This window comes from Oncorhynchus kisutch, linkage group LG10 (assembly GCF_002021735.2).
Source record: "Oncorhynchus kisutch isolate 150728-3 linkage group LG10, Okis_V2, whole genome shotgun sequence".
Classification (NCBI taxonomy): Eukaryota; Metazoa; Chordata; class Actinopteri; order Salmoniformes; family Salmonidae; genus Oncorhynchus; species Oncorhynchus kisutch.
In genome coordinates this window covers 32,183,025-32,255,113 of record NC_034183.2, presented here as the reverse complement: position 1 = coordinate 32,255,113, position 72,089 = coordinate 32,183,025, and the positions used below count along the sequence as shown (strand labels likewise).

At 41.6% G+C, this 72,089-nt stretch overlaps 2 protein-coding genes across 4 annotated transcripts in view; both read right to left on the bottom strand.

Annotated features, from left to right (window-relative positions):
• Nucleotides 1-8,671, bottom strand: part of LOC109897521 (volume-regulated anion channel subunit LRRC8D-like) — an 18,879-nt gene extending 10,208 nt beyond the window's left edge. Inside the window, exon 1 of the mRNA XM_020492023.2 lies at nucleotides 8,475-8,671. The gene's annotated coding sequence lies outside the window, so the exon portion shown is untranslated. The remainder of the gene's footprint in view (nucleotides 1-8,474) is intronic.
• Nucleotides 8,672-19,019: 10,348 nt separating this feature from the next.
• On the bottom strand, nucleotides 19,020-46,641 carry LOC109898056 (volume-regulated anion channel subunit LRRC8C-like). 3 transcript variants are annotated; one of them, XM_020492818.2, is made up of 7 exons: nucleotides 46,374-46,641; nucleotides 31,945-32,090; nucleotides 22,686-23,075; nucleotides 21,933-22,537; nucleotides 21,461-21,782; nucleotides 20,681-21,043; nucleotides 19,020-20,462 (listed from the first exon to the last, which is right to left on the bottom strand). In XM_020492818.2, the coding sequence occupies exons 2-7, from the start codon at nucleotides 32,080-32,082 to the stop codon at nucleotides 19,896-19,898; spliced, it is 2,385 nt and encodes a 794-aa protein (XP_020348407.1). In that variant the 5' UTR covers nucleotides 32,083-32,090; nucleotides 46,374-46,641; the 3' UTR covers nucleotides 19,020-19,895. The 3 variants fall into 3 exon arrangements, with proteins under 3 accessions (XP_020348407.1, XP_020348408.1, XP_031689414.1); XM_020492819.2 differs by having other exon boundaries at nucleotides 31,945-32,087; nucleotides 46,374-46,605; XM_031833554.1 differs by having other exon boundaries at nucleotides 46,369-46,563.
• Between the last annotated feature and the right edge of the window lie 25,448 nt (nucleotides 46,642-72,089).

Sequence of the window (72,089 nt, the reverse complement as noted above, 5' to 3'; positions counted from 1 at the left end):
TTCATCAAGCAGCGTGGTAAAAAAAAAAGCAGGATTCCAGCACGCCACTTATCAAGACCATTGCCGAATAAGGCACACTGTCACCTGCTTTTATCGTAAGCCCTGAGGTGGTACCACCCAGCACATCAAGAAGGGAGTGTATTTCATACTGAACCTCTCCCTTGAGAATACTACATCATGATTTCAATGGTAGAGTTAAACTGCTAGAGGCAAAAAAGTTATATTTTGGTATTTTTGTAGTAAATCTATCACTTTGTGGTCAAAATGAACACCAGAATTTACATTTTTCACTATAACTAAGCCTTAAACATTTGATTTCAATGAGAAATATATTTTTAATTAAAATTTCTCTTAAAAGTTATGGCCCATGTTATACAAAGAAATTGGCATAGTAGGCAATGTAACCAATCACATCCCTCATTTCAGTTGTATTATAGCACATCCTACAAATTACCAGCAGAGGGCGACCATTTTGTTGGTAATACTTACAAATTGGATCCTAACTCTAAAAGTACCAGAGATCCCACTCTGAAACTTTAATATAATAATGATTTACTTTGTTTTACCTATTTTCTATCGATATTGTTTTGTATATACAGTGCCTTCGGAAAGTATTCAGACCCCTTGACTTTTTCCACATTTTGTTACATTACAGCCTTGTTCCAAAATTGATTCAATAAAAAAATCCTGAGCAATGTACACAAAGCATAAACCGTTTATTAGACATTTTTATAAATGTATGAAAAATAAAATCAGAAACACCTTATTTGCATAAATATTCAGACCCTTTGCTATGAGCCTCGAAATGTAACTCTGGTGCATCCTGTTTCCATTGATCATCCTTGAGATCTTTTCAAAACTTGATTTGAGTCCACCTGTGGTAAATTTAATTGATTTAACATTATTTGGAAAGGCACGCACCTGTCTATGAGGTCCCACAGTTCAAAAACCAAGCCATGAGGACAAAGGAATTGGCCGTAGAGCTCAAGAGACAGGATTGTGTCGGGGCACAGATTTGTGAAAGTGTACCAAAAAAATTCTGACCATTGAAGGTCTGCAAGAACACAGTGGCATATATATTTCTTAAATGGAAGAAGTTTGGAACCACCAAGACTCTTCCTAGAGCTGGCCGCCCGGCAATCGGGGGAGAAGGGCCTTGGTCAAAGACGTGACCAAGAGCTCCAGAGATCCTGTGGAGAGGAGAGTACCTTCCAGAAGAACAACAATCTCTGCAGCACTCCACCAATCAGGCCTTTAAGGTAAAGTGACCAGATGGAAGCCACTCTTCAGTGAAAGTCATGACAGCCAACTTGGAGTTTGCCAAAAGCAACCTAAACAATCTCAGACCATTTGAAACAAGATTCTCTAGTCTGATGAAACCAAGATTGAACTCTTTGGCCTGAATGCCAAGAGTCACGTCTGGAGGAACCATCCCTACGGTGAAGCATGGTGGTGGCAGCAGCATCATGTTGTGGGGATGTTTTTCAGCGGCAGGGACTGGGTGACTAGCCAGGATCGAGGCAAAGATGAACGGAGCAAAGTACAGAGAGATCCTTGATGAAAACCTGCTCCAGATCACTCAGGACCTCAGATTGGGTATGAAGGTTCATCTTCCAACAGGACAACGCAGGAGTGGCTTCAGGACAAGTCTCTGAATGTCCTTGAGTGGGCCAGACAGAGCCCGGCCTTGAACCCGAATGAACATCTCTGGAGAGACCTGAAAATAGCTGTGCAGCAACGCTCCCCATCCAACCTGACAGAGCTTGAGAGGATCTGCAGAGAATGGGAGAAACTCCAGAAATACAGATGAGCCAACTTTTAGCATCATACGCAAGAAGACTCGAGGATGTAATCGCTGCCAAATGTGCTTCAACAAAGTACTGAGTAAAGGGTCAGAATACTTGAATAAAAAAATGAAATATCATTTTTAAAATTAGAAAAAAATTCTAAATCCTGTTTTTGCTTTGTCATTATGGTGTAGTGTGTAGATTGATGAGGGAAAAACATAATTTAAACAAAGCTGTAACCTAACAAAATGTGGAAAAAGTCAAAGGGTCTGAATACTTTCTGAAGGCACTGTCCATTCAAATTATGCTGATTCATGACTTAGACAGGTTGATAAAAACTGCCTGCCTGTCTCATCCCGACACGTTCATTACTATGTGACAGCTGTTGATCAAATTTGATAATTGAAACAATAAGGTTTATACAAATCTCCGCTGTTGAAAACTAAATGTTAGTCGAAAAGAAATGTGAGATAATGTTTAGATGCTTTTTAGAGTGGAGATCGAGTTCTTAAATTGCCTTGCTGGGCTGATGAGACAGTGGATTGCGCAGTCAGATGGACCAGAGTAAATAGGTATTTTTACATCACAAATTTAACTTGTGGAATAGACACGGGCTGGAATGAAGTTTTAACCAATCAGCATTCAGGAATAGACCCAACCGTTGTATAAAAAGGCAACTATTGCACAATCCAGGTGTGCAAAGCTCTTAGAGACTTACCCAAGAAGACTCACAGCTGTAATTGCTGTCAAAGGTAAATGTAAACTCAGCAAAAAAATAAACACCTCTCACTGTCAACTGCATTTATTTTCAGCAAACTTAACACGTGTAAATATTTTTATGAACATATCATTCAACAACTGAGACATAAACTGAACAAGTTCCACAGACATGTGACTAACAGAAATTGAATCATGTGTCCCTGAACAAAAGGGGGGGGGGTCAAAATCAAAAGTAACAGTCAGTATCTGGTGTGGCCACCAGCTGCATTAGGTACTGCAGTGCATCTCCTCCTCAGGGACTGCACCAGATTTGCCAGTTCTTGCTGTTACCCCACTCTTCCACCAAGGCACCTGCAAGTTCCCGGACATTTCTGGTGGGGAATGGCCCTAACCCTCATCCTCCGATTCAACAGGTCCCAGATGTGCTCAATGGGATTGAAATCCGGGCTATTCACTGGCCATGGCAGAACATTGACATTACTGTCTTGCAGGAAATCACGCACAGAACAAGCAGTATGGTTGGTGGCATTGTCATGCTGGAGGGTCATGTCAGGACGAGCCTACAGGAAGGGTACCACATGAGGGAGGAGGATGTCTTCCATGTAACACACAGCGTTGAGATTGCCTGCAGTGACAACAAGCTCAGTCCGATGATGCTGTGACACACCGCCTCAGACCATGACGGACCCTCCACCTCCAAATCGATCCCGCTCCAGAGTACAGGCCTCGGTGTAACACTCATTCCTTCGACGATAAACGTGAATCCGACCTTCATCCCTGGTGAGACAAAACCGCGACTCGTCAGTGAAGAGCACTTTTTGCCAGTCCTATCTGGTCCAGCGACGGTGGGTTTGTGTCCATAGGCGACGTTGTTGAAGGTGTTGTCTGGTGAGGACCTGCCTTACAACAGGCCTACAAGCCCTCAGTCCAGCCTCTCTCAGCCTATTGCGGACAGTCTGAGCACTAATTGAGGAATTGTGCATCCCTTGTGTAACTCGCGCAGTTGTTGTTGCCATCCTGTACCCGTTATGCAGGTGTGATGTTCGGATGTACCGATCCTGTGCAGGTGTTGTTACACATGGTCTGCCACTGCGAGGACGATCAGCTGTCCGTCCTGTCTCCCTGCGGTGCTGTCTTAGGCGTCTCGCAGTATGGACATATGGCCAAATCTGCAGTCCTCATGCCTCCTTGCAGCATGCCTAAGGTACGTTCACGCAGATGAGCAGGGACCATGGGCATCTTTCTTTTGGTGTTTTTCCAGCACATTGTAACAACTTTTTACCATTTGTGGGTAGGCTATTTAGGAGACACCATTTTCCATAAAAAAAATGAATGAGCTAGAACTGATATAACGGTGACAAAGCATTGGAAAAGGACTTTAGGCACACTAGAGCTCTTTAGATCAAAGCACCTCTGAGTGAATTTAAGTAAACGGCATTGAAATGTCGACTTTTCTTATGGATAACCGTATCAAGAGAAGGGTTTTTCTCATGCTCAGTTCTAGGGTCTGGAGCGCTGTGCAAGTGGAAATTTGAAATGGAAGTTATAGAACTCCCTCGTGTGCTTCTCTTAAATGTGAAAAAGTCCCCAATTAAAATGTATTTAAAATGTGGAGAATGATAGGCTACATTTGCATTTGTTGGCCATCAAAGGCTATTCATTTCTATGCCATTGTAAGCTACTGTTGCCTACCATATGATACAGTACAATACATATGTTGAAATGTTGATATCGCTGGAGTCATTGCAAATCAATTTGCGCCACTCGTGTTGCATACCTGGAGCTGGCAAACAGATGTAATAAATAGCCTTTAACTCAGACTTTAGTTGTAGTCTTGTGATATTATGTAACTGTTAATGGCCATGTTTAGTTAATTAAATTGGAAGTTATCAATTGTGATCATGGTCACAGCTCTATCGCAAATGTATCATTCTCCACATTTAATGTCACATTTAATGTTGGCCTTTCAGGGGCTATAGCCTACCTGCATCTAGCTTAGCAAACCTTGGCAAAGTTGAATTGCAATTATAAACCCAGATTTTTGTCAATAGCCTATGCCTATTGTACTAACAATTACATTTCGTAAACAGGCAATTTATAATGGTTTGTAGTCTTAACATCTGGCACACAATGAAGGCACAATTGCCAGAAAATAGCCTAACATTCGTTTTTTTGAAGTTCGTCTGTGTTTCTTGCACAGAGATTGAGATCCTCTGTCCAACTTTCATCATTCAAACTCTCCTGTCGGAATTATCTATAGTTATGCACATGCACAAACAGGATTTATTTACAATTATAAACTGGGTGGTTTGATCCCTGAATGCTAATTGGTTTAAAGCCATGGTAACATGGGAATGAGAAAAAAAAACATTTTAATTACACTGTTAACCAGTTTATAATAGCAATAAGGCTCCTCGGGTTTTTGTGGTATATTGGCCATATACCACACCTCCTAGGTGTCACGTTCTGACCATCGTTCTTGTGTGTTTTCCTTGTTTTAGTGTTGGTCAGGATGTGAGCTGGGTGGGCATTCTATGTTGTGTGTCTGGTTTGTCTATTTCTATGTTTGGCCTAAGATATAGTTCTCAATCAGAGGCAGGTGTTGGTCAACGGCAAGGGTTGTTACACTTGGGAGGAAATACTGGCTGGAAGAGATCGCCTCCCATGGGAACAGGTGGAGGCACTTAGGAGAGCAGAGGCAGCCGGAGAGAGGAGCCGGCGATACGAGGGAACACGGTTGGCAAGGAAGCCTGAGAGTCAGCCCCAAAAATGTCTTGGGGGGGGGGGGGGGACACACACACACAGGGAGTATGGCGACGCCAGGTAGGAGACCTGCGCCAACTTCCTGTGCTTACCGGGGGGGCTAGAGAGACCGTGCAGGCACGGTGTTACGCTGTGGAGCGCACGGTGTCTCCAGTGCGGGTGCATAGCCCGGTGCGGTACATACCAGCTCCTCGTATCGGCCGGGCTAGAGTAAGCATCGAGCCAAGTGTCATGAAGCAGACTCTACGCATCTGGTCTCCTTGGGCCGGCTTACATGGCACCAGCCTCGCGCACGGTGTCCCCGGTTCGCCTGCATAGCCCAGTGCGGGCTATTCCACCTCGCCGCAATGGCAGGGCGACCGGGAGCATTCAACCGGGTAAGGTTGGGCAGGCTCGGTGCTCAAGAGCTCCAGTGCGCCTGCACAGTCCGGTCTATCCAGTACCACCTCCACGCACCAGCCCTCCGGTGGCAGCTCCCCGCACCAGGCTTCCTGTGCGTGTCCTCGGCCCAGTACCACCAGTGCCAGCACCACGCCTATAGTGCGCTTCGCCTGTCCGGCGCTGCCAGAGCTCCCGCCCCTCATTCCAGAGGCGCCAGAGCTCCTCATTCCAGAGGCGCCAGAGCTCCTCAGTCCAGAGGCGCCAGAGCTCCTCAGTCCAGAGGCGCCAGAGCTCCTCAGTCCAGCGCTGCCAGAGCCTTCCTCCTCTCCAGCGCAGCCGGAGTCGTCCGGCGCTGCCAGAGCTCCCGCCCCTCATTCCAGAGGCGCCAGAGCCCCTCATTCCAGAGGCGCCAGAGCTCCTCAGTCCAGCGCTGCCAGAGCTTTCCTCTCCAGCGTTGCAGGAGTCGCCAGTCTGCCCAGCGCCGCCTGAGTCGCCAGTCTGCCCGGAGCCGCCAGTCTGACAGGAGCCGCCAGTCTGCCAGGAGCCTCCCTGGCCAGTCTGCCAGGAGCCTCCCTGGCCAGTCTGCCAGGAGCCTCCCTGGCCAGTCTGCCAGGAGCCTCCCTGGAGAGCTTTCCTCTCCAGCGTTGCAGGAGTCGCCAGTCTGCCCAGTGCCGCCTGAGTCGCCAGTCTGCCCGGAGCCGCCAGTCTGCCAGGAGCCGCCAGTCTGCCAGGAGCCGCCAGTGCCGCCAGTCTGCCAGGAGCCGCCAGTCCCGCCAGTCTGCCAGGAGCCGCCAGTCTGCCAGGAGCCGCCAGTGCCGCCAGTCTGCCAGGAGCCGCCAGGATCCGTTAGATCCGCCAGTCAGCCAGGATCTGCCAGAACTGCCAGTCAGCCAGGATCTGCCAGTCAGCCAGGATCTGCCAGTCAGCCAGGATCAGCCAGAATCTGCCAGTCAGCCAGGATCCGCCAGTCAGCCAGGATCTGCCAGAACCACCTGTCAGCCAGGATCTGCCAGAACCACCAACCAGACGGGATCTGCCAGATACATCAACCTGCCCGAGCTTCCCCTCAGTCCCGAGCTTCCCCTCAGTCCAGTGGGGCCCGTTGTTAGGGTTCCTAGGCCAAGGTTAGCGGTGAGGGTCGCCACTCAAGGGACGCTAAGGAGGTGGACTAAGACAATTATGGAGTGGGGTCCACATCCAGCGCCGCCACCGCGGACAGATGCCCACCCAGACCCTCCCCTATAGGTTTAGGTTGTGCGGTCGGAGTCCGCACCTTGGGGGGGCGGGGGGGGGGTACTGTCACGTTCTGACCATCGTTCTTCCTTGTTTTAGTGTTGGTCAGGATGTGAGCTGGGTGGGCATTCGATGTTGTGTGTCTGGATTGTCTATTTCTATGTTTGGCCTGATATGGTTCTCAATCAGAGGCAGGTGTTAGTCATTGTCTCTGATTGGGAACCATATTTAGGTAGCCTGTTTTGGGTTGGGTTTTGTGGGTGATTGTTCCTGTCTTTGTGGCACCAGATAGGACTGTTTCGGTTTTTTCACGTTTCTTGTGTTGTAGATTGTTGTGTTTTCATCTTTATTAAAGATGTACAGAACTAACCACGCTGCATTTTGGTCTTTCACCAGAAAACCGTTACACTAGGGCCTTATTGTTTAATCATAACAGTCAAAACAAGTTAAATCGACATCCATTGATGGAAAATGATCTGGAGAGTTTAATAAGGGCAATTTATCTTTTCTCTTGAAACATATTCTTAAACTTGCAAGAATTATTATTTTGATGGAAAACCATTTTTTTCCTTCCTAGCCTTAATCGTTAAATGAAGTACACATTCCTTAATTCGCTCGATAATGGTATGGAAAAAAGGTATACATGGATAAATGTTGCAACTCTCTGCGCTGAAAACATTTTTTGGGACTGGTTTTCAGATGTCATTGGCTAGAGATTTTAGCTAGACCTGGCAACACTGCCCACAATCAAAATAAACCATGTTTGTGGTAGCTAGATGCCCTTGTAGGCTTCTGTATTCAAACTGATGGACCACATGCAAATGCTGTAGGCTCGTCAGAGATAAAAAATATACCTGGTTTACATTGTCATATCACAGTCAAGGCTAAAAACTGCGTAATCTACACATCAGCTACGCTATAGTTTATATGGACCTTATATTATGAACAGTTTCGGCTACTACTGTGTTCCAAAAATGATTAAGTAGCCTACACGTCATATGAAATTGCATAGGCTACCCACCACCTCCTAGATTGAACATAGGCTAGTGTCATATTAAAAAGATGAGAACACAGCGGGATAAAGAACTCCCTGTTTTATATAGTAGGTCAAACTGGATATAGCTATCCCACAACATCATCGGCTGCGCACTGGCACGGGATGCACATGAATGTGCTCTAAATGTGACACAGCATTTCTGCTCGGAAAAGTCTCAACTGGATCCTCGAGACGTCTAACTCTGACGTCATCCAATTGACGTTTCAATTTAACACGGTAAGGGTTATGGTTAGGTTAGGAGTTCAGGCCTGGATTTAGTAGGCTATACAAAACCAAAAAATGTATAGGCTACAGTAGGCCTAGCCTACTCTTGATTTCTGGACAGCGTGTTAACGTTACATATTGAAATGTAACACGGCCTAGCCTTCTCTATAGCAGCCTTATTGTAGCCTCTTCCAGTACGAGTTTTCTTAATGAGTGGGTACACATTTTGTGACAACATATATACATATGGTGCCGCTATTTATACAGAAAGGCATTGCATAATATTCTTGGCGGCGGTTTCTGAGACGAGATAGGCTACGCATACGCACCTTCAATTAATTTATGGGTCCCGTTGCCTCGATACTTCAGCCGAAAAATGATAATTATTGGTACGTCCCATGATTCGATAAGGTAAACAAAGACGAAATGCTTAATAACATCTAGTCAACCGTACTGCTGAACAGACACTAAGCTGATTAGAAAATTGCTTTGGTTCTGCTTCCTCCATAGCGACATGCTGCGGCCATGAAGGTTGGTTGCAGCATGGGACACAGAGTGCACAGGAAATAAATATTTAATGTATCCTAGGCTAGTCCAATAGCTTTACCGAACCATCTTTGGTATTACTGTATCAACCAATCATGTCTCAAAAACAAGACAAGTCTCAACTCTGCTGCCAGGTGTGAAGTGTAAACTAAAGCATGTAGGGCACACACACACAATCTATACAATATCCTTATGCAAAACCACCCATTGACTGTAAACAAATTATAAAAGCTTGGTTGTATTACATTGTCATTGTTTGTTTTTTTACAGAAAAGCTATTGCTGCATTATTTATGTTTTGGTTTGATAGGAGATTTTGTTAACTATTTATTTTAGTCCTATATAGGGAAAGTAGTTTATTCCACTGGATTATTTTGGTACACCACTCAAAATAAAAATAAAAAGTGCATTTCTGACACCCTCCACAGATCCACAGATCCAGCAGCCTAATCAGCTGCGATCAGTCCATGACAAGCAGTGACATTTCAAAGCATTATTTTCTTACATCAGTTTCATGTTATAATGAATGACGGTGACCTCTGAAACAGCTCTCTAAAAGTGGAAACAGAGAAATGGCATACATACTGTAACAGATCACAACAGCTGTGCTTTACTTGCTGTGTAATCTCATGACCTCATGACAGACTAAACATTTGATTTCTGGAGCCAATACTGGCTGTATATTCTTAGGTACTGTCAGACATTGCACCATCAACACATCAGGTTGGTGTCAATATTTAACTTGTCATTTTGAAAAAACATATTCGAAAGAGGGCTTTGAAATTATTAAAATATATGTTAGGGGACTGGAATTCTGTGCTTCTCAAAATTTGCAAGGGGTGGTTCTTAAGAAGACATTTCCATTTCTCATAAAATTGATAAAGTACATTAGCTGTCTATTCTGTGGATGATGATCCTAAATACTGTGTCTATGTGCCATTCAGAATGCCATTGTGTTCTCTGTAAAATGCCCTTCATAGAACAAGCCCTGTATTTGTGGGCCAAACAAATGCTACATAATACAAAAATAGCCGTCGTCTTGGACTGGGCAGCTTGCCAGGATCATGGAACAGAGATGTTGGAGCACTTCTGTTGAATAAACAAAGGCCAAAGTTACAAATTATTTTATGTTGGATGATCATTAAAACTATTCAGTATAATGATGGTCCTATTTATTTCTGTTAGTTGCAGTAGCCATGTAGCCACTGCACCTCCGATCAGTTCTTTGTCTCCATCATGCCCCTCTGACTTAAAATAGTCAGTCTTGTCAATGATATGTCTATGGTCTTGTCAGATGAGGCTGATCAAATAGCCCTAGATAGTGACTACACAGTGGTAGAAATAGAACTTACACATCTCCTCCAGTGAATTACAGCCACATCTTTCACCTGCCCTAACTAAGGTCACCTTGACTTATCTCCAGTATCAGGCACAAGGGCACACCAACATGCCTATCACCAAGGAGAGGAGGCATGAGAGATGGGGAAAATCTCAATTGCATACTCCTCGTGTCCTCACTCTTCTCAAAACCATTGAAGGAGAAGGTCAGAGGGGCGGGACCTCTGACTTTCTCATCCAATGAGTTTTGAGAAGGCAGCAAGGAGATAGGATGTCTGGAGAATGCAATTGAGATCTTCCCATGGAGTGTGGGTGATATACAGGTAACTGCCAAAATAGTGGAAACACTTGATTAAATGAGGGATACATAGTCTATTCAAAGCAAGTGCTTCCACACAAGTGTGGTTCCTGAGTTAATTAAGCAATTTCCAATGTAAATCCCAACAAGTAGGCTACCATTGTCAGATCGTGCAATGCACGTTCAAATGCATTTTTACCTGGCCAAATTATTAGATCACCTGCAAAAAATATATACAGTACCAGTCAGTTTGGACACACCTACTCATTCAAGGGCTTTTATTTTTTTTAACTATTTTTTACATTGTAGAATAATAGTGAAGACATCAAAACTTTTTTTTTTTAAATAACACGTGGAGCCATGTAGCAACCAAAACAGCGTTAAATCAAAATATATTGTATATTTGAGATTCTTCAAAGTAGCCACCCTTTGCACCCTCTTGGCATTCTCTCAACCAGCTTCACCTGGAATGCTTTTCCAACAGTCTTGAAGTAGTTCCCACATATGCTGAGCACTTGTTGGCTGCTTTTCCATCACTTGGTCCAACTCATTCCAATTAAGTTGAGGTCGGGTGATTGTGGAGGCAAGGCCATCTGATGCAGCACTCCATCACTCTCCTTCTTGGTCAAATAGCCCTTACACAGCCTGATTCTAGATTTCATTTTGGATTGGAGATGTTTAATGTGAGCCTGGAAGGAGAGTTTACAGTCTGATCAGACACCTAGGTATTTTTAGTTGTCCACATATTCTAATTCAGAACCGTCCAGAGTAGTGATGCTGGACGGGCGGCCAGGTGCGGGCATCGATCGGTTGAAGAGTATGCATTTAGTTTTACTTGCATTTAAGAGCAGTTGGAGGCCACGGAAGGAGAGGCATTGAATGGCATTGAAGCTCATCTGGAGGTTAGTTAACACAGTGTCCAAAGAAGGGCCAGAAGTATACAGAATGGTGTCGTCTGCGTAGAGATAGATCAAAGAATCACCAGCAGCATCATTGATGTACACAGAGAAGAGAGTCAGCTGAGAATTGAACCCTGTGGCACCCCCATAGAGACTGCCAGAGGTCCGGACAACAGGTCCTCCGATTTGACATGGAGTAAATTATCGGAGAAGTAGTTGGTGAACCAAGCGAGGCAATCATTTGAGAAACCAAGGCTGTTGAGTCTGCCAATAAGAATGTTGTGATTGAGTCGAAAGCCTTAGGCAGGTGAAAGAATACGGCTGCACAGTACTGTCTCTTATCGATGGCGGTTATGATATCGTTTAGGACCTTGACCATGGCTGAGGTGCACCCATGACCAGCTCTAAAACCAGATTGCATAGCGAAGAAGGTACGGTGAGATTCAAAATGGTCGGTAATCTGTTTGTTAACTTGGCTTTCAAAGACCTTAGAAAGACAGGGTAGAATAGATATAAGTCTAGGCCCAAACTGCTACAGAGTGTCTCCCGTCTGAAGAGGGGGATGACTGCGGCAGCTTTCCAATCTATGGGAATTTCAGATGATAAGAAAGAGAGGTTGAACAGGCTAGTAATAGGGGTTGCAATAATTTCGGCAGATATTTTTAGAAAGAGAGGGTCCAGATTGCATATGTGGGAGGTGGAACAACATGGTTGGTTAAGGCATATTGAGCAGGGCTATAGGCTCTACAGTGAAATAAGACTAATCACTAACCAGGACAGTAATGGACAAGGCATATTGATATTATGGAGAGGCATGCATAGCCAAGTGATTGTATGGGTCCAGTGAGTGGTTGGGCTGGCTGGGGACACAGCGATTCAGACAGTTAGCAGGCCGGGGCTAGCAAGCTATCAGTTAGCAGGCCGGGGCTTGCAAGCTAGCATAAGGGCCTTAGAGGGACGTCGCGATGGGGGAAAAGTCTGTTTTTGCCTTCTCGTGCGGTGACGTCAATAGACCAGTCGTGGAATTAGTAATGTTCCAAGTAGCAGAGAGGTCCAAGTCCAAATGGCAAAATGGGTATAGTGGTCCAAGAAACTGGCTGGTGGATCAGCTAACAGTCCAATATGCTCTAGATAGCTAGCAGGCCGCGGTTAGCAGAAGGGGCCTTCGGGGGACGTCGTGCCCGAGGGGCCTGTTGGGATCCTCAGGCAGATTATGTCGGTATTCCAGTCGTGAAGGATTGGCGGGGTTCCGTGTCCCGTACCGGCAGTAGAAGGGGTCTGGATATTGTAGCCGAGGAATGGGCTTCAGGAGTAGCCCAGGAGCCCTAGCCGGGAGATGGGTCTAGCATGGGCTAGCCCCAGGCTAGTTGGTGCTTGCTCCGGGATGGAAACGTTAGCCAGGACTAGTCAACCCGGGTTGCTGTTAGCTAGCTGCCATGATCCAGATGAAAGGGTTCGGAGTTTGCGGTAGGAATCCGGGGATATGGAGAGAAAAATAGGTCCGGTATGCTCTGAATTGAAACGCGTTATATGAACTGGCGAGAGCTTTCCGAGCTAAAGGTTAGCTGACTGATAGCTGATAGCTAGTTAGCTAGCTTCAGTTTAGATATTCCAGTTCGGAGGTAAATAGAAATACTTTAGAAAAAAAACTGATCCACACCACATTGGGTGAGGCAGGTTGCAAGAGAGTATTTTGAAGTTGAGGTTTAGGAAAAATATTAAAAAGAATGCTAAGAAAAATATATATACATGGGACGAGACAAGACGTCTGACTGCTACGCCATCTTGGATATAATCAATGCTTTGAGCTCAAAAAGCAATAGTAACCGTATGCAAATCCGGAAGCCAAATGAAGGGCTCTTTCACCAATTAGATTCCCTACATTTGCCCCCCAAAAATCCATTCTAAAACAGCCTTTTATTTGCAAACGACCGTTAACTACAAAACACCAAATGATGGAATATTTCTTGGAAAACTGTGTCACATCCCTCCAATGGAGTTCCAGACACATGTAAATCAAATAAAAATGTATTTGTCACATACACATGTTTAGCAGATGTTAATGCGAGTGTAGCGAAATGCTTGTGCTTCTAGTTCCGACAATGCAGTAATAACCAACGAATAATCTAACCTAACAATTCCACTACTAACTACTACCTTACAAAACAAGTGTAAAGGGATGAAGAATATGAACATAAAGATATATGAATGAGTGCTGGTACAGAACGGCATAGGCAAGATGCAGTAGATGGTATCGAGTACAGTATATACATATGAGATGAGTAATGTAGGGTATGTAAACATAAAAGTGGAATTTTTTGAAGTGGCTAGTGCTATTCTTTTTTACATCAATTTCCATTATTAAAGTGAGCTGGAATTGAGTCAGTATGTTGGCAGCAGCCACTCAATGTTAGTGGTGGCTGTTTAACAGTCTGATGGCCTTGAGATAGAGACTGAAAAACAGCTTCTCGGTCCCTGCTTTGATGCACCTGTACTGACCTCGCCTTCTGGATGGTAGCGGGGTGAACAGGCAGTGGCTCGGGTGGTTGTTGTCCTTGATGATCTTTATGGCCTTCCTGTGACATCGGGTGGTGTAGGTGTCCTGGAGGGCAGGTAGTTTGCCCCCGGTGATGCGTTGTGCAGACCTCACTACCCTCTGGAGAGCATTACGGTTGTGGGCGGAGCAGTTGCCGTACCAGGCGGTGACACAACCCGACAGGATGCTCTTGATTGTGCATCTGTAGAGGTTTGTGAGTGCTTTTGGTGACAAGCCGGATTTCTTCAGCCTCGAGGTTGAAGGCTGCTGCGCCTTCTTCACAACACTGTCTGTGTGGGTGGACAAATTCAGTTTGTCCGTGATGTGTACTCCGAGGGACTTAAAACTTACTACCCTCTCCACTACTGTCCCGTCGATGTGGATAGGGGGGGGGGGGGTGCTCCCTCTGCTGTTTCCTGAAGTCCACAATCATCTCCTTTGTTTTGTTGACGTTGAGTGGGAAGTAATTTTTTTCCTGACACCACACTCCGAGGGCCCTCACCTCCTCCCTGTAGGCCGTCTCGTCGTTGTTGGTAATCAAGCCTACCACTGTAGTGTCGTCCGCAAACTTGATGATTGGGTGAACAGGGAGTACAGGAGAGGGCTCAGAACACACCCTTGTGGGGCCCCAGTGTTGAGGATCATCGGGGTGGAGATGTTACCTACCCTCACCACCTGGGGGCGGCCCGTCAGGAAGTCCAGTACCCAGTTGCACAGGGCGGGGTCGAGACCCAGGGTCTCGAGCTTGATGACGAGTTGAGGGTACTATGGTGTTAAATGCTGAGCTGTAGTCGATGAACAGCATTCTCACATCAGCGTATTCGCCGATGTTGTTGTTGGACTTGCGCAATCGACGTTGCTCTTATATTCAGTAGTTCCTCCCGACTGTATGTAATGAAACCTAAGATTACCTGGGGTACCAATGTAAGAAATAACACGTAAAAAAAACAAAATAGAATATATGCCAAGGTGCATTGAAGCAGTTCTGGCTCAAGGTGGCCCAACTCCCTATAAAGACACTATGTTGGTGTTTATTTGGCCAGTTACCTGTATATGGTTAGCATCCCAAATGGAACACTATTCCCTACATAGTGCTCTGGTCAAAAATAGTGCACTATGGGCCCAGGTAAAACTAGTGCACAATATAGGAAATTTGCGACACACAGTGGTTCATGTCAGACAGCTCAATTCAAATGCTGTTACAAGGTGAGGAGAACTTATACCCTAACAGACACAGGTTGCTGAGAAGTGAGAGACATTGACTGTACAGTATTAGCCTCTGTCACAAGCTTTAACCTCACAGCAAAGCTTGGGCGTCCAAGGCTAGTAAAGCATAGACCAAAGTCTGCCCCGTTGATCTAAACAAGTAAGATGGGGTGACAGACTATAGTTACCATCTATCACTTGGGTGCAACTTTGATTCCACATACCATAACAGTTTATTTTCTCTGAGGTAAACAGAACTGCAACTGTACATGAAATGGGATGCAACACACTGTACAGGTATAGGATAAGACAGACTACAAAATGTCTCTTTTAAAGCAGCTGGTTGTTTTTATTCATCAAGAACCAAACACAGCAAATACGATCTGTTAAAAGAACTGTTAAAAAATAATTGTTAAAAAATAACAAAATATATACCTTTTCATTATCAGATGTATTCATTTGGGGGGGGGGGGTACTATTTCGCATTAGACTATAAAGCCCTACATAAATGTAGATACTGTTTTTATACATTAAGATAGCAGCTGACCCTGGCACCTTTGCAGTGATCTACAGCTCTGATAGACATTGCAGTGTAAGGCGTGGACTTTTTTTTTACCTCTCTGAGGACCAAAAAGTTTAAATCTGTCTATAAGGCATGTGCAAAGTGTTTTGTGGATTGTAATAAAGATACATTACTTACAACTTGGCTGGTATTTTTTTTAGCTTGTGTAAGCTGTTTACTAACTGAAACAAGCTAGCCTTCCTGATAAATATAGTATTGCCACAGGCTATTGACAGAACAGCTACAGCTGAGTGAGTCCACATTTTACTTGTAGACTACACTGTTCTATAAATAACTTTCAACATAATATACAGACTACCTGAGTAGAGAACAGTGGATCAGATTCAATATTTCTTTTTGAGTGTTTCTATAATGTAAAAAGGTAACAGTCATGGGTTGAAATGGTTAAACGTGACCTGATCAAATGTTGTTTGAGCTTAAAAGGAGCAATCTGCAGTTCAAACAAAGTGGCCAGCCGCCACTGATTTGGTAAACAGCAGAGGGATGGAGAATGCAAACACTCAAACTCAAGGACCGAGGATTAGCCCATTCAAATAAATAGTAAATGTTAAACATTATCCTGTCTTTCACAAAGCTGTCTGCCACTTGAGGGGATTTTTGCCCAAATGCTCCGTCTAAACGCAAATAAACCTCGCACATGATACCATTTTGAAAACATTTGTAAGTTAATGCTCATATAAGCGAGAAATAATTTTTCAAATACAAAAAAACAACACGTACTGCACGCGGTTTAGGAAAGCTGCACCCGGCTGTATTTTGAGAAACAGGAAATGTGGAATGGAATGGAAATGGAAATGAAAGCAAAAGGTGAGAGGATGTGTCGTACCCAAGGCGACATGTGAAAACAGCCAGGTGTAACTTAGCCAAACTGCTCACACTAAGATCTTTTGAATTTGAAAGATTCTATCTTGCTTAAATTAAAGTTATATTCCAAAATCATTTAGACAGGTGCTTAAGGATGAGGCGCTTCTGGATAAAACATTCAATATCTCTGTGGGGCTGTGGTGAAGGAGCAGACAGAGGCAGAGATAAAGTCTATGTGTATTCAGATGAAGATGGTACATGGCATGGAACAGGTTCAGATTAGTTGAATTACAGCACATGGTTGAGTTAGGTGAACAGTTGTTGCGCCAGTCTCAACAATTATTGGTATACTACATGACCAAAAGTATGTGACACCTGCTTGTCAAACATCTCGTTCCAAAATCATGCGCATTAATATGGAGTTGGTCCCACATTTGCTACAACAGCCTCCATTCTTCTGGGAAGGCTTTCCACTAGATGTTGGAACATTGCTGTGGGGAATTTCTTCCATTCAGCCACAAGAGCATTAGTGATGTTGGCACTGATGTTGGGCGATTAGGCCTGGCTCAGTCGGCATTCCAATTCATCCCAAAGGTGTTCGATGGGGTTGAGGTCAGGGCTCTACGCTGGTCAGTCAAGTTCTTCCACACCGATCTCAACAAACCATTTCTGTAAGGACCTCGCTCTGTGCACGGGCGCATGGTCATGTTTAAAAGAGGAAAGGGCCTTCCCTCAACTGTTGCCACAAATTTAGAAGCACAGAAACCTCTAGAATGTCATTGTATGCTGTAGCGTTTAGATTTCCCTTCACTAGAACTAAGGGGCATAGTCGGGACCATTAAGAACATCGGAAGACAATTATTCCTCCTCCACCAAAAACTTTACAGTTGGCACTATGCGGAGCCGTTGTTGCTCCTAGACGTTTCCACTTCACAATAACAGCACTTACAATTGACCGGGGTAGCCCTAGCAGGGCAGAAATTTGACCGAATTGTTGGAAAGCTCTTCATTAAGGCCACCTGCCAATGTTGTTTCTCTATGGAGATTGCATGGCTGTGTGCTCAATTTTATACACCTGTCAGCAACAGATGTGGTTGAAATAGCTGAATCCACTCATTTGAAGGGGTGTCCACATACATACAGTATATACATACATATACACACACATATATATATATTATTATATATATATATTATTATATATATATATATTATTATATATATATTATTATTATTATTATTATTTATTATATATATATATATATATATATATTATTATATATATATTATTATATATATATTATTATATATATATATATATATATATATATGTATGTATGTGTATGTATGTATGTATATATGTATGTGTATGTATGTATATACATAAATATACATAAATATATATATTAAAATATATAAATATATAAATAAAAATATATAAATAAAAATATATAAATATTTAATATATAAATATTTAATATATATATATATATTAAATATTTATATATTTTAATTTATATATTTTAATTTATATATTTATATATTTTAATATATATATTTATGTATATTTATGTATGCATATGTATGTATATATATTTATATATTATATATATATATATACATACATATGCATACATAAATATACATATTAAAATATATAAATATATAAATAAAAATATATAAATATTCAATATATAAATATTTAATATATATATATATATATTAAATATTTATATATTTTAATTTATATATTTTAATTTATATATTTATATATTTTAATATATATATTTATGTATATTTATGTATGCATATGTATGTATATATATTTATATATTATATATATATATATATTATAATATATAAATATAATATATATAAATATAAATAAATATAATATATATAAATATAAATAAATATATTATAATATATAAATATATATATATATATATATGTATATGTATGTATATGTATGTATATACATAAATATACATAAATATATATTAAAATATATAAATATATAAATTAAAATATATAAATTAAAATATATAAATATTTAATATATAAATATTTAATATATATATATATATTAAATATTTATATATTTTAATTTATATATTTTAATTTATATATTTTAATATATATATATGTATATTTATGTATGTATATGTATGTATGTATATATATTTATATATTATATATATATATATATATATATATTATAATATATAAATATAATATATATAAATATAAATAAATATATTATAATATATAAATAAATATATTATAATATATAAATATATATACATACATACATATATACATACACATACATATATACACATATACATACATACATACACATATACATACACATACATACATATATATATGTATACATATACATATACATATACATATATATATACATACATACATATATACATATACATGTATACATATATACATATATATACATATACATATATACATATACATACACATATATATACACATATATATACACATATATATACACACATATACATATATACACATATATATATATACACACATATAAAAGCTGTGTATGTATGCATGCATAGTTTATCTGGCACAACAGTATCTGTTCTACAAAGGAGACAAAGGTACAAATAAGAACAAGTAATAATGTGCATAACTCATTGATGTAATTTGTATGAATTTCAAATGACAATATACAAATGCAATGTAAATTAGTAAAGCTTGTACATAAATATAGCAGCAATACAACAAATCAAATGGAAAAGAGGGTGCAATAGCATGTGGCACAGAAGGCCAAAGCTAGAGCAGGCTAGGCTAGCAGGGGCTACATAGCATAGCACAGCACATGGCAGGCAAACAATATAAAAATTAAAATTAAAATTAAATGGAAAGTATTCAAGCAGCAATGCAATAGCCATAAAAAGCAGGCCTTAATTAGCATAACATAAGCAAAATGCTGAAAAGGTGCAACGAGGGATTAACATAGGTCAACTAGCAACTACATGTAACAGAAGAAAACATATGTTTGTGCTATCCTTCCATTCCTTGCCACGCCATGTCATGCCAAACATTGTGTGGCATATGACAGAGAATAAAGAGTCAAATATTAGCCTGGGTACAAGTACACCTTGCCTGTGACTAACCCCATTGTTAAGAACCATTTAATTACAACACAATGCCATGTTCTCTTCTGTCATGAAGTAAGACTTTGACATAATACTAAAAACATTCACCCATGATTATCACATCTGCCCCCTATAAACAAACTTAGGGTACAGTGCTTAGATTTTGATCGCGATGTGTAATACAGTCAAATCGACCATTTTGGTTGACTAGGATTGCCAGACAAACTGGCTTTTTCTTTTTGAACAGTCAAGTAAGTTGGCTTGTCCGAGCCAGAATAACCCATTGGCTACTGTCCTATCACTTTTTTTATATAGTTTAATGCAGCTTGAAGTATACCCCCTGGGCGGGACGCTAGTCTATCGCAGTGCCTTTTGCACAGATATTGTAAGACATTTCACTCAGTCTTCATTTTGTCTCGGATTTCCGATGGCAAGGTTTCAAACAGAGCGTCTTCCACCATTAGGCCACCGCGCTTCAATGCCCGGCAGAACCCAAGCTCTGGAGGCAGGAGTTCAAAATGGTTGCCCTTCAGTTCCAGGTGTGTCAATAGAACCAGGTATGAGATCTTTGGTGAGAGCAATGACAGCGTATTCTTGCCCAGCTTGAGGGTTGTGAGCTTCTTGCAAAAGAACAGCTCGTCTGGGAGGTTCTCAATCTTGTTGCATGTGACGGAGAAGTACTGAAGACTCTGTAGGACACCAATCTCCGGCGGAATAAACCGGATGTCGTTGTTGGACAGGTCCAGGTAACGAAGCTTGTTGCATAAGAACAGGTGCGAGGGCAAGATCTCGATCTTGTTGTGACTGAAGTAGAGGCGCTCTAAGCTGCCCAGCTTCTTGATGTGTTCTGGGATGTAGCAGATACTGTTGTGCCAGAGTTTCAGGCACGTCAGCTTGCGGAGGTGCTGGCAGCTGACTATCTCCTCGATGGAGTGCAGGTTGTTTTCCTTCAGGTCCAACTCCTGCGGAGTTAGAACATTTTGTTTTAAGTATAACGCCACAATATTACAGGAATTGGCATATTTGAGGTCAAGAAAACCACCCAGAACAGGGGTCGCTGGAATTTCACCATTGAAGACCTTTTCTCCACTAGGAGCTGACAGGAATAACTCCTTACATATTTAAAAACCACATTGTAGACCACTCAGATAGCAGGCAGTCAAAGTAATGCATATCATACCTGTAGGTTCGTGAGGCTGAAGACAGCATGTGGGATGCGTTCCAGGTCACAGTGCACCAGCTCCAGTTCAGTCAGGTTCACCATCTTCTTCAAATTGTTGAGCATCACCAGCTTAGTGCCGTCGTTGTAGACATACAGCCTCTGCAGGTGGCTGGACACGTCCACAATGGACTGGGGGATCTTTGTAAAGTTACTTTTGAGTGACAGGGTCTTCAGATTCTTCAGCTCCCTCAGGGACTCCAGAACCACATTCTTAGAAGCGTCAGGACTCAGTGAACCAATGAGGTAGAGCTCCTCTAGATTCCGCAGGTGGTACAGCCAATGAGGCAGCTCTCTGCTGTCATCAAACTTCACCCTGAGCACCTTAGATAAACAAAAATATAAAATGCAACCATTTCAAATATTTTACTTAGTTACAGTTCATTGAAGGAAATAAGTCAATTTAAATAAATTGGCCCTAATTTATGGATTTCACATGACTGGGCAAGGGCCAGCCATGAGTGGGCCTGGGAGGTCAATTTACTTTGTCTCCACCCACTGGGGAGCCAGGCCCAGCCAATCAGAATTTGTTTTCCCACCAAAGGGTTTTATTACATACAGAACTACTCCACCTATTAATCCCGTAGGAGGAAATGTAATGTCAATAACAAATACGTACAAAATACATACTGTACGAGACAAAAACCCAATACAACGCCAGGAGGAATAAAAAAAAAAAATATATATATATATATCCTATACGAAAAGACTACGAGAAAAGCACATGGTAGAATAGCATACCTTGAGGTTCTCTTTGAGGAAGGAGGTGGCTGTGGCGTGGATCTTTAAATAACACTGATACAGAGAAAGCTCCTGAAGGTCTTCAAGCTGGGCGATGGAGGCTGGGATGGTTACGTTGTTGATGATTTCAAGCTTCAGGGACTGGAGCTCTGTCACCTCATAGATGGTGTCTGGAAGCCCAGACAGCATGAAGAGCTGCAGCTCCAGTCTGTTGTTGTGGTTGGTCATCAGTCTCTGACGCAGCTTCTCTGGCGTCCACTCATGGTTCAGGTTCAGCTGTTTCAGTTTGTTTTCACTGACCTCTGATAGGAACACTGCGAATCTGAGAACAAGAGAGCGAAAGAGAGAAGAAGTCAAAGATTACTTTATTGTCCAAGGATGGGCAAAGGAAACTTTTACAATTGGAGGCATTGCATACTTATCAATAGCAATGAAGAGCTAAATTACTTGTACAATTACAAAGACAACGCACCTCTTAGAGTATAGTGGGTCATACTGGTCGATCATGTGCAGCATGAAGGCAAAGTCATTCTTCACGTCTGGGATGTCATCGATTCCCGTTTCCTGCCGTACGTATTCAAAGGAGTATTCCTTCAGCGAGCGGTAGAAGAGCCAGTAGGAAGTGTAGAGGCAGGTGAATCCATACACAGCCACAAAGCATAGGTAACAGTATGACAGCTTGGAGAACAGGTGGGCCATGGTGTGATTACAGGAGAAATGCTTATATCCCGTCATGTCCTGCATGTCCACATTGCACTTCACTGTGATCTGCACCTCCGAGACTAACGCACTGTTATACGCGATGATGAGGAGGAACTTCATCACTTTGAGAACAGTTTGGCGAACATACATAATATAGAGGATGTCCCCCTCCTCAACATGCAGGCGGAACTTCTTCACCTTCTCAAACAGAGCTTTGGCTTGCTCTCCTTCCTTCTTTTCCAGGGCACTAGCCGTGGGCTTGTCCACGACAATCTTCTCTGGGATGGATTTGAGGGACTGGGTCTTCTCCAGGTCGTCCAGGTTCCCCTCTACAGACACGTTGAGGATTGCTCTACTGGCACTGCACTTCTTATCCTTGAATGAATGAATGAATGAATGCACTTTATTTGACATATTAAAATGTATATAGTTCAATATAGGTTAGGTTTCTCGGACGATAGATTGAGCTTAGTCCTGGACAAAAATTATTTCAGGCATGTACACACACATATACAAACAATACCTTCTCCTCTGGGTTCTCTCCAGAAACTTCCGACAGAGCTCTGGTAGTCCAGGGGGAGTCAAAGCACTTTCCCAAGATGGAGATGAAATGCTCTATCTTAGAGCTGGAGCCTGGGAACTTGAACCAGAAGTTGCTACACACCATGAAGATCAGGGTGTGTATGAGGACCAGGTAAGGGAAGTACTTGGCGTACCAGTGCAGAGCCTTCTCGTAGCACATCTGGTTGATGAAGCTGTACTGCTGGAGGTCCAGGTTGGTTTTCAGGCCCATCATCTCGTGCATTTCCTGTGGCACAGCGGGTGAGACCAGCTCGGTTTTATTTGGTAAGAGTATTGTTTGGTTCGGCATGGACATTCTTTGGGGAAGGCAGATGATTTTGTCCTGCATCACCTGAAATAAAATAAGGAAAAAATAAGCAAGCAAGCACGATCGAAACTAGTCTGTTACAGTGATAATAGAAAGAGGGGAATATCTGTCTCATTTCCTGCACTGATTTCCCTGGTAGAGATGCGACTCAGAAAGAAAATAACCAGTTAATGTTTTAACTACCACAAACTGAAGAGGGAGACAGACTTCCTAATGCAATACTTTACCACCAAATTATTTGTTATGCTTTAACTCACTATTGCACCTTGTAAAACAATATTTGTTTTACTATTCATATAGTACTTACAACATTACAACTGCATATATACGGCTCTGGTCTGTCCAAGTAGTGAGGGTAAACATGTTCTGCTATCCACTTTGTTTTAATAATTTTGGGTATAGGGGAGGGTCACTTGTTTTTTTTTTGCGTTAAAGGAGAATTTAGGTCAAATATACTTTGCTGAAGGGAGGGCCATCCGTTTAGATTTCAGAGAGGTCAAATTTTCTCCATGAATCCCTTATTATAAATAACATTCACTCCCTAAGTACAGTCTCTAGAGAGGATTAGGAGAATTCTACACCCTCCTTTCTGTCCCCCTCTTACTCCCTCATGTACTCTGTTTCACACTCCTCCCTTTCTCCGTTGCCCCTCAGCTCTCTTTCTCTTCTGCTTCGCTTGTCTTGTTCGCCCTCGCTCTCCCTCTATATATCCCCCCTTCAGCTTTCTCCCTTTCCATATATGTGGTAGCTGGTATGTAAACTATACATGGGCTACTCTCGGTAAAAATAAAAATAAAGTTTCCCCTTTGGCAGGGCCAGTGTTTCCCCACGATTCTAAACTGAGACAGGAAATGTATTAATTAGGGCTAGTAAAAAAAACAGTCTGCTTTGACAAGGCTGCAGTTCTCGGAAGTCATCGGATGGTTGGTGTTTTGTCAACCTTGTCTCAGGGAAAGTCTTAGCATTTGGTAAGTAAATATGTTCCCTCCATTTAGTATGATAGATTACATTATGAATGGAATAGTGATCGTACAATGTCATACAAATTACAGGACGTATAGTATTATATATCTTAGCCGGTCATACAATAGCATCCAAATTGGATGACTTAACTGATCATATGTTATTTGTCACAAATACAGTACCAGTAAAAAGTTTGGACACCTACTCATTCAAGGGATTTTCTTTCATTTTTACTATTTTCCTCAAAGATGGTGTCTGGAAGCCCAGACAGCATGAAGAGCTGCAGCTCCAGTCTGTTGTTGTGGTTGGTCATCAGTCTCTGACGCAGCTTCTCTGGCATCCACTTATGAAGACATAACTATGAAATTGCTACATGATTCCATTTGTGTTATCAAAAAAGTTTTAAATTCAAATATATTTTGAATTTGAGATTCTAAGTAGCCACCCATTACCTTGATGACAGCTTTGCACACTCTTGACATTCTCTCAACCAGCTTCATCAGGTAGTCACCTGGAATGCATTTTAATTAACAGGTGTTGTTAATATGTGGAATTTATTTTCATCTTAATGCGTTTGAGCCAATTAGTTGTGTTATGACAAGGCAGGGTTGGTATACACAAGATGGTCTTTTACCAAATAGGGCTAAGTCCAAATAATGGCAAGAACAGCTCAAATAAGCAAAGAGAAACAACAGTTCATCATTACTTTAAGACGTGAAGGTCAGTCAACGCAGAACACTAAGAACTTTGAACGTTTCTTCAAGTGCAGTTACAAAAACCATCAAGCGCTATGATGAAACTGGCTCTCATGAGGACCACCACGGGAAAGGAAGACCTAGAGTTACCTCTGCTGCAGAGGATAAGTTCATTAGAGTTACCAGCCTCAGAAATCATCAATTAACTGCACCTCAGATTGCAGCCCAAATAAATTATTCAGAGTTCAAGTAACAGACAACACCAACTGTTCAGGACATCATGGCCAAATTGCTGCAAAGAAACCACTACTAAAGGACACCAATAAGAAGAAGACCTGCTTGGGCCAAGAAATATGAGCAATGGACATGACATCGGTTGAAATCTGTCCTATGGTCGAAATCTGTCCTATGAAGAATCCAAATGTGATTTTTGGTTCCAACCACCAAGTCTTTGTGAGACTTCGAGTAGGTGAACGGATGATCTCCGCACGTGTGTTTCCCACCATAAAGGAGGAGATATTATGGTGCTTTCCTGGTGACACTGTCAGTAATTTATTTAGAATTCAAAGCACACTTAACCAGCATGGCTACCACAGCATTCTGCAGCGATAGTCCAAACCAGATGGGATGGCGTATAATTTGTTTTTCAAGAGAACAATGACCCAAAACACACCTCCAGGCTGTGAAGGAGCGTAATGAGTACTGCATCAGCCTCCACAATCAGCCGTGTAAGAAAAGCAGCCAACCAGTGCTCAGCATATGTGGGAACTCCTTCTAGGCTGTTGGAAAAGCATTCCTCATGAAGCTGGTTGAGAGAATGCCAAGAGTGTGTAAAGCTGTCATCAAGACAAAGGGTTCCTACTTTGAAGAATCTAAAATATATTTAGATTTGTTTAACACTTTTTTGGTTAATATATGATTCCATATGTGTTACTTCAGAGTTGATGTCTTCACTATTATTCTACAATGTAGAAAATAGTCAAAATAAAGAAAAACTTCTGAATGAGAAGGCGTCCAAACTTTTGACTACTACTGTACATATTTGGCAGATCGCGGATGTAGGGAAATGCTTATGTTCCTGGCTCCAACAGTGCAGTAATATCCAACAATAAAAAAAAACGTGCAATTCCCCCCCCCAAAAAATGAGTTAAGTAATATAAGAACGAGATAATATGGCTTGGAGGACATACAGTATTATACATCTTTCTCTGAGACCTGGTTGCTTGTTGCATCTTAACAACAAAAGGAGAGCTACGGAGAGAATTACATTAGTGGTTAGGATAATTAACGTAAAAGGTTAGGATAACAAAAATGACCAAAGTTAGGATAATTTGCATAGCAAGTTAGCTGAATTCGGTTAAAGTTAGAATAAGGGTTAGCTAAAAATCCTAGTGACTCCAACACGCAACCTTTGGTTTGCTAGACGGTCGTGGTACACGCCCACCCATGATCCCCGACCAACCTCCCTACTGTAGTTTGTCTAAAGTACAGTAGCTAGATCATTGGTAGATATCATACATCTTGGAGGTACTCACTAATACACTATATAAACAAAAGTATGTGGACACCCCTTCAAATGAGCAGATTCAGCTACTTCAGCCACATGCATGGTGATGGGTATATAAAACCAAGCACACTGCCATGCAATCTCCATAGACAAACATTGGCAGTAGAATGGACTTACTGAAGAGCTCCGTGACGTTCAACATGGCATTGTCATAGGATGCCACCTTTCCAACAAGTCAGTACGTTAGATTTCTGTCCTGATCCAGTTGCCTGAGGCAGCTCTAAGTGCTGTTATTGTGAAGTGGAAATGTCTAGGAGCAACAACGGATCAGCCGCAAAGTGGTAGACCACACAAGCTCACAGAACGGGACAGCCAAGTGCTGAAGAGCGTAGTGCACAAAAATAGTTTGTCCTCGGTTGCATAACTCACTATACCTGCTTCCAAAGCAACGAAGCAACGTAAGCACAATAACTATTCATCAGGAGATTCATGAAATGGGTTTCCGTGGCCGAGCAGCGGCACACAAGCTTAAGATCACCATGCGCAATGCCAAGCGTTGTCTGCAGTGGTTTAAAGCGAATTGCCCAACATCAGTTCCAACCTCAATAATGCTTGTGGCTGAATGGAAGAAAATCCCCGTAGCAATGTTCCAACTTCTAGAGGAAAGCCTTCCCAGAAGAGTGGGGGCTGTTATAGAAGCAAACGGGGACCAAGTCCATATTAATGCTCATGATTTTGGAATGAGATGTTCGACGAGCAGGTGTCCACATACTATACATACACTACATGACCAAAAGTATGTTTCGTATTTCTGAGGCCAGGCTGGTTTTTACCATTTGTGAAAGCAACCATTTCTAAACACTCATTCTGTCTTTCGTAGAGACCCCTCCCTCGGCTCAAGGGACAACAGGGGATATTCCCACCCTAATAAATAGTTCCTGTCAGTGGTGTTTGGGGTTTCAAAAAATTATTAGTCATAATCTACACAGGTTTATACAGAGATGTAGCCCCTATGGGCCCTGGTCCAAATTAGTGCACAATGTAGGGAATAGGGTTAATTTGGGACGCAGACCAAGAATCAGCTAATCGAGCTCCACCCTCTCCAGCTGGTCTGAGTGGTGAAGAACATTGAAGTGACAGGCCATGGGCCACATGAATCATGACTACATCCCAAATGGCATCCAATTCCCTATTTAGTGCACTATTTTTGATCAATGCACTATAGGAAATAGGGTGCCATTTGGGACAAATCCCATGTGTTTATAAAGAGCGGGTGGGGAAGGCAGGAGGACATTTTTGGTGTGGTGCAGTGTGTGTGTGTGTTATGCAGGAATTTCTTTCCTTTCCGTTTGTATACTCCCGCCAGACTGCAACTTACTTGAACCCAACACCGGGCTGTTTGTCACTGCAGGAGAGGACACAAAGTTCTAGAGCTTGGTGTCCCTAATGACTTACTTTATCTTATTTATTTGTAAACAGCTGGTGCACAATATCTAAGGAAGTCACGGTTTTGCTCGCCTGAGCTAGAGTATCGCATGATAAGGTGTAGACCAGACGATCTACCTAGAGAGTTTTTGTATTTTTGTAGCTGTCTACATACCACCACAGACCGATACTGGCACAACGACCGCACTCAATGAGCTCTATTCCGCCTTAAGCAAACAGGAAACGCTCATCCAGAGGCGGCGCTCCTAGTGACCAAGGACTTTAATGCAGGGAAACTTAAATCAGTCTTACCTAATTTCTATCAGCATGTTAAACCAGAGGGGGGGAAAAAATCTAACATATATTAAAACATGTATTATTATTTTTTTACTCTGGACCACCTTTACTCTACCCATAGATGCGTACAATGCCCTCCCTCGCCCTCCATTTGATAAATCTGACCATAATTATATTCTCCTGATTACAAGTAAAAATGAAAGCAGGAAGCACCAGTGACTCAGTCTATAAAAAAGTGGTCAGATGAAGCATATGCTAAACTACATGACTGCTTTGCTAGCACAGACTGGAAAATGTTCTGGGATTCTTCCGATGGCATTGCGGAGTACACCACATCAGTCACTGGTGCATAGATGACGTTGTTCCCACAGTGATTGTACGTACATACCCCAACCAGAAGCCATGGATTACAGGCAACATTCACACTGAGCTAAAAGGTAGAGCTGCCACTTTCAAGGAGCAGGACTCTAACCCAGAGGCTTATAAGAAATCCCGCGATGCCTTCCGACGAACCATCAAACAGGCAAAGCGTCAATACAGGACTAAGATAAAATCATACTAAACTGGCTCTACAAGCCCTGCCAAACCTGACGAGCATCAAACTATTACAGACGACAAAGGGAACCACATCCGAGAGCTGCCCAGTGACACAAGCCTACCAGTGACATGAATAACTTATATGCTCGCTTTGAGGCAAGTAACACTGAAACATGCATGAGAGCATCAGCTGTTCCAGATGACTGATCACGCTCTCCGCAGCCGATGTGAGTAAGACCTTTAAACAGGTCAACATTCACAAGGATCAGGGCCGGACGGATTACCAGGACGTGTACTCAGAGCATGTGCTGACCAACTGGCAAGTGTCTTCACTGACATTTTCAACCTCTCCCTGACTGACTCTGTAATACCAACATGTTTCAAGCAGACCATCATAGTCCGTGCCCAAGAACATGAAGGTAACCTGCCTAGCCATGAAATGCTTTGAAAGGCTGGTTATGGCTCACATCAACAACATTATCCCAGAAACCCTAGACCCACTCCAATTTGCATACCGCCCAAGAGATCCACAGATGCAAGCTCTATTGCACTCCACACTACCCTTTCACTCCTGGACAAAAAGGAACACCTATGTGGGAATACTATTCATTGACTACAGCTCAGCGTTCAACACCATAGTGCCCAAAAAGAGCATCACTAATCTAAGGACCCTGGAACTAAACACTTCCCTGGATCCTGGACTTCCTGACGGGCCGTACCCAGGTGGCAAGGGTAGGTAACAACACATCCGCCACACTGACCCTCAACACAGGGGCCCTTCAGGGGTGCATGCTCAGTCCCCTCCTGTACTCCCTGTTCACTCATGACTGCACGTTCAGGCACGACTCCAACACCATTATTAAGTTTGCAGACAACAATAAGACGGACAACAATCTCTCCCTCAACGTGATCAAGACAAAGGAGACGATTGTGGACTATAGGAAAAGGAGGACCAGGCACGCCCCCATTTTCATCGACGGGGCTGTAGTGGAGCAGGTTAAGTTCCTTGGCATCCACATCACCAACAAACTAACATGGTCCAAGCACATCAAGACAGTCATGAAGAGGGCACGACAAAACCCATTCACCCTCAGGAACTGAAAAGATTCATCATGGGTCCTCAGATCCTCAAAATGTTTTACAGCTGCGACATCGAGACTTAAGCCACCCTAGTCATAGACTTCGGGCTGCTTCCGCATGGCAGGTGGTACTGGAGCACCAAGTCTAGGTCCAAGAGGCTTCTAACCAGCTTCTACCCCCAAGCCATAAGACTCCTGAAAAGCTAAACAAATGGCTACCCAGACTATTTGCATTGCCCCCCCCCCCCCCACTGCTAATCTGTTATCTATGCATAGTCACATTAATAACTCTACCTACATGTACATATTACCTTAATTACCTCATTTCCCAACTCTGAGGATTGTTTTTTTGGGGGCAAATAAATCCTCTAAATGACAATATTTTTATTTGGAATTTGGGAGAAATGTTGCCAATAGTTTATAGAATAAAAAAATATTTTAAAAATCGAATTCTACCCAAACACATAACTATAAATAGTCAAATTTGAAAAACTGATAATTTGGCAGTGGTCTCTTAATTTTTTCCTGTATATATTTTTTATTATTATATATCGTTTTTGGAGTAGGACTACGATGAGAGTTAAAGAACACGAGAATGCAAGTATATACAGGTTAATGCCAGTACCTCATTCAATGTACAGGGGTACTGGAGTGGTTGAGGTGGTATAAAGTACCAGTCAAAAGTTAGGACACACCTACTCATTCCAGGGTTTCTTTACTTGGACTATTTTCTACATTGTAGAATAATAGTGATGGCATCAGAACTATGAAATAACACATATGGACCAAAAAATATATATATATATGATATATTTGAGATACTTCAAAGTAGCCACCCTTTGCCTTGACGGTTTTGCACTTTCAACCAGCTTCTTGAGGTAGTCACCTGGAGCATTTCAATAACAGGTGTGCTTTGTTAAAAGTTCATTTGTGGAATTTCTTACCTTCTTAATGTGTTTTAGCCAATCAGTTGTGTTGTGACAAGGTAGGAGGTGGTATACAGAAGATAGCCCTATTTGGTAAACAATCAAGTCCATATTATGGCAAGGACACCTCAAATAAGCAAAGAGAAACAACAGTCAATTATTACTTTAAGACATGAAGGTCAGTCAATCTGGAAAATTCAGTTTCTTCAAGTGCAGTTGCAAAAACCATCAAGCTCTATGAGAAACTGGCTCTCATGAGGACCGCCACAGGAATGGAAGACCCAGAGTTACCTCTGCGGCAGAGGATAAGTTCATTAGAGTTACCAGCCTCAGAGATTGTAGCCCAAATAAATTCTTCATAGTTCAAGATTAGTAACAGACACATCTCAAGATCGACTGTTCAGGTGAGACTGTATCAGGCCTTCATTGTACAATTGCTGCAAAGAAACCACTACTAAAGGACACCGATAGAAGAAGAGACTTGCGTGGGCCAAGAAACACAAGCAATGCACATTTGACTGATGGAAATCTGTCCTTTGGTCTTATGAATCCAAATGTGAGATTTTTGGTTCCAACCGCTGTGTCTTTGTGAGACGCAGTGTAGGTGAATAGATGAGCTCTACGTGTGTGGTTCCTACTGTGAAGCATGGAGGTGGTGTGATGGTGTGGGGGTGCTTTGCTGGTGACACTGATTTATTTAGAATTCAAGGCACACTTAACCAGCATGGCTACCACAACATTCTGCAGCGATATGCCATCCCATCTGGTTTGCACTTAGTGGGACTATCATTTGTTTTTCAACAGGACAATGACCCAACACTGCCAGGCTGTGTAAGGGCTATTGACCAAGAAGGAGCGTAATGGAGTGCTTGCAGATGACCTGGCATCTACAATCACCCGACCTCAACCCAATTCAGATGGTTTGGGATGAGTTGGACCGCGGAGTAAAAGACAAGCAGCCAACAGTTGCTCAGTATATGTGGTAACTCTTTCAAGACTGCTGGAAAAGCATTCCAGGTGAAGCTGGTTGAGAGAATGCCAAGCATGTGGAAGGCTGTCAAGGCAAAAGGTGGCTACTTTGAAATATCTCAAAATAGAAAATATATTTTCATTTGTTTACACTTGTTCGGTTACTACATGATTCCATGTGTTATTTCATAGTTTTGATGTCTTCACTATTATTCTACAATGTAGAAAATAGTACAAATAAAAACCCTTGAATGAGTAGGCGTGTCCAAACTTTTGACTGGTATTATAGTTTAAAAGAAACAAAATATAAAATAAAATATGACTGTTCTGGCAGACTGAACTACAATAGTAAAACTTACTCCGTTTTGCCCCCTGGGTATAGGCTTATGCTTTAAAATGTTTAGAACATGTATGCACCCCTTAGGAACAATAGTTTGTTCATAGATAGTCCGGCTTTTTATGGAAGAGCTTTTGAAGCTGTTGGATGTTACTGACCTGTAAGGTGCATCCGAACACTCCGATCATTAGCATGACCACAGAGAGGTAGTCTGTGAACACATCCCACCAGGGCTTCAGAACCCGGAACTGTGGCTGCTGTTCCGAAAACTGTCGGAACTCCGTCACAGGAATCATGGCTCCTGCTGGGACAGAGATGAAATGTAGGGGTTGTTTATAAACAATGTATAGCTTCAAAATATGTTTAGTCCTTATATGTGCCAGTTATTACAAACATAACTGCATTTATGAATTTGTGGTGTGGTGACATTTCTCCATCCCCATCCCTTAGCTTTAGAGCAAGTGGCAGGCCTGCCTTTTGGTTGAAAAACAAATAAAGGATTGTGCCCTTAAGCCTCCATTTAAATCCCCTTGTCACATTCCTGGAGGATGCCCACCATACAGGTTCATTATGTCCAGCTTCCAGACTAGTTGATAATGCAGGGGGAAATCCTTCACAAGACGACACTAGGATCGAAGTTGACGTTAAGCATTGCCTTCCGTACAACCACTCCGTCAAACAAACCAGCCCTGCCAAAATACAGCAGGCCCCAATATGGCCATGTTTGTTTTACATTCAATTAGGATCATACGACAGGCCTTTCACTGCAACTGTGAATCAAAGTTTCCTTTCGGTGTGAGGTTTGATGGATTTCAACTCTGCTTCCTATCATGCTGTCAAACATGACACAAAAAAACTATTGTAACTAATGGTGTATAATTCTCTTTGTGATACGGTTAAAGATTTGAATGTACAACAACAACAAAAACCTCACTTTTGGCAGTTGTTTAAGATCAATTTCGTGGCTGGCAATAGACAAAACAATCTGCCTGTTAGGATGGATAACTGAATCAGTCTAAAGCAGCAGAATATATGGAGTAATCTCAGTTAACCCAGATTTAAGTCTCACATGATTGGTCTCCTGCTTGATTAAGTTCTGGATCCATACGTGAGAGAAGAGATGCTAGAACGAGGAGCGGAACCGGCACGAGGAGCTCCATCCACCCTCTCTATTTGCAAGTTAATGGCCGAAATGTACCCTCCCCTTCCGAAATTTGAAAGACGCTAACACCTGTAAAATCGTGATTTCTCCAAATAACCAGTGATGAAAAACCCAACACAATTACTGCTGCTTGTTATCCCACAGTACCAATTATGTTAATGGAGATCTGGCCACGAGAGAATGCAAATGGAGCAATGCTTTAGCATCATCAAGGCCTTACAAACATATGTCTATCATGTCTACAATGACTTTACTATCCCGGATTGAAAAAAAGCACCACCAACTGGTGGGTCTCTCTGAAAGAGGTGCCAGTTAAATATAGGTAGAATCGTACTGGCGCCTCTTTTAGGTGTGGCAATGACTAATAGGAGACAGATGAACAGAAAACTCTTTATTGCAAACACTTAAAGATGCACTATGCAGAAAATCGCTCCACCACTTCCTGGTTGCTAAAATTCTAATAGCCTCATTTCAGTTTGTGTGACTAAAGCAAGAAGTGTCTAAACTGCAGTGATTTTTATTTTCCATAATCAAAAATAAAGTATTTTCAGCTGTTTGATGCAAAACTTAAGAACAGAAATAACTCACATAGAACTATTAGAATATTAGCTACATATTCTTAGACTTGCTTTCAATGAGAATGACATATCTATAACTCAAATTTCTATATGTGAATTTGGTCAGGTCACCCAAAATCTTACATATTGCCGCTTTAAGACACACCAACATAGCAAGAGGGGACTAGTAGAAGTGATTGTGGTTTCTCTAATAAAACAAAGAATAGAGAGTATGTAGAATAGGCTAAACATAGCACTCAATATAAACATAGCAGTGGGCTAGCACACTAGGCTAGGCCAGGGTTTTGTAGGCTAGGCACAATACAAGGCATTCAGGTAAACTATCATTTGCAAGGCTAACAGTGATGGCCAGCAGGGCAATGTACAGTGACCAAAAGGGCTTTCACTGCACACAGTAAACAATAATAAGGCCATGGGAACAGGCACAGATCAGGCACTGCCTTTGTTGACTGGAAGGGGCATGTGCTCTGCAAAATGCCCTGATAGTACTATTTCCCCCAAAATGTTTTTTGTATACAATTGTCATTGTCATTCTGAACCCGCTGCCAGCAAGTAGTCATTAAATTCTCATCTATACTTCAGAACCAAATACTTGCACATCTTGATTGTAACCAATGACCAATCAGCATTGGCAAGCAAAGGCAGACCAGATTACAATCCAGATTACTGACCAAAAATAACTGGGGTTTTTTCCCTCCAGTTTTGCCTGGCAAAAACAGAGTAGGCCTACATTGATCATCCATACAAAATAAAGTGTAGCATTTACTACTGACTCATCTTTGCCAGAACAATTTGAGTGAACATTTAAATTCATTGCATAAGTATTCAGCTCCCTGACTCAATACATGTTAGAAACACCTTTGGCATTGATTACAGTTGTGGGTCTTCTTGGGTAAGACTATAAGAGCTTTGCAAATCTGAATGGTACAATATGTGTCCATTATTATTTTGAAAATTCTTCAATATGTTGGAACATGGCTAGACAGACATTTAAGTCTCGCCATATATTTTCAAGCAGACTCAAGTCAACATTTTTACTTGGTAAGCAACTCCAGTGTAGATCTGACCTTGTTGTAGGTTATTGTCCTGCCGAAAGGTGAATTCCTCTCCCAGTCTCTGGTGTAAAGCGGAATGAAGCAGGCTTTCTTCCAAGATTTTTCCTGTGCTTAGCGCCATAATTTATTTTTATCCTGAAAAACTCCACTATTTACAGATGTCAAGCATACCCTTACCATGATGCAGAATCCACCATGATTGAAAATAAGGAGGCAGTTACTCAAAGATCTGTTGGATTTGCCCCCAAAATGCATGTTATGTAATATTTGTATGTATATTTGTATTATTTTCGCACTGTCATTTAGGTCATTATTGCGGAGTCACCACAATGTTGTTGAGCCATCCTCAGTTCTCCCATTACAGCCAATAAACTCTGTAGCCATTTTCAAATCAGTGACCCCATAGTAACATCCCTGAGCAGTTTCCTCCTGTCCTGCAGCTCAGTTCAGAAGGACAACTATCTTTGATGTGTCTGTGTTTTTTTATACATAATCCACAGCATAATTATTATACTTGACCATGCTTAGAGATATTCAATGTCTGATTTGTTATTGTTACCCATCTACCAATCACTGCCCTTTTTTATGAGGTTTTCAAAAAGCTCCCTGGTCTTTGTACACTGAACAAAAATATAAACATGTAGTGTTGGTCCCATGTTTCATGAGCTGAAATAAAAGATCCCAGAAATGTTGAACATACACAAAAATATTCTCAAATGGCACATATTTACATTCTTTGTTAATGAGCATTTCTCTTTTGCCAATCCATCCACCTGACAGGTGTGGCATATCAAGAGGCTGATTAAACAGCATGATCATTACACAGGTGCACCTTGTGCTGTGGACAATAAAAGGCCACTAAAATATGCAGTTGTGTCACAATGCCACAGATGTGCCAAGTTGCGGGAGCATGAAATTGGCATGCTGACTGCAGGAATGCCCACCAAAGCTGTTTCCAGAAAATTGAATGTTCATTTCTCTACCACAAGTCGCCTCCAAAGTAATTTGAAAGAATTTGGCAGTACGTCGAACCGGCCTCACAACCGCCGAATACATGCTTGGCGTTGTGTGGGCGAATGGTTTGCTGAAACATTGTGAAGAGACCCCCCCCATGCTGGCTGTGGGGTTATGGTATGGGCAGCTTTAAGCTACAGACAATGAACGCAGTTGCATTTTATTGAATGCAATTTGAATGCCCAAAAATACAGTGATGAGATCATAAGGTCCATTGTGAGCCCTATTTGTGTGTGTGTGTGTGTGTGTGTGTGTGTGGAAGGGGGGGGGGGGGTATCCTGTATTCACAGACATGTAAAATCCAGAGATTAGGGTCTAATGAATTTATTTCAATTAAGTGACTTCCTCATATGAACTGTAACTCAGCAAAATCAATGAAATTGTTCAATACTTGACTGAGGGACCTAAGAGATGTATGTAATTGGGGACAGCACAAGGGTTAGTCGTTCATAAAGTATGTCACAAAGTGAGTCCATGTAACTTATTGTGATTTGTTAAGCAAATGACAGGCTACATTTGCACAGCAATTGTGCGTGCACATGCACGTGTGCGCATGCACGAACATGCACGCACAATCACTGTGCAAATGTAGCCTGTCATTACAGCCATAAACAGTGATGCATTTTCAAAATGCAAAATAGGCTACATAAATAAACTGCATTTTACACCTGCATTTGGAGCTGGCATTCATTCATGTTAGCAGCCAATATCAGCTAGCGATATACAGTGCCTTGCAAAAGTAATCAGACCCCTTGGATTTCTTCACATATTGTTACAAGGTGAGATTCAAATGTATTTTCTCAACAATCTACACAAAATAAAAGTGTAAGATTTATTGTTGTTTTTGTTGATCAATAAAATTCCATAACTAAAATATAGTAATTGTTTAGTAATTATTCAGCCCCTTTGTTTAGGCAAGCCATTAGGTCATGAGTAACATTTGACTTAACAAATCACAATAAATGACATGGACTCACTCTGTGGGGAGGGTCATGTGTTTTGTACCACTCCTTTTTGGGGGTCATCCACTGGGAAACATGATGGTAGTAACAAATGGAGTTGGGTTGGATATAGTAATGGTAGGCTGCAGTATTTCTTTAACTGGAGTTGTGTTGTCATTGTTAATAAGTGCAGCATTTATTCTAGTTTAAAATTATTTGCTAAATACTTTACTCAGATTGTGCTGCTTTACCCTCCTGTAATAATTGCCCAATGAGTCTGACCGTGGTTGCGGGGAGAATACATTTTGGGTGTACTTTTTTTGTTTCAGCACATGCCCCCCAAAATGTCTGTGCACAGCCCTGCACAGGAGCAGCCATCTTAGGTTACATAACAACACAGTGGCCATCTTGAGGCATATAGTAGCAATGACCGAGCCTGTACTGGCTGGTCTAAACATAAACAAGCAGGTTTGAATACACCCAAACACAGTGAAGTCCACTTACTATATCATGGATGCACTAACACTAGCGTGTGTTGTCAGAGTCCAGGGCTTCAAGAGAAAGGTCCATTCATTGTGGCCCCGCTGTTTGTGTGCAGGGCAAAAGTTATCAGTGTTCCTTACTCTGCCACTGCTTTCTGAAGATGAAAGAGGCAGGAATTGGGTATCTGTGATCCCAGATGACTGCCTGTGATTGGCTGACCCCATGGTCTGATAAGGCAACCCTAGCAACCTGGCCTAGCAACAGAGGTGTGAAGTGCAAGTTTATGGCCCTTTAGGCTCCAGCGGGGATTGGGCGCCTACTTGGTGCAGTTGGACACATCTTGGGGATTTCTCAGGGCCAGAGAGAGGGTTTTCTCCACTGATGTTGCACGTCTCAGTCTTTCCGTCTCTCTCCCTCTGGTCAGCTTTAGCAATCTGCTTACTACGGGTATCACTCTGAATTCTATACAAATTATGAAATATAACAGCAATGCTTTTGTAAACACAAATAGGCCTACCATATAACGTGTGATTTACTGTATACAGCCCATTACGTCAGAGTGTACTAAGTTTCAGCTTAACTGTGGGAAATGCCATATACAACTGACTGATGTTCTAGACAGGATAACATAGAAATAGAATCACTATTTCTGATCACTATTGTGATTCTATTTCTCTTACAGTATCAGCATGATTCTATTCTGTCTGCACTTTTGTGCAAATGCAAATGCAAAATTTAAAAAAAAATACAACTTAGAATGGTAACCCAGATACCAAAAACTTTTCCCACGCTTGCCATTTCCCGCTGTCGCTATGCCCATGGCTATAAATTCCTACCGCCAGCGAGCGAGTGGAGTTTGCCGCTCAAGACATGATTTGCATCTCCGGCTGGTAGCCTCCATTCAGAAGACCGCTAAGCCGTCGGCAGGCCACTTTTGAGTCACTGGCGTTTAACATCCACTCTGAGGACAGCTATACGCCCTAGGCAAACCATCTAGCCATGAAGTAATTCAAAAGACAATAGCCAGGAATTTCTCGACTCAAATTAGGCCTGCCACCATCCAGCTAACCACAGCCAGCCAGAGGCTACAAACTGTTTTTGTTGTGATCTATAAACCTTCCCCTACATTGTGATTTAAAGTTGATTTGCCAATTTAAAATAAACAGACAGCGCATTGAAAATAATTGAGGATGACAAAAGTGATACAACTAATAATTTACAGTTTATAGCCATTAATAGCATTAATTGTATGTACTAAGCTATATTTAAAGGCAATACCAACTGTTCGAGTTGCTTTGTGAGAGATGCCACTCGCTAAACCACTTCACACAGTATTGATCACTATCATTAAGGGTGAAGTTGTATATAGTCATGCAGCCAATTCAAGTCTATTGTATTGAGGCCATTAATACATAGCCTACATTCCAGTGTCAGAGGAAGGCCCAAAAAATTGTCATAGACCCCCCCCCAGTCATACACTGTTCTCTCTACTACCGCATGGCAAGCGGTACCGGAGTGCCAAGTCTAGGTCAAAAAGGCTTCTCAACGGTTTTTACCCCCAAGCCATAAGACTCCTGAACAGGTAATCACATGGCTACCCGGACTATTTGCATTGTGTGCCCCCCCTCCCAACCCTCTTTTTATCATATATGCATAGTCACTTTATCTATACATTCATGTACATACTACCTCAATTGAGCCGACCAACCAGTGCTCCTGCACATTGGCTAACCGGGCTATCTGCATTGTGTCCCACCACCCAGCAACCCCTCTTTTACGCTACTGCTACTCTCTGTTCATCATATATGGATGGTCACTTTAACCATATCTACATGTACATACTACCTCAAATCAGCCTGACTAACCGGTGTCTGTATGTAGCCTCGCTACTTTTATAGCCTCGCTACTGTATATAGCCTGTCTTTTTACAGTTGTTTTATTTCTTTACTTACCTATTGTTCACCTAATACCTTTTTTGCACTATTGGTTAGCCTGTAAGTAAGCATCTCACTGTAAGGTTTACCGCTGTTGTATTCGGGGCACGTGACAAATAAACTTTGATTTTACATTTAATTCGATTACCTGTTTATTGCTTCAAACTATGTTCAAATCGAAGCCACAGTCAATGTTGCAACTTGCAATGTAAATTTAAATGAATAGCCTGCATTGTTAAACTTTAGGAACCCATAGCCTTTTGTTCTGTGACCACAGATCGTGGAGGGTAAACTCAAACTACTCCCTTTTTACCCTCCTTTGCCAAGTAAATGTTACTTGCATTAGATATCCATAGGCTGCTACAGTCTAAGACACGAGGAGGTGTGGTATATGGCCAATGTACCATAGCTAAGGGCAGTTTCTATTCACGACACAACAGCATTATTAGAGCAGTAAAAATAAGTGTTGTCATACCCACGGTATACGGTCTGATATACCACAGCTGTCAGTCAATCAACATTCAATGCTCGAACCACCCAGTTTGTAATCTCCTACAACCTTACCAAAAGAGAAATGCACACTACTTACAGTAGGTGGCAGCACCTCTTAAACCCTCAAAGAAGTAGCTGGAAAGCCCAATGTCATCCCTGTTGTAGTAGCTATAGAAAAATGGCAACGTTAGGCTTTTGTAAATAAAGAACAGATTAATTGTTTGTATTTATCACCACCGAACGTTTTGAAATACCGAATGTATACTAGTGGCATCATGTTCATGGGCCTGGATTTTGAGTCATTGAGAGCGATTCATGTTGTCTTTGTAAAAACTTGCTGGAGATATACCTATATGTTTATCTTTCTGTATAATTGTTTGGTACATTTTATTTATTTTTTTACCATCCAGAGCATTAGAAAATGTTTCTAGTTTACTAATATGTTCATGCACCAGATTGGAACGCAAAGCCTTTAAAATTGTTTTGTAGTGTTAAATCGGCTGGCTTACCATCTGCTTGTGACCATGCTAGCTGAGTTACTTACCTAGGTAGCTTGCTAAAGTTAGATACTAGCTAACAACATGTTTCTTCTTCTTAGAACTAGTCGTCTCCCTATAACACAGACGCCACTTCAAGGGGCAAAGAGTCTGAATAAAAGAGAAGCATTATTATTTTCAGATGTGCTCGGTCCTGCTAAATACTGATGGAATTTCAGAAGAGAAACAAGACCCTTTATTCATGTAATCTGTCTATCAAAAAGGGCACTGGACACCCACAGTATAATATTCAAGACAGCAGCATGTGGATGACAGCTATGAGGTATGTAGTACATTCACTTAGCCTAAATGACACTATGATTATCTGTCCAGTTTTGAACAATATGTTATTGGATTGAAAAGTAAACTAATTTTTCACGAGGGTAACTTTTAAACCTTGGTTTTATTTTTCAGGGCAGAAATCCAAGGACTGCATTTCTGCCCTGTTTTCCTGCCAAAGATTCCAGCAAGTTATTCAGGTGCTTAGGAGTGAGCAAGCACGTGAGAACAAAACTTGCACATCTATTTTTGGTGTATAATTGTTTTCAGGAGTGTGACAGTGATTAACTGTCGTCACACACATTTCTTTATTTTTACTATTTTCTACATTATAGAATAACAGGGAAGACATCAAAACCATGAGATCGTGTAGTAACCCAAAAAATTCATTTAAAAAAGTTAAACAAATCAAAATATATTTTATATTTGAGAATCTTAAAAGTAGTCACCCTTTGCATTGATGACAGCTTTGCACACTCTTGGAATTCTCTCAACCAGCTTCATGAGGCAGTCACCTGTAATGCATTTCAATTAACAGGCGTGCCTTGTTAATTTGTGGAATTTATTTCCTTCTTAATGCGTTTGAGCCAATCAGTTGTGTTGTGACAAGGAGAGGTGGTATACAGAACATAGCCCTATTTGGTAAAAGACCAAGTCCATATTATGGCAAGAACAGCTGCATAAGATAAGTTCATTAGAGTTACCAGCCTCAGAAATTGCAGCACAAATAAATGCTGCAGAGTTCAAGTAACAAACTAATCTCAAAATCAACTGTTCAGAGGAGGATGCATGATTCAGGCCTTCATGGTCTAATTGCTGCAAAGGAACCCAATAATAAGATACTTGCTTGGGCCAAGAAACACGAGCAATGGACATTAGACCAGTGGAAATCGGTCCTTTGGTCTGATAAATCTCAAATTTAGATTTTCGGTTTCCAACAGGCGTGACTTTGTGAGACGCAGAGTAGGTGAACGGATGATCTCCACCTGTGTGGATCCCACCATGAAGCATTAAGGAGGTGGTGTGACGGTGAGGGAGTGCATTGCTGGTGACACTGTCGGTGATTTAATTAGTATTCAAGGCATACTTGACCAGCATGGCTACCACAGCATTCTGCAGCGATACGCCATCCCGTCTTGTTTGCGCGGGAATATCATTTGTTTTTCAACAGGACAATGACCCAAAACACACCTCCAGGCTGTGTAAGGGCTATTTGACCAAGAAGGAGAGTGATGGAGTGCTGCATCACTTGACCTCATCCCAATTGAGATGGTTTGGGATGAGTTGGACCGCAGGGTGAAGGAAAAGCAGCCAGCAAGTGCTCAGCATACGTGGGAACTCCTTCAAGACTGTTGGAAAAGCATTCCTCATGAAGCTGGTGGAGAGAATGCCAACAGTGTGCAAAGCTGTCAAGGCAACAGGTGGTTACTTTGAAAAATCTAAAATGTATTTTGATTTGTTAAACACTTTAAGGGTTTCCTAATTCATTATTTCACAGTGTTGATGTCTTCACTATTATTCTATTATTATTACTATGTAGAAAATAGTACAAATAAAGAAAAACCCTTGAATGAGTAGGCATGTCGAAACTTTTGACTGGTACATGTGGTATCGGACGCTTGAGATGGATAACATGAATACCTTGTTAGCCTATCAACAACAGGCCAATGGAGACCAGGCTGAACCAGGACACCGAGCTCCAGGTGAGACTTGTGAGTGTGCTCAGAATTGTATATAGCCATTGTTTTGTCCCGGGAAGAAGCAAGAGACGTTGAACTTTGACATTGTTGTTGCGGGCATAATAAACTGACGTGACAGCAGCATTTTCTAAATTCCTCCACTCAGAATTATAACACAATATTACATTTAAATAAACTTAGCAAACAAAAGAAACATCCCTTTTTTAGGACCCTGTCTGTCAAAGATAATTTGCAAAAATCCAAATAACTTCACATGCTTGTTCAATGAACCATAAACAATTAATGAACATGCACCTGTGGAATGGTTGTTAAGACAAACAGCTTAGAGACGGTAGGAAATTAAGGTCACAGTTATGAAAACTTAGGACACTAAAAAGGCCTTTCTACTGACTCTGAAAAACACCAAAAGAAAAATGCCCAGGGTCCCTGCTCATCTGAGTGAGCGTGCCTTAGGCATGCTGCAAGGAGGCATGAGGACTGCAGATGTGGCCAGGGCAATAAATTGCAATGGCCGTGCTGTGAGACACCTAAGACAGAGCTACAGGGAAACAGGACGGACAGCTGATCATCCTCGCAGTGGCAGACCATGTGTAACAACACCTGCACAGGATCGGTACATACGAACATCACACCTGAGGGACAGGTACAGGATGGCAGAAACAACTACCCGAGTTACACCAGGAATGCACAATCCCTCCATCAGTGCTCAAACTGTCCGCAATAGGCTGAGAGAGGCTGGACTGAGGGCTTGTAAACCTGTTGTAAGGCAGGTCCTCACCGGCAACAGCGTCACCTATGGGCACAAACCCTCTGTCGCTGGACCAGACAGGACTGGCAAAAAGTGCTCTCAACTGACGAGTTGCGGGTTTGTCTCACCAGGGGTGATGCGGGTGTGAGGCGATGGTCAAAAAACCTGTGGCATGTCACGCGACCACTGTGGAGGGTTGCCGGCCTCCCAATTGCTCATTGTTAACTGGGAACCCACTGGGCACAAACTGGTTGAATCAATGTCCTTTCGACAATAGAATGCAATGTGATGATGTTGAACTAATGTGGGGAAATGATTGGATTAGCAAAAAGCCAGCAATGTAAAGGCATTTCGTGATAGTCTTTTTTTCTACCCTAAATCCAATGAGATGGTTAACATATAGTCAGGTCCATAATTTTTGGCACCCTTGATAAAGATGAGTAAAAAAAAAATCTGTATAAAAAAAATACAAATACTAAGCTATTGTATAAAGAAAAAAATGGGAAATTATATTTTATACTCAGAAAAAGAGACTTTGTTTAACAAGTAATAAAAATATAATTTTGACCTATGGCCACCGCTCTTTTCAATACTCTATAGCACCCTCCCCTTGAGAGGATAATGACACAGCCTTTTTCCTAAAATATTTTATGAGATTAGAAAACATGTTGGGAGGGATCTTAGACCATTCCTCAATACAGAATCTTTCCAGATCCTTGATATCCTTTGTCTGCTCTTATGGACTAAACTCTTCAATTCAAACCACAGGTTTTCAATGGGGTTCATGTCCAGAGACTGAGATGGCCAATGCAAAATGTAGATTGTGGTCAATTAACTATTTCTTTACGGATTTAGTTATTTTGTTGATGGAAGGTTCACTTTCGGCAAAGTGTCAGCCTCTTAGCAGAGGCAACCAGGCTTTTGGCTAAAATGTCCACATACTTGGTAAAGTTCATTATTCTGTTGACAAGGGCTCCAGGATCAGTGGAAGCAAAATAGTCCCATAAGATCAAAGATCCACCACAGGTATGAGGTACTTTTCTGCATATGCTTCTGTTTTCCAACGCCAAACCTACCACTTGTACGCATGGCCAAAGAGCTCAATTTTCATGTCATCTGACCATAGCACTGGTTCCAATCCAAGTGCCAATGCCATTTATCAATGGTCAGATGACATGAGAATGGAGCTCTTCATATAACACACATTTTTGCTTTGTAGCACCTACATATGAAACATCATGGAGTCTTAAAGGAGGCGTGGGTAAGGTCAAAATGTCTTAAAGTATGCCAACTTTTATTAATTATTTCTCAATTATTCTTTTAGATACAGATGTTTGTATGGAATCACTTAATTAATGTGTATACACAGTCTTCGGCACTAAACAACCTCTATCAAAACATGTCTCAAGGGAGCTACAACTAAATATTTTTGTACTTACAATAACACAGCTGCACTGTTTTACGTCACTGGGGCCAAGCGTCCTGCCATCCAGGACCTCTATACCAGGCGGCGTCAGACGAAGGCTCAAAAAATTGTCAAGGATTCCAGCCACCGAACTCCTAGACTGTTCTCTCTGCTACCACACGGCAAGTGGTACCGGAAGTCTAGTTCCAAAAGGCTCCTTAACAGATTCTACCTACAAGCCATTAGACTGCTAAACAGTTAATCAAATGGCTATCCGGACTATTTGGACTGACCCCCCTTTTTTTACACTGCTGCTACTAGTGTTTATCATCTACGCAGTCACTTTAACTCTACCTACAGGTACATATTACCTCAACAAACCTGTACCCCTGCACATTGACTCGGTACCAGTACCCTCTGTATATAGTCACGTTATTGTTATTTTAGTGTTACTTTTTTCTTACTTGAGTTAATTGTATTTTTATTTAGCAAATGTTTTCTTACTTGAAAAAAAACGTCAACATTGGGCTTGTTAGTAAGCATTTCACAGTAAGTCTACACCTGTTATATTCAGTGCACTTGACAAATACAATTTGATTTTTACTTTTTGATTTAATCTTAAATTAGACCGTGCCAGTAACAAACCTCCATCTTTAACCAGGGTTGGTCAGCATACAACTTTGTCTGAAAGTCAGACAGATTCTCATAATTTCACTGTGGAGACTATACAGTACTACTAACATCTCTAATTCTCAATCACAACATTGTTTCCTTGAGGAGTTCCTGAGTCTCATGGAAATATTGAATGTACCTCTGCAAGAAGGATGGAAGACGTAAACATTCACCTAATGAACTTGAAGTGTCTATATTACTCATAACTTCAACTCTATATGAAGTCTCAACGGGTGGTTAATTAATGCAACTGTACCAAACAGTATACTCTATCAAAGAAAATAACTGTATGAGGGTTTAACTTAACTACGGGCGGGGCTTTCGATCATTTTTAGAAAATGGTTCCTCCCTTGCCTAGATTAGTTGTTCGCCTTGTCACCAGAGTGAGCTGGCCTGGCTGTCCGGGCAGCCCGGGTCTTATCCTATGTCTGGCTCTTCCTGACAGGAAACTCTGCAGATCTCTAACACACCCTGGAGTCACTTGGACTGCCCAAAACAGACTACGATTGCATTCAAAATGGAACCGAATATTTTACATATAGCACTACTTTTGAGCAGAGCCCTGTTGTGCCCTGGTGAAATAAACAACAACACTACAATATATAGGGAATAGGGTGCCATTTGGGAGACATGCATGTCTGGATAGTTCACACCCAGTCCCCAGGATAACACATCCTGTCCAAGATGGGTTCATTAGTTATCCATAAGGACCACAGAAAAACACTGCAGAAACTATTAGACTCCAGGGTCACTTTGAGAGTATCAGGGGGTTAACTTGTAACAATAGGTATTAAAATGTTAACAAAAACACAATAACGTCAGACATCTTTTAACAATAACTTGTACAATGAAAATCCCAAATATTATAGGTTACTACTAGTACTACTACTAAACTGCATAATGCAAACTGCTGAGCCTATTGGCTGACCTTAGAGCCAAATGTTCTCCTTGTTCAACTTCAAACCACATAATGGGTTACAAAACTTTCCCCCAAACCCATAAACCACCCCCTCTACAGGATAGACAAACTCAAAGCCATTAGTAAATTCGGCTATACAGTATAAATCTAATCTATGGTGTAAATTCTCGCCTTGCATAAATAGGCCCTGAAAGGCTACTGCTAACCAATTATTCATATGGCCTGTGAAGCCATGGGGTGGAGAAGAATATTTTAAAACTCATTTTCTATTATTTTCTTTTTAGGAAGAGGGGGAAGAGGTGGGGGTATATGTGATATCATTATCCAAACTCGAGAAATCGCCACGACCTCTCCTATTTCTAGCCTTTAAACAAAATAATAAAACATAGGCTGTGTGTGTGTAAAAAAAAAAACGAATTGAGATATGTGGCGTATGCTAAAACTCAATATTAGCACCCTTCAGTAACGGTGCCAGTGATGCAGGAGGCTCGGTTTACATGGGCTATATACAGGCGAAAGTTATCTGTATCGCTTACCGGCAACAATGTGTGAGCTAATTTACAGTAAAACCCAAATACAGTCCTTGATAATGTAACGAAATGCATATCGTAAACAACATGGACCGTTACAACCAATCATAAATGTATACAATAACAACATTTACCTTACCCCTAGTGATGTCCGTCCGAAAGCCTAGGTTCTATAGAAGACGTCGATGGGTGTTTTTTAGGAGAGCGGCGATCATGTCCTTGTGGATCTGTGCACCGTGTTCAGTAGGCCTACGAAAAAACAGTGTGGAACGTTAAACTAAACTGTGTTGTTCTGAACGATCAGTTTAAAAAAACGTGAGGAGTGGGAGAACGCTATAAGCATGGCAGCTGCCTTTGAATACGTCACATTCCTTCAAGCCACACCCCGCCACACCCACCAAACGGTTAGCGCTATCCTTTGGCGGTCCCTATCCTAAACCTAACCTTAATCCCTATCCTAACCTAACCCTAATCATAAACCTTACCTAACCATAACCATTGTACATTTCGACTTCAGTTGGGTAGATATGTCCCAAGGATCCCAAATAGCATGGACCCCCACCAAATGGAGAAAACGTACGTAAAAAGCATGTTCAAGAACGTTGAAGAACGTTTTGGGGAAACGTGTCAGTGCAAAACGTAACTCAACGTAGCAAACGTTTAATGAACCTGAACACACCCCTAGTGTGGTCCTCCGCTTTCCATTATTTCTGACTGCGAGTTGCTGTAGTTAGTTCAAGGTTACTGTTTGTGATGCACGAAGACTACTGACTGACGCGGTTTGGCTGAAACGGAGTTATTCCGCTGCTCTATCGTTCGCTACGTACTTCAGTCAGACTGCCATCAATGAAGTCGTTGGTGGTGATGTAAAAATAAGGGACGTTGTCCAAAACATAGACCTGGATTTTGTGGATATGAATAATACCTTTAAGATTAAGTAGTTGAACAAATGCATAGAATCTTCTGAATCGTTATGGTTCTTTATTCCTCATTTTAAGGACATTTGGGGTTTACAATTATCAACATTTTATCAGCAAGCACTTATGGCATGGAAATTGTGTTTTGTGCTTGACTTTTCACCTCATAAAGCTATTCTGTGGGGGGGAAATTATATCACTGTTAAAAACAAAAGGGTTTTTATGCAACATTGGATAAAGAAAAATATAATATTTGTAAGTGTCATCTTCAATAGAGGTGGCCAAATGTTAAGTTATGAGGTTTTCTCAACAGTCAAAGTCTTTCCTGGTTAATGCTATTCCCTCAGATATTTCCCAGCTGATGAGTAGAGTAGAACCTAGTCTGTGTATTAATGGTATTGATATCAAAAGTCACAAGTGTACAAATAAACATATAAGATAATAGTTTTATAGCAAAAGAAAGATATCACCAAGAGGGCAATCCTTTTGTAATTCACAGCTACCAGACATTCAGTGGCGAATGGCTTAGCTTTGTCCCTTTACATTTTGTATTTCTAATAAGATAAGAGAGGTGCACCCAAAGATTTTGCACAATATGTACTCCTCCAACACAATGGTGCGAAGATTTACAGACATTGATGACAAGTGTAGCTTCTGCAATGATTATCCTGAAACGCTGACACTTTTTTTATACAGTTGTTTGTACACTATAAGATTTTTGAGAGATATGGCAGCCAAACCTCACATTCAATTTGTTCATTTTGGATATGGAGGAATACATACTGAGTAAAAATAAAATTCTTTGACATTTTTAAATAATGTAATGATTTTGGTTGGTAAATTTTATATCCACAAAACTAAATGTTTTTAAATCAACCACCTGCTTTAAAGTGTTTTTGATAGACTTGTTTTATTTAAGTCGCTGAAATTTATATAGTCCAATATTATAACAAATTAATTTCTGAATCACTGTCATTGTCACATTTTCTTTTATTCTTTCATGTTAGTATTTTATGTTCTTGATGTTAGTATTTTATGTTCTATATTTGATTCAATATAATAAAAAAAGACGTCAGCGATTGGATCATGTCTAAGCAATCAATGACAATGACGAATTTTCATAATGCCACTTTACCCACGTGTATTCCTGCTCTGGCTCAGCCCATCGGTTTCTGGGACCAATCAGACGGGCTAGAATGGATTTCCATTCTAGAAATCATTGGGAGGTACTCAGATACAGAGTCATTGTGGAGAAGAACCTAACGTCCGTGGGTGTGGCATATTATTTGGCCGGAGCAAGTAGTTTGGGTAGCGAGGCAATGACATGGTAGGGCAGGGACTACATTTTGGGCTTGTGAAGGAAAATATTGTAACGATTGGTTGGAACCAAAATAATTTTTATATCGTTTGGTTCTGAACAGAAGCAGTTTTTTTGTTCCGTTCTCATGTTCCGACCAGCATAATAAAGTTCTGAACTGTTTTGAATCCCCCAAAAATAAAGGTTTTACCGTTCCTCTCTTTTCTTTCCTTAACCTGCGAAATCAACATAGTGTAGTGAATTCAGGGGGTAGCCCTGACTGGGACTCCAACCCAGCGACTGTCAAGCCAGCAACTTAATTCGCTATATTGGCTTCTGTGAGGCCATCGGAGAAGCACGTTGGCCTACACGTGAGCGACTTGGTATAGAGAAGCAGAATGGGCTCACGGTAGCCATCCCACTTCCGACACCAATGTAACGGCAAGACGTCTGAATCTCTTGACATGATCGCTAGCTTTTGGGTTATTGTTGCTCCTTTACCCGTTGTGGGAGCGTGTCCACACACTTCTCTATACCAAGTCCCTCACGTGTAGGTCTAAACAACTCTGATGGCCTGATGGACGCCATCCCACTTCCAATGTAGCGAATTCAGAGGGTAGCCCCGACTGAGACTTGAACCCGGGTCCAGCAACTGTTAAGCCAACACCTTAACCGTTATGCCAAGATGGCCAAACTTCTTGACGAGGTCACTAGCTCATTAAATGAACCCACCAATTAGCGTGGATTGAGAACCTTGCTCCAAAGCAGGTTTAGTGTTTTGTGTTGGACAGACAAATGTATGGCGCAAGATTCGACTGGTGGGGAGAGAGCGAGAGGTGTATATGGAGGGATCTAGGCAAGGAGGAAATGGGGCTAGGAAAGGAGGAAAGGAAAATAGTAAAAGAAAGGTGGAAATTGAGATAGTGAAGGAAGGTATCTCGGAAAGGAAGCTAGGAAAGAAAGGAAGGAAAGGGAGCCAGGAAAGGAGTAAAGGAAATTAAGCTCAGAAAGGATAGTAGCAAAGAAAAGGAGGACATGAAAGAGAGCTAGTAAACGAGTAGAGGATAGGAAGCTATGTAAGGAAAGAGAGCATAGAAAGGAAGCTCAGGAAGAATATGAGGAATGAGGCTAGGAAAGGAAAGGAAGCTAAGAAAGGAGGAAAGGAAAGGATCTAGGAATGGAAAGGAGATAAGAAAAGGTACTTGGAAAGGAAAGGAGGAAAGAGAGCTATGTAAGGAAAGAAAGAAAGAAAGAAAGAAGGGAATATAGGAAAGGAAGCTAGGGAAGGAAATTATGCTATTAAAAGGAGGACAGGATAAGAGGAAAGGGAGCTAGGAAAGCAAAGGAGGGAAGTAAAGTAGGAAAGGAAAAGGAGCTATCGTGATGAAAGAAAGGGATCAAGTCAAAAAAGGGAGGAAAGGGAGCTAGAAAAGGAGGAAATTAAGGGGAGCATAGATAGGAGGAAAGGGATTTAGGAAAGAAAAGGAGTTCAACTGTGTGTTAGGTAGGCTATCGTGGGCTGTTGGTTTTAGTGAGAGGACACTTTTATCTGCTACAGGGATGCAGCTGGGGCTTGAAGCGCTGGGCATCACAACATTTAGACTATTACCACAGACAAAAGGGGAAACCTTATCAGTATCTTTGCTTTTATTAGTATATCATAACTTCACCGAATTACATAATTAAAAGACCTACGGAGGAGCGGCTACTATGGAGGAACGTACCAGAGTAGGACCAGATCTAGCTCATAGAAATGGATGAGCTAGGTAATAAGCTTGTGTGTGCAGAGCGGCACCAAAATTAAAAACGTCTTAACCTTTTTTTAGTTAATAAATCCAATGTGAAACGGGGTAACTATAGTATTGTAGCGACCCATGTGTTTATATATATATTTTAAATCCATTCTTCTCTAATAAAAAAAAATCACTCTCTCTCATAATCACACTTGTAATGTTAGGTTACAAAACATACACAGACATTCCATGGTCATGTCGCAGCACTGTGTTGGAGGGAGATTCCAAGATGTAGGAAGTGTGCAGGAGGGCATGGGCCAGAGGATTATGTAGTTTTGGTGGAAAAAGTTGTGTGTCTCAATTGTAAGGGTGCACATGTTACTGTGGATCGGAAGTGTCCAGTGTGAGAGGAATCAGGTTGAGGTAGCTAGAGTCAGAGTAGTACAGAAGATGACACATGCTGAGGCAATGAAGAAAGTAGAGGAGGATGGGTCAAGGTTGAGGGATTGATTGTGAGAGGAACCCTGTGAATAGTAGATCTGTGCCAGCACAGAGGGATAGGCCAATAATTGATGTGTATACAGTGCCTTGCAAAAGTATTCATCCCCCTTGGCGTTTTTCCTATTTTGTTGCATTACAACCTGTAATTTAAATGGATTTTTATTTAGATTTCATGTAATGGACATATACAAAATAGTCCAAATTGGTGAAGTGAAATTAAAAAAAACAATTACCTTCAGAAGTCACATAATTAGTTAAATAAAGTCAACCTGTGTGCAATCTAAGTGTCACATGATCTGTCACATGATTTCAGTATATATACACCTGTTCTACATTAGAGTCTGCAACACCACTAAGCAAGGGCACCACCAAGCAAGCAAGCAAGGGCACCACCAAGCAAGCAAGCAAGGGCACCACCAAGCAAGCAAGGGCACCACCAAGCAAGCGCGGCACCATGAAGACCAAGGAGCTCCCCAAACAGGTCAGGGACAAAGTTGTGGAGAAGTGCAGATCAGGGCTGGGTTATAAAAAAAATATCATAAACTTTGAACATCCCACGGAGCACCATTAAATCCATTATTTATAAAAAAAATTGAAAGAATATGACACCACAACAAACCTGCCAAGAGAGGGCCACCCACCAAAACTCACAGACCAGGCAAGGAGGGCATTAATCAGAGAGGCAACAAAAGAGATCAAAGATAGCCCTGAAGGAGCTTCAAAGCTCCACACTTAAGGTTGGAGTATCTGTCCATAGACCTCTTTAAGCCGTACACTCCACAGAGCTGGGCTTTATAGAAGAGTGTCCAGAAAAAAGCCATTGCTTGAAGACAAAATAAGCAAAGAACAATGTTTTGGAAGGCTAATTCCATGGTCCATTCATTGTTTTGGGGGGTTTTGGCTTTGTGGATTTCCTTCGGATAATTATTCTGAACCGATCAACTGTACTGGTAAGATCAACCCTTATTTTCATTTTTTCCCCATTTGGATTAATTGGACTTCTTACTTGGATTCTGAACTGAACTAAGCATTGACTTTTTCTTTTTTTGTACGTTTGAGACTGTTGGCTGTCCAAAGCTGAGCTTTTCATTTGTGTTTCAGAGCCTTACATTGGGTGAGTAGAATTTGTGGAATGTTCCAACAGGAATCTGTTCCAAAAACGTTGTAAATAACAAGGATGCCAACAAACAACGCATAAAGTAGCATGATCAATTCACCTAGCTAACTAGCTGCCGAATATGCATCAACTCACCATGTAGCTTATTCTTAATGTTTTTCCAGAGGCTACCAGAGTGAGGACAGACATTTTTCAGAATAAACGTGGATGAGTGAAACTCAACAATATCCCACTCACCTACTTGGTATCTTATTCTGCCACTACACAACTTTGTTTAAGTTGTTTGTTGGCAACATTGTTATTTACCAAGTTTTTGGAACAGATTCCTGTTGGAACAGTACAGAAATTATTCTCACTCTTACATTTTAGTAGATTTTTGTGGGGGGTTGATTTGATTTTCAATATCATCTGTTTTATTTGACAAATACACACAATTGTATTTTACTGGGCTGATGGTGCCTGCATATGATGATTAGTCTTAGTTGAGGGAGAGAGCAGCAGACTGAGGGTCCACCTCTCAACATTACTCTGCTCTCCCTTTCCTCCGCTGACACTGACCAAAAAGGAAAGTCTTCCAGCTGATAGAGAAACTCTCGTTGCACTGCATTATTTCTGCCTCAAGCACAAATTCATGTTTTACTCCTATGAACAGAGAAAGTGAAATATTCCTTGATATGAAAAAAGACCCCAAGGCGCTAATAATAACGACAACGCAAGCCTATCGACACTTTCCTACTCTTTCATTACAACTGCAGTGCTGGTTATAGCACCAGTGGAAGTAGGAAGAACACGTTTTATGGCTTATAAAAGTGTTGAATAAAAAGTGTTGACAGTGCTGAGTAATAACATGAACTCACTTATAAAAACAGGTAGTTGCTATATTTCTTGACAGTCTCTCTCTAGTCATGGTTTTGAAATCTCACAGTATCAACTTTGCTTTAACTTTCTTTTAGGCCTGTTACGTTACTGCAGACACGGTAATCTGACACGGCCAACCTATCTGCGATAGGCCTATAGTGCACTTGATTTGCTCTCTGGGACCGCTGGGTAGGCAGAATTTGTACCTTCAGATACATGAGATGGAAACACTTTGCCTACCCGGTGCATAGGGCAGCTGAATCGAGTGCACCTATCGGCAAAAGCACAAGACAAATAAATAAAAATAGAAATGCAAGGCTTTATCGTAGTTTTAAAAAATTATTATTGTTTGGTGATCAAATAGGAATGCCTTGGAGATAACTGGTGATCACTGCTGTAGACCATCTAGGAAACGATCCCTGCTGTAGACCATCTAGGAAACTATCAAACTAAAATGTGGCCTAATATCATTACATCTATTTGAATCAATTAAAGCTCTTGATAACAACAGAATGGACACAGATGATCTTGTCTGTCTATTAATATCTTACCCTCTCTGGAGGGTGTGTGTACACACTCCATGTACTGAAACATTTACGGAGGCACGCAAGTACTCCTGCTTGGTCTGTCATCTTCGGCGGCTGCAGCTGGTCCTGGTCTCCAAAGCCGCTTTCTCAGGTTCCTGAGGCGTTCCTCAAGGAAACCAGTAGAAGGACGGTGGTGTCATCCTTGGGTGTACCAAGCATGTCATTAATTAAGTAACTAGAACACTCACGTTTCTCCAAACCTCTCGAGGCTTGCCACAATGGCTTTTCCCTCCGGTGTTGTGCTGAGTATTTCTCGAATATTATGAATATTCACTCACACGCATAGAGATCAACAAAAACCTTACATTTAGCTATATTCTGTGACATGTAAAGAATCAACATTAAAGTGTAGGTAGCATAAACGCAACCATGTAACATGTTTATTTGCATTAGAATACACATTAAAAGTCAATTTGCAAATTTACACCTCACTTTTTTTCTCATTTCCGAGTTATGACGTAAAACTGATCAGAATGCTTAAGTCATGCCAGAATTCTTTTTTTTGTGGGGCGATTATATTCCCTATAATGTAAAATCCAACCAAAATAACTTCAAATTAAACTAAATCGTTTGCACTCATCACTACTGATTTCAATAAATGTTCAGCCAATTTACAAGCAAATAATTGATTTATATATTGTTACAAATCAGCTTGCAAGGTTACTAGCCTGCTAACTTTAGCCCTACCAGCCTGCTAACTTTAGCCCTACCAGCCTGTTAACATTAGCCCTACTAGTGTAGGAGAGTTAAAGGTTATTCAATCAAACTTCAAATTATTAGAATAGTACACAATGCAGAACAGAACAACCAGGTTGAGGGTCAGTGGCCAAAGCCCGTGAACAGGAATATTCCAAGTTCAGACAGAAGGGCGGAGTCAGATCGCTATGATCGCCAGGAGCTTTAGTTTTTGTGTCCATTTTTAATTGTTGCGCTACTGGTGCTGCCTGTTGATGTTAGGTAGGCAGCAACAGTAGCTAAATTATGTTAACATCTTCGGGTTTTGTTTCATTAAATGTATTTTATTTCATCTGGGTGCTTGCGTCACCTACTAACACCGTGGTACTACCCGTAGCTCCCGTTCTCCTCAGTCCGAGAGAACACTGAGAGTGAAAGGTATGTGCTGCAGTTTATCCTTTGTAGAAGTCCATAAAGTGAAATGCATAAAACATCCTAAGGTTAATGCTGTAGATATTATTATAATGGAGTGTGAGACTATTGAAACATGTAACTTTCAGAGTTTTACAGAGTGCTAAAAGTGCTGCTGTTGCTAGCTTGCATGCCTTTCTGTGATGCAGACGGTTAGCTGAGCTGCCGACTGGTGCTTGCGTTGCATTATGGGAGATGTAGTTTTGGCTCTCTAAGGTCTGAATGGGGATAGAGGCGATTTCACGTTGTAACTTTTTTGTGTTGCAGTGTTTTTGCACATGAGTTGTGTTTTTTGGTACTGTCAACACTGAAAGCACCTAGCAATGTATTGGGGATGTGAGACAGGATATGTGTTTTACCTTTCTTCATGCTCCTGTATAGAACAACTTGTCACATGGTGCATTGGAGACTGATGTGGTCCTGTCTTTTCACAATACTATTGCAGGTATGGTTCTATTGTCTAAGAATTAAGACTATACATTTGTTGTATTAAGGACTGGTTATTATGTTATACTATGTGTGAATGTGATTTGTGATAGTCCGAGAAAACACAGAGAAAGAACAACTTGTCACATGGTGCATTGGAGACTGTGTTCCTGTCCTGTCTTTCCAGAATACTATTGCAGATCAACATAAGACAGCCGTGGTGTCGCTCTTCATTTCTTGGTTCTCCTGTGGTACATATAAAGACCGCTATTACGTTAGCAACTGGCTATCAACACCTAGCTTACAGCTAAACCAAAGTTTTGGAAATACATAGCCACATCTAACCATTAGGTTATATGCAGTTAACGTTATCTTAGCCAGCCAGTTAACGTTAGATAACCTAGCCAGCTAACCTTACATCAGTGAAGACCAGCGTACACAGGCAGTAACCCACAGAACAAAACCCTCCAGCAGATAAAAAGAAAAAGCAGAGAGAGCGGCAACTTACCATGATGGGCCGCAGCTGTCAATATGTAAGGACAGTAGGTTGAGTCCGCTACCAAATAAAGCAAGAGCCAGGGAGAGAGGCACTTCTGTTGTGAGAAGCTTAGCTATTTTATCCAGCTAACTAGGCTTGCCAGCTATCATATCACTGCAGATAAAACTTCAGCCAGATATGAAATGTCAATATCAGGCAGAAGCAGCGACTCCGAGCATAGCAGGAACTCGGTTTCCTCTGGGCCTGACCTTTTTGGAGAATCTGATATAGTCAAGGTGGTGCTAGAGTAGGCAGCTGAGTCAGGATTACTTTCCCGATTTGATCCCGAAGCTAGGCACCGAAAGCATGCTGGTGCTGAACTTGTAGTGCAGGATGCGGCTCCACATGTAGGGATTGTTTATTGTTGGCTAGCTAGTTTGCTACTGAGAATACACCCTTCGTAACTACGGCTGAATCATGTAAAAATAACTTGTTGTAGGTGCTCGTGCAGCAGGTGTATTGCTATGCCAACAGCCATGGAGTCTGTGTGCTGTCAGGAATACCAGGTCCACGATTAGAGAGGAAGGAGAGGGTTTTCTAAAGCAATATTCTAGCTTCCCCACGGTCTATCTGGATGTCAATGTGCTGCACACAGCCTACAATACATACCGGCAGGACTACACCCAAGGACCTGACATTCCATACTCAACACAAGTTAATTTATAAATAGAATCTTCACAAATCTAATGCAATAATGAAATTAAATAATGTTACCACTCTCCCTACTAATAGTAGTACACTTTTCCCTTTTTTTATAAAGTTCAGACAGTTGCCTTCAGGCAGTTCATCAGCTGGAATTGGGGCTATCTGGGGTTGTACGACCATGTGCCAATTCCAGTGTGTGCAGTCAATGGGATAAGAAATAGGTTCCCAAATTAGGATAACATGCCCTATATGGGATTCAAGTACCATAAAAATAATACAATAACGTTTTTACCTTTTTATTACGTTTAAAAAATATATGTTATACCAATACTGGTGCATCACTTTAGTCATTAGTCTGTCACATTTCACTTAGTGGTCACAGTACCCATAATATTGATATTTGTATTGTTATTGTATATTATCTAACATTTAGAAAGTCTTTTAAAAAATATATTTTTACATTTTTATGGATGAACAAGTTCCACTGAAAGCTTGGCACAGCAGCAGAGACGTGCAGCAATTTGTGTGAGAAGGCTCAAGGATCCCACTGTCCTGTTACAGAATAAAAGTGCTCCTTACTTTTATCCAATTATCTCAGCTCAGTAATGGGTAGTAAACATGAGCAGAGGGGGAACAACTCTGTGTAAGAAAAAAAAATGTCAGGTACAGATCTACTCTAGCAGATGTGTATTCTCAGTAGCAAAATAGCAAGCCATTGAGGGAAAATGTTGTCTGAAGAGCTAGCATTGAATTGCAAACAGCATCTCCTTGGTTCGTGTAGGTGAATGACCTCAGACCAATTGGCAGACACCCATAACATTGTTCAGTCGCATGCAGGAACCAACACTAATAATGTATAATGTATATCATGCTTATATGACTTGATTGTATAGCAGAATAAAAGGACTGAGAGGGAACACCCTTTTCAGTGTTTTCATTAATAAGCTTGGGTTGAGTTTGTGAACCGCTCCGGCTGTGATAAAGATGAATTCATGTACATTGAGATTGAGTCCTTAGTGGTGAATTTCCACTACACCATATTACCAATCAGCATTCCCCACACGTGGAGGTACTCCCTGATGAATCAGGGGCTCAGTCACACAGGCAGCACAAGTAGAAGGGACGAGGACAGGATGTTATAACTGGTATGGTTCACTGTCAATAACGAACACCAACAATTCACAAAACAGTCAACATTTCGAGCAAGGTCTGCAGTGTCGAGTGCCAAGGCATCTTATCACTCCACAAATCCAGAACCATCCACAAACCCAGACGAATCAATAAAGAAATCACTGCACCCACTGTACGATTAGTGTAAACTGCTATATTTCAGTCGAAGACTCAATTCCAGTATGAAAAAGTAAGAAAACAATCTTAGCACTCACTACTGTAAGTCGGTCTGGAGAACTACGTCTGCTAAATGACTCGAATGTAATTTAAAATGTGTGAAGACAGGTGCTCATGGCGTGCGAGCAGCCTTAAAATGACGTATATACTCCCTCACTGCCTGGTCCTTCATGGGACGCTGAAACTGGCTACAGAGTGGTGGAGGTGATTCCAGGATCCTGGGGTCTGACTCCTCCAGGGGGCCAAACCATAGCTTTGACTATTTTGGCAGCATAGTCTGTAAAGACACATAATAAACAGGAATTTTTGCAATATTGGTAGACTTTAATAAAAAAAATTAAAAAACTTGATAGAATATAAAGCAATCTTACCGTAGGTGGTTTTGGTCTTCACTGGCTGAATTGTGTAGCCACCCTTCTTGGCATTTGGGAAGGAGAGGGAGTACCTGAGCAGGCTGTCTTTTCTCACTGCCTGCGTCAATCTACTGTTCTCATTGTAATGCAAGGTATGATTTTAAATAAAATGAAAGGATACAAAAGAGGTCGACCGATTATGATTTTTCAACGCCGATGCCGATTATTGGAGGACCAAAAAAGCCGATACCGATTATTGGAGGAACAAAAAAGCCGATACCGACTAAATCGGCCCATTTATTACAAATATTTTTTTTATTTTTATGACAATTACAACAATACTGAATGAACACTTTTAACTTAATATAATACATCAATAAAATCAATTTAGCCTCAAGTAAATAATGAAACATGTTCAATTTGGTTTAAATAATGCAAAAACAAAGTTGGAGGAGAAAGTAAAAGTGCAATATGTGCCATGTAAAAAAGCTAACGTTTAAGTTCCTTGCTCAGAACATGAGAACATATGAAAGCTGGTGGTTACTTTTAACAGGAGTCTTCAATATTCCAAGGTAATACGTTTTAGGTTGTTATTTAATGGAATTCCTCTCCAGAGGAGGAGTAGCAAGGATCGTGGTAAGTGTCCATAATTATATATTTAACCTCTAGCGATGAGCAATCCCGTATCCGGGAGCGTAATCATAGCCTCAAGCACATTACCATAACGCAACGTTTCCTTTTCATGAAAATAGCAAATGAAATAAATATATTCAAACACAAGCTTAGCCTTTTGTTAACACTGTCATCTCAGATTTTCAAAATATGCTTTTCAACCAAAGCTACACAAGCATTTGTGTAAGAGTATTGATAGCCTAGCATAGCATTAAGCCTAGCATTCAGCAGGCAACATTTTCACAAAAACAAGAAAAGCATTCAAATAAAATAATTTACTTTTAAAGAACATCGGATGTTTTCAATGAGGAGACTCTCAGTTAGATAGCAAATGTTCATTTTTTTTCCCAAAAAATTATTTGTGTAGGAGAAATCGCTCCGTTTTGTTCATCACTTTTGGCTAAGAAAAAAAATTATTCATTCACTACAACGCCAAACTTTTTTCCAAATTAACTCCATAATATCGACAGAAACATGGCAAACGTTGTTTATAATCATCCTCAAGGTGTTTTTTACATATCTATTCGATGATAAATCCTTCGTGGCAGTTGGGTTTCTCCTCAGTAGCAAACGGAAAAGTACTTGCAGCTGGAGATTACGCAATAATTGCAACGGAGGACACCAAGCGACCACCTGGTAAATGTAGTCTCTTAGGGTCAATCTTCCAATGATATGCCTACAAATATGTCACAATGCTGCAGACACCTTGGGGAAAACGTGGAAAAGGTAAGCTGACTCCTAGCTCCTCCACAGCCATATAAGGAGTCATTGCCATGAGGCGGTTTCAAAAAATGCGTCACTTCCGATTTTTTTCTGTAACATCAGTTCTGTGGCACTCACAGACAATATCTTTGCAGTTTTGGAAACGTCAGAGTTTTTTCTTTCCAAAGCTGTCAATTATATGCATAGTCGAGCATCTTTTCGTGACAAAATCATGTTTAAAACGGGAACGTTTTTCATCCAAAAATTAAAAGAGCGCCCCCTATATCGAAGAAGTTAATAAATCAACTGAACAAAAACACAAACAACCTAAACAGTCCCGTATGGTGAAAACACTAACACAGGATACAACCACCCACAAAACACAATAGAACCTGGCTACCTAAATATGGCTCCCCATCAGAGACAACGACTGACACCTGCCTCTGATTGAGAACCATACTAGGCCAAACACATAGAAATATAACAACAGAACAAAGCATAGAAAAACAACATAGAATGCCCACCCCAACTCACGCCCTGACCAACTAAAATAAAGACATAAAAAAGGAACTAAGGTCAGAACATGACAAGTTATTATAGGACAATTTCTCTGTACGATTTGCATTTCATATACCTTTGACTATTGGATGTTCTTATAGGCACTTTAGTATTGCCAGTGTAACAGTATAGCTTCTGTCCCTCTCCTCGCCCCTACCTGGGCTCGAACCAGGAACAGATCGACAACAGACACCCTCGAAGCAGCGTTACCCATCGCTCCACAAAAGCCACGGCCCTTGCTGAGCAAAGGGAACAACCACTCCAAGTCTCAGAATGAGTGACGTTTGAAACTCTTAGCACCTACCCCGCTAACTAACTAGCCATTTCACATCGGTTACACCAGCCTAATCTCGGGAGTTGATAGGCTTGAAGTCATAAACAGCTCAATGCTTGAAGCACAGCGATGAGCTGCTGGCAAAACGCACGAAAGTGCTGTTTGAATGAATGCTTACGAGCCTGCTGGTGCCTACCATTGCTCAGTCAGACTGCTCTATCAAATCATAGACTTAATTATAACATAATAACACACAGAAATACGAGCCTTAGGTCATTTAATATGGTCGAATCCGGAAACTATCATCTCGAAAACAAGACGTTTATTCTTTCAGTGAAATACGGAACAGTTCCATATTTGATCTAACGGGTGGCATCCATAAGTCTAAATATTCCTGTTACATTGCACAACCTTCAATGTTATGTCATAATTACATAAAATTAGGCGACCCAAACTGTTGCATATACACTGACTCTGCGTGCAATGAACGCAAGAGAAGTGACACAATTTCACCTGGTTAATATTTCCTGCTAACCTGGATTTCTTTTAGCAAAATATGCAGGTTTAAAAATATATACTTCTGTGTATTGATTTTAAGAAAGGCATTGATGTTGGTTAGGTACAGTCGTGCAACGATTGTGCTTTTTTCGCAAATGCGCTTTGGTTAAATCGTCCCCCTTTTGGCGAAGTTGGCTGTCTTTGTTAGGAAGAAATAGTCTTCACAGAGTTCGCAACGAGCCAGGTTAGCAGGCAATATTAACTAAATATGCAGGTTTAAAAATATATACTTGTGTATTGATTTTAATAAAGGCATTGATGTTTATGGTTAGGTCCACACGACAGTCCTTTTTCGCGAATATGCACCGCATCGATTATATGCAACGCAGGATAAACCAGTAATATCATCATCAATGTGTAGTTAACTAGTGATTAGGATTGATTGTTTTTTATAAGATAAGTTTAATGCTAGCTAGTAACTTACCTTGGCTTCTTACTGCATTCGCGTAACAGGCAGTCTCCTCGTGGAGTGCAATGTAAACCACCGTTCCTAGGCCGTCATTGAAAATAAGAATGTGTTCTTATCTGACTTGCCTAGTTAAATATATGATAAATAAAGGTGTATTTTTTTAATTTTATTTATCAGCCAAATCGGTGTCCAAAAATACAGATTTCCGATTGTTATGAAAACTTGAAATCGACCATTCCGATTTATCGGTCAACCTCTAATACAAAATAAGCATAGGATACATTTGATGGGTTGGTGACAATTGAGAGACAAACAATGGAAAGGGCTTTGATACACTTGACTGATATAATGAACATTTCAGTAGTTGAAAATTATCTTACTTTGAAATGGCTTTACCAAACTTGCATGCATTCCCTTGTAGGAGAAGGCATAGATTTTCCTCAGGAAGTGCAGCGTAATATGCCTCTAGCCCTGATGTCTGGTAGTCAGTGGATAGTTGCCCGATGTACTTCAAGATCAATGCCCCATGTACAATATTCTTCAACCTCACTGAGGAGTCTGGAATTAAATGAAAAAAACAGAATTAACCATTATATTGTCTGTTCTGTAAAAACTAATGGACTACATGTAGGATATGGACACTCTTTTGTACATTCCTCTGCTTGCAGTGGTGTATGAGGACACAAAGTCATGACTGATATCGGTAGGTTGGTTCTATATGTGATACAGTGCAACTTTCTATTTTGGCACAATCATTTCCCTGCTTTCTTCAGGAGTCGTTGATAATGGAGTTCCAACTTCAGCACACCCTCTCTAGAGTGCCCGCTTCTCGATATTCTTGCATAGAGCCAATCACAGTGGGAAATACAAATGGTAATACAAATGTATACATCAATGAGTAGAAAAATCATACCCAGTTAATCATACTTCTAACATCCAGCGTGGCGTTACTCACCATTCAGTGAATTATTGCCAATACATATCAATACAGGGGTATCCATTCAGATTTGATATTTAATATTTTTCATTTCATGTGACATTTAGTAACCAATATTTATGCAACTGATAATATTTTGGTACAATTATATAGTTTACAAACAATGGAGTAAAATGAGCTTATCATTTGTGTTGGACATCGCATACTATTATTAATAAATGGCATCAACATATTGCAAAACCAATTAACCCAATCAACTGACCAAACAATTGACGTGCAAGACCAATTAACAAATATGTGCAAAGCAACACATATCTTGGTCCATCTTAGTATGAAAAACAGAATGTCAAGTTTCTGCATGGTATGTAAGTTTAGTATTACTTTTCAACCAATCCAATGCATTTTTGTTGAACATTACATTTTTGGGAATCAGCAACACTTCAAAAGATTAAACTGCTGAAAAATTAAACAAGCAAATGGATCAAACAAAGACAAACACTACCACTTTTCAAGCCTGCTGAAGGTGGCATGGTAAACACCAGCCCCTGCTCAACCAGGGGCATGGTTGAGGTGGTCTCCACAGCTCTGCGTATGACTGCCCCTGCAACACAAAAATAAACACATTTAGTTATATTATATAAAACTGTCAAAGTAATGGATAGGGCTCATCTATGGCCTCTGTTATACCCGGCACTTAAATGCTACTTCTGTCATCCGATCACTCCAAGCTGCATTAGTTCTGTATGCACAAAACCCTCACACACACACAGGACAGGGACATAGAGCCTAGTTAATACAATGCTACTATGGCGTCTTTTTGTAAATACTAACTCTGCTATGGTTTGTTGGACAAAGCCTAGTGGGAAAATTAATTTTGTGTAGTTTTTGGATAAACAGAAAATAAGGTCTGTGATAAATACAGGCTAAGGAAATCTCCCTACTAATATGTGTCGATTCACACAACGAGACGTGCTGGGCTCGACAACAACAGTACTGCCCACAGAGAGTTTTGTCTTTGGGGGTAGACGGCCCCACACCAGATGCTCACTCATGGGTTGGAGCGTTACTGCTCTCTTCAACTTAATGGTGCCCACTTTATCTGGGATGGAGTCTCCTCTCCATCTCTCCAGATTTGATAGGAGACGCAGGAACTGGCTGTCATCACACTGGCCAGAAGGACCTGGCGTACCCACCACCCGCCAGTAGCTGTCATCACACTGGCCAGAAGGACCTGGCGTACCCACCACCCGCCAGTAGCTGTCATCACACTGGCCAGAAGGACCTGGCGTACCCACCACCCGCCAGTAGCTGTCATCACACTGGCCAGAAGGACCTGGCGTACCCACCACCCACCAGTAGCTGTCATCACACTGGCCAGAAGGACCTGGCGTACCCACCACCCGCCAGTAGCTGTCATCACACTGGCCAGAAGGACCTGGCGTACCCACCACCCGCCAGTAGCTGTCATCACACTGGCCAGAAGGACGTGGCGTACCCACCACCCACCAGTAGCTGTCATCACACTGGCCAGAAGGACCTGGTGTACCCACCACCCGCCAGTAGCTGTCATCACACTGGCCAGAAGGACCTGGCGTACCCACCACCCACCAGTAGCTGTCATCACACTGGCCAGAAGGACCTGGCGTACCCACCACCCGCCAGTAGCTGTCATTTGATTTGAACTGTCTAATCAGAGACTTCAACACGTTAGTGCCCACAATGAGTTCATCAACCTGCCCATCTACAATGAGCACTGGGACTACATAACTGAAGCCATAAAGCTGTATTTTTAAGTCACACATGCCCACTGGGCTAGTTTGTGTCCCACCACAACCCACCAGGATGATGTCTGAAGGAGCTAGAAAGTTCCCCTCTATCACTCCTGCCTCCCTCAACCGAGGTACAATATCTGCGTGCAGAGTAGTAGCCATTCTAAGAAATCCCGATATGCCTTCCGATGAATCATCAAACAGGCAAAGCATCAATACAGGACTAAGATCGAATCGTACTACACTGGCTACGATGCTCGTCGGATGTGGCAGGGCTTGAAAATTATTACAGACTACAAAGGGAAGCACAACCGAGAGTTGCCCAATGATACGAGCCTACCAGACGATCTAAATAACTTCTGTGCTCGCTTCAAGGCAAGTAACACTGAAACAAGCATGAGAGCATCAGCTGGTCCAGATGACTGTGTGATCACGCTCTCCGCAGCCGATGTGAGCAAGATCTAAAACAGGTCAACATTCACAAGGCTGCTGGACCAGATGGATTGCCGGGACGTGTACTCTGAGCATGCGCTGACCAACTGGCAAGTGTCTTCACTGACATTATCAACCTCTCCCTGTCCGATTCTGTAATACCAACACATTTCAAGCAGACCACCATAGTCCCTGTGCCCAAGAACACTAAGGTAACCTGCCTAAATGACTTCTGACGCGTAGCACTCACATCTGTAGCCATGAAATGCTTTGAAAAGCTGATCATGGTTCACATCAACACCATTATCCCAGAAACCCTAGACCCACTCCAATTTGCAAACCACACCAACAGATCCACAGATGATGCAATCTCTATTGTACTCCACACTGCCCTTTCCCACCTGGACAAAAGGAACACCTATGTGAGAATTCTATTAATTGACTACAGCTCAGCATTCAACACCATAGTGCCCTCAAAGCTCATCACTAAGCTAAGGACCCTGGGACTAAACACCTCCCTCTGCAACTGGATCCTAGACTTCCTGACGGGCCGCCCCCAGGTGGTAAGGGTAGGTAACAAAACATTCCCCACGCTGATTCCTCAACAAGGGGGCCCCTCAGGGGTGCATGCTCAGTCCTCTCCTGTACTCTTTGTTTACCCATGACTGCACGGCCAGGCACAACTCAAACACCATCATTAAGTTTGCTGATGACACAACAGTGGTAGGCCTGATCACAACAACGATGAGACAGCCTATAGGGAGGAGGTCCGAGACCTGACCATTTGGTGCAAGGACAACAACCTCTCCCTCAATGTGATCAAGACAAAGGAGATGATTGTGGACTACAGGAAAAGGAGTACCGAGCACGCCCCCATTCTCATCAACAGGGCTGTAGTGGAGCAGGTTGAGAGCTTCAAGTTCCTTGGTGTCATCACCAACAAACTAACATGGTCCAAGCACATCAAGACAGTCGTGAAGAGGGCACGGCAAAACCTATTCCCTCTCAGGAGACTGAAAAGATTTGTTATGGGTCCTCAGATCCTCAAGGTTTTACAGCTGCACCAAGCGCATCCTGACGGGTTGCATCACTGCCTGGTATGGCAACTGCTCAGCCTCCGACCGCAAGGCACTACAGAGGGTAGTGAGTACGGCCCAGTACATCACCGGGGCCAAGCTTCCTGCCATCCAAGACCTCTATACTAGGCGGTGTCAGAGACTCCAGCCACCCTAGTCATAGACTGTTTTCTCTGCTACCGCACGGCAAGCGGTACCGGAACAACAAGTCTAGGTCCAAGAGGCTTCTAAGCAGCTTCTACCCCCAAACCAGCTACTCTCTGTTATTATCTATGCATAGCCACTCTAATTACCCTACCTGCATTTACATAATTACCTCAATTACCTCGACACCGGTACCCTCGCACATTGACACATTGCCTCTGAACTGGTACCCCCTGTATATAGCCCCAGTATTGTTATTTACTGCTCCTCCTTAGTTATTTGTTTATCTCTTACTTTTTTTTTGGTATTTTCTGACAACTGCATTGTTGGTTAAGGGCTTGTAAGTAAGCATTTCACTGTAAGGTCTACAGCTGTTATTTTTGGCGCATTTAATTTTATTTGAGTCATGTTTGGCCACTCAGTCGTGGGTGAACATGGAGTACAGGAGGAGACTAAGTACACACCACTGAGGGTCACCAGTGTTGAGGATCAGCGTGGCAGACGTGTTGTTTTCTACTCTTACCACCTGGTGGCGGCCCTTCAGGAAGTCCAGGATCCAGCTGCAGAGGGAGGTGTTTAGTCCGAGCTTAGTGATGAGCTTCGTGGGCACTATTTTGTTAAACATTGAGCTGTAGTCAATGAACAGCATTCTCACATTTTCTTTTGCGGTGACGTGTGTTCCTTTTGTCAAGCTGGGAAAGGGCAGTGTTCATACACACAATCCCAAAAGTTCATTTTGGATCGTGCTTGATGTACCCTTAAATTGGTTGGTCATCATAATGCCATTGTAGCCTGTAATCTCCTTCACGCATGGTCTCAAATTCCCCAGAAAACGCCTGGGTTCAAGGAGTCGGTCGACTCGTCATGGCCCCGCAGTGCTGTCTCACAATTGCCAAAGAATAGAATGCATACTATAATTCTGGCAAGCACTTACCTATTCTCCTCCGTTTGTTGGTTGTGAAGGTCAATGGGTCGTCTATATGCAGTGTCTAGCTGAGCCACAACGTTTGATTTCCCCAGTAATCAGAGTTTAACAGCTTTGTCTATATGTGATGCACAATTGTCATGTTTTTGAGACACTTTCAGACACGTTTTAAATCCTTAAACCCAGACTTGGACCACTAACTCTCTCCACTGAATAGCAGGTAGGGGACGCAAAATAGTGATTGCTTCGAGATGCTTGCAGTTAGCCACTGATTCCTTCCAAACCACTCATCGTTGAATTTGCAATTTCCGACTTGTTTATGTCCAATGGCCGATAAGCACCAAGACATTTTATCTCTAATTTCTCTTCACATGACAAGGATTGAGAAGGATTTGCCGGTAGATTGTCGATTTCAGTCATGATGATGACTGCTAGCTAAGATTATGAAAGTATGATGTTGACACGATCAGTCCAATCAAAGCTACTGTAGATAGAATTACGTCAAATCATGTTATATCTGTGGTCAATGACCTTGAGCCTTCTTGAATGGGCACTTCTAATGTAGCTTATAGCAGCACCCAAGGGGCTTGCATTTTCGAGCTCTCCCCATAATTCTGTGGTGATGTAGTGTCTCCATGAGTGACAGAACACTGAGCCAATCACGGCACAACTAGAGAACATTATCAACCCCTACGCTCTGTATTTCCGCTGGCTGCACCACCACCACAGAAAGCACTGATCTAGGCTGAAACACCTGTATTTTGGAGCTGCCTTACTCAAGAAGGCAAAAAAGAGACCTAGTTTGTATGCAGCGTTATTAACAATTTTTTTGTTTTTACATGTTTTGCAAACTGATATATGACACGTATTAATGCTAAACAATGCTAAACAGGCCATTTGAGGTAGCCTAGTGGTTAGAGCATTGGGCCAGTAACCAAAAGGTTGCTAGATCAAATCCTGACATGGCTGACAAGGTAAAAATCTGTCGTTCTACCCCTGAACAAGGCAGTTAACCCACTGTTCCTAGGCTGTCATTGTAAATAAGAATATGTTCTGAACTGAACAATTCCTGAAGCTTATTTGAGTTTTGAGGACATGCACAATAATTTGACAAATATTAAATCCATATCATTCTTGCAGACACTAGGTATAATTTTTAAAGGTGTGATCAATCCGCAAGCTATAAGCACTGTAACTGGTAGCCTAGCAACAAGAATTTGATATTTTTCCAACTGAAGGTTTGCCATGATGATGGCGACAATGTCAGATGTGATATGAGAGCTCTCCTCAAAGAATACACAAAAAAATCTACCACTAAACTTTGTTTCAACAAGTCAAAATACGTTTCTATTTACTTCTCAGACACCCTAAAATGTCATCAAATTATAATATTTATTTCGGAAAGAAGTATGTTCAATAGGAAACCGATTTTTAGCAGGTGCATAATGTCTTCATGGCACGCGCAAACTCGAATTTCCAAGACTGTGTCCCACTAATAAAACTGATATTTCTTATGCGTTTTTGAAGTTATATGCCTGAACATAGACTGCTGACACCCCGTGGAAGCCATAGGAATTGCATCTAGGGAGCTAATTTTCAACATGACATTTATCTTGCATTTCTAAGAGGATGGTCTCTCAACAACAACAAAAATATTCTGGTTGGTTTTTCTTTGGATTTTCTCCTACCATATCTATTGTGTTATATTCTCCTACATATTTTAACATTTCTACAAACTTCAAAGTGTTTTCTTTCTAATGGTACCAATTATATGCATATCCTGGCTTCAGGGCCTGAGCTACAGGTAGTTTACTTTGGGCACATCATTCAGAGAGGAAGTGGAGAAAAATGGTTTACAGTGCCTTCAGAAAGTATTTATACCCCTTCACCTATTTCACATTTTGTTGCGTTACAGCATGAATTAAACATCTATAAAAAAAGATATATAATAATATCACCCATCTACACACAATAAGAAATAATGACAAAGTGAAAACATGTTTTTAGACATTACTGCACACTCAGTCATATTTTTCCACCTATTTTCAACTTCAGTACCAAAATGTTCTGGCCGCTCCCATAGAATACATTTAAAAAAGTGTGCAATGCTAAAAGTAGGGCTTAGGTTTAAAAGTGTTTATCATTAGAAATGTGGTTGGCACTATGCTGGCCCAAAGGTTCCATGGCCACAATAAAGCTAGATTATGATTCAGAATGTCATGGGAATTTTCTACCAGAATATTTATGACCAGGATAACAGAGGACCTACTCCCAAATACCTCTGGATTTCCAGATTGACACAGAGAAGATAATGCCTCAACATTCACCAGCCAATCAGTGTTTGCAACTCGGTAGCATTGGAAATGACACCCTTCAAGTACAGAGAAAATATCCAAATGAATGGAATGCACTTAATTTGCAATGCGGATGTTGCTTTGATGGATACTAAATATGACTGTTTGTGATCAATAGTAAAACAGGAGTGGAAATGTAATGAAGTACAGTGACAGTATTTTTATGTTCCAGCAGATGGCAGTAATCCACCTTCAATAACTGAGTAGGCCAACTGAGCAGCCCAAATTAGTGGGGGCAGGTTGCAGGAGGTTTAGGCTTGAGATCCAAAGGCCTTGAATTCAGACAAAATGTGCCTGTAATCCAAATCAAGCAGCTTGAGTGCCATTACTCAGTGTTGAAGCCACCCTAGTCATAGACTGTTCTCTCTGCTACCGCACGGCAAGCGGTAACGGAGCACCAAGTCTAGGTCCAAGAGGCTTCTATACAGCTTCTACCCCCAAGCCATAAGACTCCTGATCATCTAGTCAAATGGCTACCCAGACTATTCACATTGCCCTCCCCTCTCCACACCACTGCCACTCTCTGTTGTTATCTATGCATCTTCACTTTAATAACTCTACCTACATGTACATACTACCTCAACTAACCAGTGCCCCCATACATTGACTCTGTACCAGCACCCCCCTGTATATATTGTTGTTTTTTACTGCTGCTCTTTAATTACTTGTTACTTTTATCTCTTATTCTTATCTGTATTTTTTGAATCTGCACTGTCGGTTAGGGGCTCGTAAGTAAGTATTTCACTGTAAGGTCTACATCTGTTGTATTCAGCGCAAGTGACTAATAAGATTTGATTTGACCTGGATTGCTTTTCCAACAGTCTTGGAGGAGTTCCCACATATGCTGAGCACTTGTTGGCTGCTTTTACTTCACTCTGCAGTCCAACTCATCCCAAACCATCTCAATTGAGTTGAGGTCGGGGGATTGTGGAGGTCAGGTCATCACTCTCCTTTTGGTCAAATAGACCTTACACAGCCTGGAGGTGTGTTAGTTAATTGTCCTGTTGAAAAACAAATGATAGTCCCACTAAGTGCAAACCAGATGGGATGGTGTATCGCTGCAGAATGCTGTGGTAGCCATACTGGTTAAGTGTGCCTTGAATTCTAAATAAATCACTGACAGTGTCACCAGCAAAGCACCCCCACACCATCACATCTCAAATTTCTGCCCTCCTAGAGCTGCCCCGATCAACTATAAGTGCTGTTATTGTGAAGTGGAAATTTCTAGGAGCAACAACAACTCAGCCCCGAAGTGGTAGGCCACACAAGCTCACATAACACTCTCTACCAAGTTCCAAAATGCCTCTGGAAGCAACGTCAGCACAAGAACTGTTCGTCAGGAGCTTCATGAAATAGGTTTTCATGGCCGAGCAGCTGCACACAAGATCTCCACCATGGAGCAGTGGAAACACATTTTCTGTAGTGAAGAATCACTCTTCACCAGGAGAATGCGCAGTGCCAACCATTAAGTTTGGTGGTGGGGGAATAATGGTCTGGGGCTGTTTTTCATGGTTCGGACTATGCCACTTAGTTCCAGTGAAGGGAAATATTAACCTTACAGCATACAATGACATTCTAGATGATTCTGTGCTTCCAACTTTGTGGCAACAGCTTGGGGAAGGCCCTTTCCTGTTTCAGAATGACAATACCCCGGGCACAAAGTGAGGTCCATACAGAAATGGTTTGTCGAGATCGGTGTGGAAGAACTTGACTGGTCTGCACAGAGCCCTAACCTTAACATCATCAAACACCTTTGTGATGAATTGGCAAACTGAAAGCCAGCCCTAATCGCACAACATCAGTGCCCGACCTCACTAATGCTCATGTGGCTGAATGGAAGTAAGTCCCCACAGCAATGTCCCAACATCTAGTGGAAAGCCTGCCCAGAAGAGTGGAGGCCGTTATAACAGCAACGGGGGGGCAACTACATATTACTGCCCATGATTTTGGAATTAATTATTTGATGAGCAGGTGTATCTATCTAGTAGAACTCAGAGGGTTTTCTTTAATGGAAGCTTCTCTAATGTCAAATATGTAGGTTGTGGGGTACCGCAGGGCAGTTCTCTAGGCCCTCTACTTTTTCTATTTTACCAATGACATGCCACTGGCATTAAACAAAGCCTGTGTGTCCATGTATGCTGATGATTCAAACATATACGTGTCAGCAACCACAGCTAATGAAGTCACTGAAACCCTTAACAAAGAGTTGAAGTCAGTCTTTTGGAAAGGGTGGCCACTAATAAACTGGTTCTGAACATCTCTAAAATTAAAAGCATTGTATTTGGTACAAGTTGAGGAGACAAAATTTACTTGGTGTTACCTGAGATTGTAAACTGTTATGGTCAAAAAAATATAATTTCAATGGTTGTAAAGATGGGGAGAGGTCTGTCCATAATTGTAACGTTCATCATTAAGGGTAGACCAAGGCTCAGCGTGATTTGGGTTCATCATATTTTATTAAAATGTGAACCAGGGAAAAAAAACAATACAACGAACGAAAAGCTTCGTCGTGCAAAATACATGCAACCAAACAAAGACAAGATCCCACAACTGAAGGTGGGAAGAAGGACTGCCTAAGTATGACCCCAATCAGAGACAACGATAGACAGCTGCCTCTGATTGGGAACCATACTAGGCCAACAAAGAAAAAGAAAACATAGATATACAAAAACTAGAGTACCAACCCTAGTCACACCCTGACCTAACCAAAATATAGAGAATAAACAGGGATCTCTAAGGTCAGGGTGTGACAGTAATAAAGAGATGTTCTGCTTTTTTGACACCACACTCCACAAAGCAAGTGTCATATATACATATATTCATATACATAGCTCATATATCAAGCACAAACAGTTATAGAGCGCTAAACTAATCCGCCTGACTCAAGTCATTGCACGTACCCCTGCCAAAACAGGAACCAACCTAGCCCCAGCCATAAACTGCCCCTCACAGTTCCCCTTATCTCACGACTCCATGACACACAGACATTCCATCGCACGAACACACACACCTCACTCCCCTCGCTACTGGTCGGGTGCCAAGAGCAGAGGACTCTGCTGTGCACCAATGGGGCTCCTGCTCTGGCTAGAGCAGGTCCGCCTCCAACCCTTCGGGACAATTCAGAAGACGAGACGACAAGACTCCACCTACATTATTCCATGTATAAAAACTGCTGTAACCTCTGTCTAAGTCCTTTTTCAGCTGACTCCTTACTGAGTCATATGACTAAGTCCGTGCATGTTAAACTGCAGGACAAGATATCTTTTGACTCAATAAACTGCCATTTTGTTACAACTGAAATCCACTCTGTCCAGCGTCCATGATTTGGTCTCAGCTCTCCAGTATTTGATCACCAACACAAGTCCTGCAGGCTCTAGTTTTGTCTTGATTACTGTCCAGCCATGTGGTCAGGTGCTGCTAAGAAAGACTAACTAGTTAAGCTGCAGCTGGCCCAGAACAGAGTGGCACATCTTGCTCTTCATTGTAATCAGAGAGCTAATATAAATACTATGCATGCCAGTTTCTCTTGGAAAAGAGTTGAGGAGAGACTGACTGCATCATTTATTTTTATGAGAAGCAT

Bases quoted from the DNA above. Each gene is read 5' to 3' on its own strand.
- LOC109898056 (XM_020492818.2), bottom strand. From the start codon at position 32,082: ATGATTCCTGTGACGGAGTTCCGACAGTTTTCGGAACAGCAGCCACAG. The intron at 23,076-31,944 runs GTCAGTAACATC...ATTTTATTTCAG, and splicing joins TGTTCGGATGCACCTTACAG to GTGATGCAGGACAAAATCAT. The intron at 21,783-21,932 runs GTGCGTTGTCTT...TCTTGTTCTCAG, and splicing joins GACCCACTATACTCTAAGAG to ATTCGCAGTGTTCCTATCAG.